Genomic DNA, 72089 nt, shown 5'->3' on the forward strand with positions numbered 1-72089 from the left:
CCAGGGAGTGAGATGGGAATTCTCCTTCGGAAGGAGCACCTCCAAACTCTGCAATGATTTTCTTGAAGTCTTCCTCAAGAACCCTCTCACCTCCTGCTGGGCCAAAGAGAGTAGGCCTTTATTCCATCCCTTCCCGCTCCTGGGGGTGGTGGTGTTGGCGGGATAGCTATGGGAAGGCAGATTCTACCTCCCCTGGCAACAGTGTCTGAATGCTGTCTAGTTTAGAATATGAGGTCATGGTGCCTCTTTGTTTCCTGTATTTGGGCCCCAGGATAACAAAAGTCCTACTTAACATCTTGTCACATTTTCTCTGACCCCTTCCTCTCTACATCCCGGAATAACCTATGGTTTCTTGCCAGGTCCATTGACTTCAAGTATGAGAACAGAAGGATCATAACGATGTAAATCCTTTGGGCAATCCATCAAGACCGTGCGGGGGACCAAGAGGGTATACAGCGGGTGCCACTGTGGCCGTGGCAGCGTGCCTCTCTATGTGTTAGATCTTCTTTGGTTTCTTGCACATGCCCTTGCCTTGTTCTTTAATATTATTATTATTCAAGTATAGTTCACATGCAGTGTTATGCTTAGTTTCAGTTGTATCATGTAGTGATTCGACAAGTGCATACATTTCTCAGTGCTGCTCATCAAGACAAGTGTATTCTTAATCTCCTTTATTTCACCATCCTGCCACCCACCTCCTCTCTGGCAGCCAGCCACCAGTTTGTTCTCTGTATTTAAGAGTCTGGGGTGTTTTGCTTTGCTTCTCTCTTTTTTTCTTTGTTTGTTTGTTCATTGGTTTTGTTTCTTAAATGCCACATATTAGTGAAATCATATGGTATTTGTCTTTCTCTGACACACGTATTTCGCTTAGCATAATACCCTCCAGATCCATCCATATTGCTGCAAATGGCAAGATTTCATTCTTCCTTATGGCTGAGTAGTACTCCGTTGTATGTGTGTGTGTGTGTGTGTGTGTGTGTGTGTGTGTATGTATGTATATATCCTTCACACCACATCTTCTTTGTCCATTCATCTGTGGATGGACACTTGTGTTGCTTCTGTATGGTGACCATTATAAATGGTTCTGCAACAAACAGGGATGCATATATCTTCTCAATATGAGCCACCCTTTTAAGATATATCTGCTGGCTATAGATTCTCTTAGTTTTGCTCCATTTGAGAATGTCTCAGTTTCTCCTTCATTCCTAGAGGATGTTTCCCCTGCATACAGGATGTTGATTGGCCATTCTTTTCCTTCAGGGCTTTGGAAATGACATAGTGATGTTCCAACTTCCGTGCCGAGTAATCCTGCACCGCTTCTGGGCCCCATGCGTGCGGTGTCCTCAGACTTAGGGACTGGGTCCCCATCGGGAGAGAGCCTTAGCTAGGGTGAGGTTTTGGTCCAGGGACGTCTCCAGGGCTGAAGCGACACCAGTCCCGTGCTCTCCCTGAAGGGCTGAAGTGAGTTGTTTGAGTTGCTTTCTATTAGCCACTTCCGTCTGGCCTCCATGACCTCTGAGGAGTTCATGGTCATTCACGTTATTTTTCCCCTGCAGTAAGGGGTCCTTTTCTCTCTTGCTGCTTTAGAGAGTTTCATCTTTGTCTTTAGTTTCAGAAGCTTAATCATGATGCCTCTTGACATAGTTTTCTTTGGATTTATCCTATTTGGAGTTCATGTAGCCTCTTGACTGTAGATTTATGTTTTCGTTGAATTATTGAGAACTTTTTCAGCCCCACCCTTTTTCTTCTCTCCTTCTGAGATAAGAGGACAAACATATTAGAGCTTTTGTTCCTGTTCCACAGGCCCCCAGGGTTCTGCTCAGTTATTCGTTCAGCCTGTTTTCCTTCTTTTGTTCTGATTAGAATAGTTCCTATTTTTTCACTTTTCAGTGTACCGATTCCTTCCTCTGCCCCCTCCTTTCTGTTATTGAGCCCTCAACTAAGCTTTTCATTCCAGTTACTGTACTTATTTCAGTTCTGAAAGTCCCACTTGGTCCTTTTTCTTTGCTGAGACTTTGTTTTTCAGTTGTTTCAAGTGTTCTGCGATTGGTCACTGAGCTGTTTTTAACATTGCTGCCTTTATCTTTGTAAGATAATTCTAGTATCTCTTTTTGGTGTCGGCTTTCATTTTTTGTCTTTCATTGTTTCAGTTTGAGGTTTTCTTGGTTCTTGGTATGAAAGTAATTTTCTATTGAAAGCTTGACTTTTTTTTTTTTCTTTCTATTACGTAATGAGTCTCTGGATATTATTTAAATGCTGCCAGGTGGAGGCGGAAGTCTGTTGCCCCCCTTGGCCTCCATTGATACCAAAGCGGGTAGGGTCTCCTGGTTACCACTAAGTGGGGTAGGAGTTGCGTTTGCCTATGTGGTCTCCACTGACGTCCCCAGAGAAGGTGGCCTATTACCTCTGGGTGATGGTAAAAATCTTGACTCCTTACTAGGCCTCCTCTGATGCTATCCCAGGGAAGAGGGAGGTGCTTTGCCATTGCTGGGTGGAGGTGAAGGCCAAGACTCCCCATGTGATGTCTGGTGACCATTACCAAGAGGCTGTCACGAAAGCCCTGGTTTCTATACCCCGTTTGCTCTTTCTACTGAGGCACGTTCATCCGTTGCGAAATTTTACAATTTGTAAGAAGTCATAGCTTTCGTTTGCTCTTTCTCTAAGACTCAGTTTTAGTGGGATTTTGATCCTCAAAATTTCCCCCCTCTCCATCTTATACTATTTGGGGTAAAGAAGCAGTTGGCTCTTTCAACTCTTTCCCCTTCCTTTCTGCTCGTAAACTGGTTGTTTCTGAGCTTCTGTTTCTCATGTAATATTGTGCCATATCTAGTCAAAGCACTTTATCCATACTACTAAAATGGTTTCCAATGTCTTCCCTAGAAGTGCAAGTTCCTTCTATACCTAATCCACCCCTAAAGTTTCTCAGTTTCACCAGAACTTTTCACTACGTGATAGGGCCTCCGGCCTTCTGACTGCTAAGCCTTGGCCATACCCCTTTGGGACGCTTGTGAGAGCAACTTTCAGCTCTAGCGACCAATATTTTTATCGCTGAGGTTACAGTTGGTTATGCTGTAATACAAGCACCCTAAAATTCAGTGGCTTAACACAGCCAAGGTTTCTTTCCTTACAATCTGCTTTGAGTTTCTTTTGGTGACTTTAAGGCCGTGGACCTCCACACGTCGGGTCAGCTTTCAAGACCTTTTGATGTGTGGCATCTCTACCTCACGAAGAATATTCTTCCATGGCCAGCACAGCAGCACCGAGGGCACAGAGGGCTCTGCCCCCGCTCCTTAGTGCTACAGCCCGATATGTGTAGAGATACACATGGCTTTACTTTCAAATGGATCATCTGACCAAACTATCACTCACCCGCATAGACGCCAGGGGCCTGGGAAGCACACTTTCTCCCCGCATCCAAGGCGGGGGGGGGGGGGGGGAGAGAACTGGATGCGGTGGGCTTTGAGGAGAGCAAGCAGGGGGTGGTGACCATGGTAGTGTCTGCCCCTGACAGGCGTTCTGCTGAACTCGATTGTGAATCCAAAGTTAAACAAAACTTTCATCTTCAGTAACTGGGGTCTTTTGCTCCACAATTTAAACTAGCAATACAGAGCAAATGAGGACAATTTGAAATGTCTTTGAATCTCGAACTATGCGAGGCCACTCAGGGTCGGTCACCACAGCATATGAAAGTCTTAACGGTGCCTTTGTGCGGCAACCGCATGCCGCGTAAGGACCCTAATATCTGAATCTCTGAGCATTCTGAAAGGGCTGTCGTGGGGACAGATCTTACTAGTTATTTTATTATTGTCATTTTTTTTTCTCACTATTCCATGCCTTCTCTTCAGATCAGGAAGCTTTAAAAAAAGTTTACAGTTTGGGGTGCCTGGTTGGCTCAGTCGGTTAAGCGTCCGACTTCGGCTCAGGTCACGATCTCGCGGTTTGTGGATTTGAGCCCCACATCAGGCTGTGTGCTGATAGCCCAGAGCCTGGAGCCTGTTTCAGATTCTGTGTCTCCCTCTCTCTCTGCCCCTCCCCTGTTCATGCTCTGTCTCTCTCTGTCTCAAAAATAAATAAACGTTAAAAAAAAAAAATTAAAAAAAAAAAAAGTTTACAGTTTGATAATCTTTCCAAACCGTGTACATTTGATGGTAGGAATCAGTGATGTGAATACTCCAGAAATCATAGTTTTAGCATTGGAATGCATGATTCTTTTCCCGGCAGCATTTTAGGGTACACGGCTTATTTTATTTAAGTTGATATAACATATTTCATGGGACCATTAGCGTTAGAAGAGATAGAAAAGACATTTCGTCTAACGTCACATACATTGCCATTCTTACGGTATGCACTAATTGAACACAGAAAAGTGTGGCTGGTACTTTAGAGAAACTGCCCAAGAAAGTAAAATCGACCACTGATCATCCGTGATTGTTCACACCTTAGAGAAGATGATGCTGTCAGTCCTTCTATGACGATGTGACTGATGACCGACGAAAGAGTATCGTGCAACAGTGTTGGCTGTAGGTAACCAATAGTGGGGATAGATGGTCACTTTAATCTGTACTCTCTTATTTTATTAGTTATATTCTACCTAACTCCCAAATTATTTGAGGTGGGGGAACTTCCGCTCCTGACCATTGACACAGTATGTGAATAGCCCTCTTGCTAGAAGTATCTGTAAAACTGGACACCTATTTTCAAGGCTTTGGACAATGGAAATACACAGCTAATCGGACACAAGGGAAACACATGAGGGGAACCCCCCCCCCCATCATCATTTCCTCCAGGACTCTGCGAGGGGCAGCGTACCCATAACATGAGAGGCCAAGGGGAGCTCAGTAGTCTGCCAGGGCTGGGCAGCAGCCCGTCTAAGGCAGGGGAACAGGGTCAACAGACAGGTGCTACCCAGGGACCTTGCGCTGGTGTTGTCTCTAACAGATTTTCTCCAAAAATCACCTCCAAGATTTTGTGTTTTCTCTTAGGCACTTTAAATCTGTGAGACCTTAAATCAACATGACTGTATTTCAGAGTTTTAGGTTTTTCTCTCCCTTGGCCTGCTGAGTAATGCTTTAATTACGCTTATTAGTCACATCCCTGAAATTGTTTATCAGACACTAGGTGTTCATTCAGTTTCCAAACAAAAGGTCACCTTTCCTGGGCGATACCCTCCCTGGACACAATTTTATAAGCATAAGTTGTTGCTGTTAAAATATGCTAAGATACCAAACTACTGATAAAAGTAAAGAATAAATGCTCCTTTTTAAAAAAATATAATTTATTGACAAATTGGTTTCCATACAACACCCAGTGCTCATGCCAACAAGTGCCCTCCTCAAAGCCCATCACCCACTATATAAAAAATAAAAGTTTTATTTTAAAAATGGCATTTAAAAAGTATTTCTCTACTTTTCTGTCAGATGTTCATATTTATCAGAACTTACCCACATATTTTTTCTCTTTATTCATTTATTGTTCTTATTTTTACAAGTTGCCACTCCTTTATTTCATGCTTATTTATTCTTTCTACTGCTTCTGTGTTAGTTTTTTCCCAACAACTACAGAAATGGAGCCATTTTGCCCTCTTACCTGACTATCAGAATCATTTGCTAGGCTTATAAAAATACAGATTCTTGGGATCTCTCAGGTCCAATGAAACAGAATCCTCATGGAGAATTCTCAAAATATATTTTATTTTAATTTTTTATTTTTTAAAAATTTTTAATGTTTGTTTATTTTTGAGAGAGAGAGAGAGACACACACACAGAGTGCAAGCAGAGGAGGGGCAGAGAGAGAGAGAGGGAGACACAGAATCTGAAGCAGGCTCCAGGCTCTGAGCTGTCAGCACAGAGCCCAATGCTCGGCTCAAACTCACGACCCGTGAGAACATGACCTGAGCCAAAGTCGGATGCTCAACCGACTGAGCCACCCAGGCGCCCCTCAAAATAAATTTTAAATAATCCCATAGCTGAATGATATCATCCATCAAGTGTGGAAAGCTGATACAAGTCAAAGTTGGTCTTATGGAATTATTGGTTAAACATCTGCAAAGTTTCCTTTACCTTCCACAATCATCATCAAGCCCGGCATGTGGACCTGGGAGCCATGGTATGACTTAATTATGACATAATTTATCTGTCTGCCTATCTATCTATCTATCTATCAGATTAATTTGATGAAACATGTTATAAACATCTACGTTTATTTGCTTTATTACCTGAATGTTTGCTTCCTGGAAAGTTATAACATAACAGCCTTTTATGAGAGAATTCGTATTATTTTCTTATTTATGATATAACCTAATAGCATCTGACCATAATCTTCAACTTTGGCACCTGCCCTTAGAGAAGAAAGATCTGTGCTATACATTGAATATTTTTGTCCCTCCAAAATCTGTATGTTGAAACCTAATCCCCAAAATGATGGTGTTTGGAGATGGGGACTTTGGGAGGTGATTTGGGAGATGATTAGGATGGGGTTAGTGCCCTTACTGAACAACTCCTAGCCTTGTTCTAAGCTGTTATGGTTACAAGAGTAAACGAAAGAGGTAGAAGGCCCTGCCTTCAGAGAGCTCACACCACCAGTGTTTCCATTTCTTACCTACTGAACTGTGTAACTCAAAGAGAAGAAAAGAATAAGCCCATTTTGAATTAGAAGCTCATTTAATCAGTTTGCCTTAGAACAAGTTTATATTTTCTTTAGATGACAAGCATAAGTATAATCTAAAAAATAATTGCAGTGAAAACAAATCAAGAGAAATTTGGCGTCCATCTCACGAAACAATTCAAGTAGATTTAAATTATTTTCCTGACAATGTGGATTACGTAACACCAAATGGGTAATAAAGAAGTAAGACAAAATCTCTGCTCACAAATGCCTTCAGAAATTTTGCTAAGAAAATTCAGGCAAAAGCCTTAATTTCTTCCTCCTGTAATAGGGTATATGAAATCAGATGTTTTCATCAAAATTTTAATAGGGCAAATCTTAAGCATCAAATTACTAGCTCTATTCATACTCATCATATTTCTTCCCTGAATTTTCATTGACTCTATACTTTACAAACATTAAAAGTTATGTTGACTAAAAGTTAAAGAAATCTTAGATGTTGCAATCATTCTCCAAAGCATAGAAGCTCCAGAAACTTCTAGATCCAAATTAGGATCACACAGACTAAAAGTTAAATTTGTCTTTAAAAAATGTGGATGTCAAAATAACCATTTTCTTTGTGAACCATGAAGGCGGAACCTTGTGTAGGCTTCTGGAGCAACTATATGGATGCATCAGAAAGCAAAGGGGTGCCTGGGTGGCTCAGGCGGTTAAGCATCTGACTTTGGCTCAGGTCATGATCTCTCGGTTTGTGAGTTCGAGCCTTGCGTTGGGCTCTGTGCTGACAGCTCAGAGCCTGAAGCCTGATTCAGATTCTGTGTCTCCCTCTCTCTCTGCCCCTCTCCTGCTCACCCTCTGTCTCTCTCTCTCTCTCAAAAATAAACATTAAAATTTTTTTTTTTGAAAAGAGAGAAAGCAGAAGAGAAGCTTTGTTTGAAAACCTTTGCAGTTGCCCTATCAGGTTTAAAGAATACTGTGTAGAATTGGAATTATTTGCTCAGAGAGTTATCCACCTACATTTAAAGAGCTACCGTTTCCAAAGCTTCTTCATGAGAATCCCCATAATATGTGCCTACGGGAATTTTAGTGTGTAGACAGAATTAAATATATATAATATTTATAAATATATACTATAAATGTATTTGATATTGTTATAGGTGCCTTGTATTGTACTGCAACTTTTTGTACAACTTGGAAATGAGAGAAAGCATACGTTAAAAAAAATTGTATTTGCTACTAGTGAGACAAAATGGCAATTTAATGAGAAAATAAATGTGGTTAATTTCACCTCGTTGAAGTTTTAATAGTAGATTGCAGGCAGGAAACAGTTGGATTTTATTCTGTCATGTTCTTTATATGTATTCTAATTGGTATACAATAATAAAGAGAACCGTAATACCGAGTGTAATAGCTTTCTCATAATTGCTGAGGGCTTTTTATACAATTAAATTCACATCTATTGAGTACTTAGCACAGACAATGCACAAAGTGATAGGCAAAGTAACCCTTTTCTTGGAAGTGTTTCACCACTAGGGTTTCAGACCTGTCCTCATTTTAGGCTGATTAGGAGCCTGTGTACATGGACTTGGTTAATTTGTGCAACAGAAGTAGGTGATGGGAAAAGGGCAAAACATTTCTTAGTGCATGACACAAATCATTTCAAATCTTCCATAATGTTAATGCTTTTTTTGTGTGTGGAAAGATTCCTATAGGTGAATATGATGATTTATGAACTAAACTCTCCTTTCAAATTCAGTCCTCACTGTAAATATGCTGAACTGAATATATCCTAAAATTTTCAGAAGAATATATAGTTTAGAGTCTCATCTCAATAATCAGGTAATATGCATACTTTGCCTAGTTGATAATCTTTTCTATGGTACTATCTAAGCATGCAATAATGTGATTCATAGATAGTTTACAATTCCTTCATTATGTGACAGTTGGTTTTTTTAATAAAAGAATTAAATAAACATAAATTCTTTACTATTCAGGAAGAGCCTGAAGAACATGGAATCTAGGCTTAAAAAATTGAAAATGTAAAAGTGAAAAAGAAAAGGTGCAAAGTTAAAAATTGTAAATAGCATAAACATTGTTTATTTCATTGTAGTAGCCCCTAATTTCCTACTGATGGCTCTTATTTTATGCCTGATCAATATAAATATACAAAATATTATGACTTACGTAATCTAGGGAGAAAGATATAATTGCTTAGATAATGAGACTGTAGAATAACTTTTTGTTTATCACCTTTTTGAGTATAAGGATCGAATAAATTTATTATTGTGGCATTCAACAGTAGAATAGAAACTGGTAGAAAGATGTAGAACAGAGGACGTAACGTGCCTGAACCCTCTTTCAGCCCAAGCTAGTTTATGACATTAACATTTCTGAACCGAAGCTAGTTTACAACACTAATTTTAAAATAAGGATTCTAGTTATTTTTTCCTTTAATAGAAATAGAAAGACTGGCTCAGATCATTTTTGTCTAGAATGTTTCTTCACTCTCATGAGTATAGTCTGTTTTTTGACTGAGCATGGATATTGGTAATGTTCTCTATATATTACTTAATAGTGGATGTATTACCCAGACAACTTTGCAATTCATTTAAGAATTGCATAAATTGCAATTATATTGCATAAATTACATAAATTGCATAAATTGCAATTGCAATTGTATTAGGTTGCCGGTGATAATTTAGTTAAGGAGCAAATAATTAAAGTTCCTTTTGGAATTGGTTTTATCATCTATGTTACCTTTGCTCTTCAAGGAAGGAAGATCTTCCTTTAAGAACCCCAAACAGAAAACCAAATATCTAAGACTATCTTACACAACAAGATAAATTACCCCAATTGGGGATACTTCTGTGTAGATAGCTCAGATAATTGTCAACCTGATGTCCTTTCTCTGATACTTGTAAAATTCACTTCCAGTCTGACCTGGCTATTCAACAATACCAGTTGGTTGGATCCTCCTGGATTCAAACGTATATGGGTCCTTCAAACATGTGCACTAATCTCATTACTATCAAAATATTCACTTATATTTTCTTTTTATTTCTTTATGACATTGGTATTCATATTGACTTTTCAATCTATCTTTTTTAAAAATAGAATTTGCAAAATATTTATTGAAATCATAATGGGAAATGGCACCCTTTGGGCATTTGGGTTTAACTTTTCTTGATTATGAACTTAATTGTATAAAATTATTAGATCACAAATATTTTTCTAAGTATTCTTTAGACTGTGGTACATTTTATTTCTGAATTTAGCATTGATGTGTGCGGTCAAATTGATCATTTCGTCTCTTTTATCTGCCTGGATGTAGAATTTTATATATCTTTGAAATAACAATAGATATTAGGAAGACAGGATAGATCTAAATGTCAGTTTCTTTCATTGATTTTGCCTTGTGCATGGTGAGAACTTTTTGATCTGTGAACTAAGATATTTTGAGCTTGATAATTGCTTTTCTAATCTATCCTGAATTGTGTGATAGATGGTATGAGGTAAGGATCCAGGCATTTTGGGGGAATTATTTGAGAAGGGTCAAACAACCTATGGTAAACACTATCCATGTTTATAATGATAAAGATGGCCATGCAAATACATTAAATATATATATTTACTAATGGTAAGTGTAAGCAAATCAGCGTCATATATGACACCAGGGGTGTGGTCTTTATTGTCAGTCTGTCTTTATTAAAGATCTCTTCAGCCATTGGTGCTTAACAATCAAGGTCTTTGTGCTATTTCTGCTTTGAAGCTGTACGTTACACTTTTATTTAGGACCTCTCTGACTTCCTTTATACCAGCTTAGTATACGGGGCAAGGATTCCATGGATAATTGTCAACGTGAGGTCTGGAAACTGTTGGCAATTATTGCTGTAATTCCTGTTTCATTGATTAATTTAAACGACATGAACTGAATTCCTACTAGGTGCTCTTAAGAGGATATGCTATTTGCTCTCAAGGAATTTATAGTCTGGTCAGAAAGCCAGGCATGTCAATGAGGAACATTACACATACAATCAAAGGCGTCAGAGAAGAAACAGTGGGAGAGAGATCAGGACCTATTCTTGCTAAAGCAGTAACATTTTAAGTCTTGCACATTTATCTGTCATACTACCCAATACATTCATTTGTTTACTTACCATTTATTCAGCATATGGTTTTTAGGACATGTCATGGGGAAATTACACCTTAGAAACAACAGGCATATTTCTCATGTTACACATACGTCTTACTTTCTTCTAACTTGTATTTCAAATGTTGCCTATGCTACTTTAACCTATTTTGATAGTTTTCACTCATAATTTGGGAAAGGTGGAGTATTCATATAATTATTTAGGTATGGCAAACAAAATATTTTGATATCTGTTTTCCAAATATATCAACCTAAAATTTGTAGAATTATCTTAATTTCAGAGCAAAAGGAAGTTAGAAGAGAAAAAGGAGAGAAAATCCACAGGATTATTTTGTTAATTTTCCCTACTAAATTTTGAATGGCCATATTTCACGAGGCTCTTGAGATTCCCGTGGTATAAGAAAGACAGAAATACCATGAAATATCTTCTGTTCATCTCCTCAGACCCCCATCCCACCTTGTCCCCTCCTGCTGCAGGGTGTCTGGGCTCAGGAGACTAAGGGCTGTACTCACAGCCTCCTTTGCGTTTAGCTTCCCACTCAGTTGGGCCAATGGGATACTCTACAGGAAGTCAGAGGACAGGAAAGGAATGAGGGGTGTACTGGTGGCTCTTCCCTGTGAAGCAAGGAAATTCCACTGCATCTTCCTACCGAGCGTGTCCCTGTCAAGTAGCCCTGACCCACAAGGCTCCTCACTCTATGTTCCAGAAACTGCTCTCTTGTTTCACTATTTTCAGGCCGGTAGGAGGAAATGCCTCCTCTACTGCTGCTAGGTGCTTGAAACACTTTTTCTTATTTCTTACTTATTTTTATACCTTTCATTCCCCTTTATTAAGATGTCTCAAATTTGATTTTCTTCTCAGAGTTTAGGACTTCTCATTTGTCCCAAAGTTGCTGCAACAAAAATCTTGATAAAACATTCTGCTTTCCTTTATACCTCTCAATGCAAAAACAAAAACAGAAACAAAACTATTTGTAGGAAAAAAAATAGTTTTGTACAAGGCAAGAAGCAATATAAATTCAAAAAGATTTTGGAAAGGGTAAGGATTAGCTCTATCACTCATCTTTTTAACAAGTTTATGTGACTAGTCAAAACCAACAGGGTGTCTCCCTTGAAATGTTATTTATACAAATATCCAAGTAGACCACAGGACTGTATACTGTCTTGGAATGTCCTCAGAAGGCTCTGTCATTGATCAGGTAACAGAGTCCCCAGAGTCCTTTTCTTTCAAACAGAAGAGGGAAGAGAAAGACGGATGGAAGAAACTATTCAAATTTCGTCCTCTTTCTTTGTAGCTTGTGGTCGCCCTCTCCCCGTCTGTGCCCTCGCCCTCCAAAGCCTTCCCAGTCTCTGCCACTAAATCCACCTCAGCCTCATCTGCTACGACCTCGACCTCCAAAGCTACCTTAGCCTCTACTGTGACCTCCAAAGCCACCTTGAGCCTTAGGCTTGGCCCAGTCCAAAGTAGCTTTGTTTCCTTCAATTTCACCATATTCCATGGTCTCCTTGGTGGTTTTGGCGTCTTCCTCACAGTTGAAGTCTCCAAAACCAAACCCTTTGAAGGACCCAGTCTCCTGGTGACAATCCTTGCCTGAACAGAGCCATCGAATGACTCTTTTAATGTCTCTTCTGTGGTATCCTCAGACAGAGGATTTGATTACATCTGGTATTAGAACACTAAAGTGTGTCAAATATCCCAGAATGGGGACTGTCTAAAGTATAACTTGAGCAATCTTGAAGTTTAGACAGCTGCATTTCTTAGACTTAAAGCATTTCAAGTTGAAAGAATAGGCTAATTATAATGAAGACATTCTATTTCCTTAGAACTACGGTCTCATTACAAATTCATGTGCCAGGGTTTATGTTTTAACTTCATTTTAATTAGAAATAAATTTAATTATTTAGAAACGTTGCTAGGAAGATCGTAAAATATGAATGTAAAAGGTTATTTCCCATTGTGTTAACATTGGTAAATACAAAATTGACCCATTTTGGAATATCTGACACTCAGTAAATACTTAGTAAACAAATGAATGATTTGTGTTACAGAAGTACATATTCTAACTTTTAAGTGAATGTATCGACGAAAGCAAAACATCTCTAGAAAATTAAATTTCATCAGAGAATTGAAAACTAACATAATTTTTTAAATAAGCCACCTTCACCTGCAGATAAGCTGTTATCTCTGGTCTGAATTGAAAAGAATACAGACAGCTTAGTTGGGAAAGAGAAGGAAATAGAATAGCTCTAGGTTTTCTGTGTCATCCCTTGGTTTATCACAGATTAACAGGAAGCCAGCTGGATTCAAGATGTCTGCTATGTTACTGACATAGTACCAAGAACTACCAGAACACTATCAAGAACTGAAATTTTAAGTAATGTCTTAGTTGGTAAACAGAAGTGGTTATAGTTGGGAAAAATTATAGGCAAATTGGCCAGTTTTACTGACTCTAATTCCTATGCTTTACTACATAATCAATATATTGTTTTAATTCCAAATTTTTCCTTTGTGTTATGTATTTATAAAGATCTCTGGATATCACATTTTATTTCCTGGTCTTTTATGGCAATAACTTAAAGGGAAATGCAGTCTGGAAGAGTGATTAGGAGCAAGGGCTCTGGCACCAAATGGTCTGGTTCTGAACTCTCTCTGATCTATTTACCACTCTGTGACCTTCAACAAGTGACTCACATTCTCCATGCCTCAGTTTCCTCATCTGGAGGACGGGGATGGCAATAACAGCACCAAGCCAAGAATTAGAAAAGTTGAGATGGATAAACCACTTAAAACAACACCTTTGCAGAGTGCCTGGGGGGCTCAGTCAGTTAAATGTCGACTCTTGATTTTGGCTCAGGTTACGATCTCGAGGCTCATGAGATCAGGCTCCATGCTGTCAGCTTGAGGTTCTGTCTCGCTCTCTCTTTCTGCCCCTCCCCTCTTCTCTCTCAAAATAAATAAATTGAAAACAAAACAAAACACTGCAAGAAACAGAGCCATTAAGTTACCTTTCTCAGAAGTGATTGTTCTGCGGGTCTGTCTCCAAGCTCAGCCATTTTCCTTTTGTCTACAACGGGGAGTGAAATGAAAGCATCCATCTTGATTTCAGTAGACAAAAAGGTCAGACTTCTTGACCATTTCCTTGACATGAGCCAGTCTTGAAACAGGACAAACTTTAGGAAAAAGTTTTCTTACAGGAAACTTTGATTTAGTTTCCTGAGGACATCTACAGTGTGGGTGAGAGATGCTGGGAGTCCTCCACTCACATAACGTTTTCTCAGTAATACCACTGATGTGGCTTTGGTTTTTCAGAGTACTCTTGCGTACTTCTAGTACTAGTTGTCTTATAACAATGTGCTGTGGTGCTCAGACCTCCCCAGGGGCCAGCCACCATCTTTGATTCTTCAGAAACTGTGCAATATTTTAAAAGGTCAAGGTTATCTGAGGAAGCACAGCACCATAACTCTTAGAGATCACAGCAAAGAGGGAGGAGGAAAGAAGGCCATATTGCTTAGAGATGGTAAATTCTGAGTGGTAAATCACCATACGTATACAATCGTTATTACGCCATTTTCTATCTTTCCAGTTGTATATATTCCAGAATTATATTCTAAGTACCTAAATAAAACCCTCATGAATTATCAATATTACCTCTGTGTTTCTCACATAGGGCCATAAAAGAAAGCATATGAGAGATGATAGCCTTTAGTCTTTTATTAAAGTTCTGTGACCTTTAAGTTGTCGAAACTCAGACTGTACGTAAATTGCCTGCAAGCCAAGATGACAGCATTAAGCTGTAAAAATGGTCAGTTGTATACGCAACCTCGCAAATTACTAGGTTGGCCAAGACTAATGATGGAAAAACCATTAATTATGATGCACGGTCATGGCCACTTCTAACTGTATACAATAAAGCCAGCACATAGTGGCTTGATTTGAGAGGCATCAGAGGCATCCTTGCTTGCAAATATTCCTCCACTAGCCAGCTCAGTAACTGGAAATTGGAAGATTTCCTTAGGTTGAAATATCTTTGTTGAAATACTTTAAACAATAAGCATTACCTGAGAAGGTTCATGATTAACTCAGCAGCATCCTTTAGTATAGTAATTTGAGTTTATTGATTCATGCATGAAACATTTATTGAACACTTATCATATGCTTGGCATTGAAAATACAGAGGGAAGTGTTTACACTCACCTCTTTCAATCAGCACCCAGTCTAGTCGGCAACGTGGAAGGGCAACCAAACATGAGAGTCTAGAATGAAGAAAGCTGTGGCGAAGATGTTCACGTGCCATTGGGGACCCAGAAGAGGGATCCCTTGACCTGTAAGGAGTTAAGTGTGGCTAACGTGTTAAGGTGTTTTAATTCTCTCTCACAGAAATCAATTCAGTTGAAAGATTTTAACCGAGGAGCAGTATAATCACATTTGCGTTTGACGGCTGTTACCCAAGCAACATAGAAAATAGTGATTGGGGCCAGAGGGCCCGTGAAGTAGAAATAAGGAATCCAAGAAGCTACTGCTGTTCTCCAGGTAAGATACGATGAAAGCCTGGACCTGGGCTAGGTTAGTAGGAAATTAACGGGGATTAGATTCCAGAGGTATGTAGGAATTAGGATCAGCGGGAGTTCTGGTTAGAGATTTGGGTGAGAGGGGAGGTTTCTGGCTAGTGTGACAGGATATGTACTTTGGTGCCATGGTAGAGAATTTGACGATCAGGTTTGAGGGATGGGGAAGGGACCAGTTAGGCTGAGTTGAAGCTGCCTGTGGCTATGCAAGAGGAGGTAAACAGTAGGCAGATGCCTACTGGACATAGAAGCATGGACATAGCAGGAGAGATCTGGGCTGAGGGGCAGACCTGGGTGCATCGCCAATGCAAGGAAGCAGCTGGAGCCATGAGTACTGAGCCCTTTTAATGTTATATTACAAAAGAAGTGATAAAATCTGGATAGCAACATATGCTACAAATGCAATCGCAAACACCATTTTCTGAAAATATGAACATATTTTATTATAATAGTTGAATTTATGAGGAATTCTGTTTTCTATTTTTTTTTAGAAAAAAAAAAACTGTAGCTTAAAAACAAATAAAATGTAAGAGTTTGGGAAAAGGCTAAGTGAGTATTTTCCTCTATCTAGCCAAAGTGTTTCTCTGATGATTTTGTTAATGGCACTGTGGCTCTTGAAGCTTAATGCTATAGTATAAAATTCCACATTTCTCTACGTTTACTCCTAATTATCCTAAGTGAGTCTGACTTAGTTAATCCTTTAAAATCTGCTATCTATTCACCCACATTCTCAGCAGTCAAGAAGGTTGATTCATCTATCACAACTTCCAATAGAAATAGCCATTTCTACATCAAGGCTATGTGTATAATGGCACAATTCATTGGAAAGACCTTACCTTTCCTCTTGGGAAGAAGTCCTGTCTCTTAGGGCTCCATGTTAAATGGGAACAATCGCTATTTTACAGAATATTGCAAGTACGGAAGTTACTGATCGTAGCTTTGAGCTATATTTGTGTGCTTCTTGAGTATAATCCTGAAACAAAAATACAACCAGCGTACCCTAAGAAGATAATTTGCTTAAAAAAAATTTTTTTTTTTAATTTGAGAGAGAGAGAGCATGAGCAGAGGAGAGGAGCAGAGGGAGAGAGACAAAGCATCGTAAGCAGACTCTATGCTCAGCATGGAGCGCAACGTGGGGCTTGATCTCCTGACCATGAGATCATGACCTGAGCCGAAATCAGGAGTCGGATGCTTAACCAACTGAGCCACCCAGGAGCCCGAAGATAATTTGCTTTTAATTTTGAAGTTCATTTATTAAGACTTCGTTGGCTGTGTCAAGACCTTGACCGTTATAAAAATATATGTATGCTTTAAAAGGCATAATAAAATCAGAAAATAAAATTTCTAAAAATATTTCTTTACTAAAAATATTCCTTACTTTGACAATTTGGAGTAGATCCACTAAGTTAAAATTTGATATGGATTATTTTTATTGATATTCTCAGTAATAGGCATAGAAATTACTCTTTATTGTTTTCACTTTGAAGACATGGAATTTCATATAATTCCCAGGATAATTCTAAGGGCCTCTTGGAAAGCATCCTTAAAGTTGGATTCAGATAGGCTTTTGTTAGTTGCTACATGTTAACGCTTTCACCCTTGTAAAAATATCATCACATACAACTGCATATTCATAAAAAGCTGGAGGAGATAAATGAAATTATTCTAGTTGAAATATTATAGAGAAAAAAATCATAAGATAAAAAATTAAAAACTGTCTATAATTAGACAATTAGAATTCGCCGTCCCTCATCCTTATTCATAAAACATATGGCTGAATTTTTTGAAACCCTGCAGTTAAAAATTAGACAGCAGAAAAATGAATAGTTGATAATTACTTGTACGTGTTCATTTTCTTCTATGTTATAAATGTGTTGAGTAAGATGGCACCAAGAAATCCTAAAAAAAATCACACATTTTTAAAAATGTATTTATTCAACAAATATTTATTGTAGACCTAGTCCGAACATTTTTCTGGCTTGAGGTACAAGACAAGTCCCTGCCCTCCGGGGGCTTACATTCTAATGTGCTGGATGGGCAATAAACACAAAAAACCAGAATAGAGGAGAATGGCAGGTAGAATGAAAGAGTAGGCTAAGGAGAGAGAGAGAGAGAGAGAGAGAGATGTGGCAAAGTGTTAATATAGATAGAATGTTCAGAGAAGCCTCTTTTGGGAGGGGATATTGGAGCTGAACTTGAAGAAAATGAGGCAACCATTCCCAGGAAGAATTTGGGAAAAGCACAGTAGAGAAAGAAAATACCAAGCCCAAGTACCAAGAGAGGGACTAAGCTTGGGTGTCTGAGGACTAGCAAGAAGGCCTACAGTGTAGTGGAGTGAACCAGGTGAAGCAGATGAAGCAGGTGGTAAAAGCTAAAGATGTGGAGGAGGGACAGAGGCCAGATCATGGTCTTATTGGCCATGAAGAGGGATTTACATTTTAGTCTCATTATAAAAGGAAGACTGCAGAAGCCTCGGAACAAGGGCAAGACTTTATGTGACTTACCGTTTTAGAGGATCACACTAGTGTTGTAAGATGCCGGCTCAAGATTCTCAACGGCGCGCGCGTGTGTGTGTGTGTGTGTGTGTGCAAATTTGGGGGTAGAGAGAATCAAACCAAGACGTATATGTGTTGAGTTTGAAGGGCCTGTTGGACATCCAAGGAAGGGTGTTGAAGAAGCTGACTAGAGAGTCTCCAATCTAAGAGTGAGACACTGGAGATGGAAAAGAGAGGTGACCTGGGAAACCATGGGACTGGATAATGTCACATAGGGAGTGAGTGTAGATGGGGAAGAATGACAACTAGCACGTGAGGGAATCTGACACTGAGGCTCAGGTATGGGGAAGACTAAGACAGTGGGTGGTACACGGTCCAAGAGAAGAAAACGTTTCAAGAAGGAAGTAGGGGTGAACAGTGTCAGATCACCATGGAAACGTGCATACCAAAAGCTGTTTGATCACATTTCTTTTTTCCGTCAGTTCTGAAAATCAAATGCACAAGCGTCAGAAGAGAAGTTTCTTTACATTTTAAAACAAGTATTATTAAATCGGGAAGGTCATGAAGTGGAGTAAATTAAAAGTGGGGCTACTGAACCGTAGAGATATGGAGACGAAGGGGAATGGGGGAGGGAAGAGATATAGCGAAACTCAACACTACAATAGGACTACGTGACAAATGGTAAGGAAAAGGGCCATTTATTTATTTATTTATTTATTTATTTAAAAAAATTTTTTTTAACATTTATTCATTTTTGAGACAGGGAGAGACACAACATGAATGGGGGAAGGTCAGAGAGAGAGGGAGACACAGAATCCGAAGCAGGCTCCAGGCTCTGAGCTGTCAGCACAGAGCCCGACGCGGGGCCTGAACTCACGGACCGTGAGATCATGACCGGAGCCGAAGTCGGACACCCAACCGACTGAGCCACCCAGGCGCCCCGAAAAGGGCCATTTAAAGTGGAAGCCAGTCGTCAATTTTTAACAGCAAAAATTGTTTATTAACAACGAGCTTTGCATCTAGCATTCTAGTCAAGATGGAAAACACATTATATTGCGGTGAGCTAATATTGGTCATTGACTTTATCCTCTCTTTTATTCTCCAGATGTTGACCGATCCCGACTTCGAACTTCAAGGGTTGTCTCTTTCAGTGTATGTGTGGACGGGAAGGGTGGTATGTCTTGTAATCTAGGAAGTTTTCAGGAAGGCTTAATTTGGTCCCCATGAATCGGGTAGGTACTTTGGAAGAAGCTCGACTGATTAAGTTTTTAGTATTTGTTTCGGCCCGTGGATTTGCAAGATCCTGAGCATTCTGTAACCCAGTTTTCCCCTTGGTACCTCAAATAAATACATTCTCTTTGGTGAGAAGTTAAAATGCCTGTTTTCTTTTCTGGTTCTCTCCAACACTGGTCAAAGTACCTTTCATCGCTTTGTAAAATCTCCAGCAAGATATCAGAAAAGCAAACAAGGAATGAGTTTAAATTGTGGATTCTTTCAAGTGGAATAGGGTACAGACATTAAAAATTATACGATGAAAAATATAAAGCAACAGAGAAAAACATCTATCATGTACTCTTAAGAGAAAAAAGCAGAATAGAAAATTCAGTCTGTATTTACCCCTATATGTGACTGTTCTTTTTGTTTCAATGGCAGGTTCTTTAAAGTAAAAATTTCTTTGTATTTGTGGTATTCTTTGTACTGCATGGTTAATAAATGGGATAAAATTATGAAAATGCAAATTCAAACTGGGGGTGATACAAATAACAATAGTATATGCAGAATATGCTATAATATATGGTCTAATGAAAGAATTATAATTATATATTAATTATAATGATATATAATATAATAAAGCAATTGCAAGAAAAGCCAATGCCATTCTCCTCTTCTCTCTGCTATCCCACTTTATCTACATGAGATACTTTACGAATGAGCATTGTAGGGCTATATCCTGAAATTTTACTTTTCTTGAGAAAAATGCTTGCACGGCGCACCAAACGTAAGTATCCATGTTACAAGACTGTAATTGGAGAATGAAAATGCCAAGATTAAATACTGAGATTTGTATCAACCATTGTCACTCAGGAGACAGAAACGACAGCAATAATTTGGAGGGGGGGAACATTGATATTAAGATTTATTAACCGGAAACAGGTAGTTAACTACTAGAGGAGGTTAAAAAAAAAACAAACCCTGAGGAATGCAACAATGGAAACAATAGAAAAATTGGATGAAGCGGGCCTAAGGAAAAAAATTGAGAATGAATGAACAGCTTGGAAGAGGGTCTTCCCTGAGGCTGAATTCAGACCTCAGCAGAGAGGGAGTGCCTGCCGCAAATCTGTGCAGCCTTCCCAGGGTGACGGAATGTGCTGGAGGACAGAGGTGGTAGCGACCCATGAGAAGTGAACAGCTGATGGTGGAGAAACTCCGTGGAGGGTGCTGGTCGCCCAGGATGGCTGGCCGCCACCCCACAGGAGAAAGCCCGCTGAAGTCAGGAAAAGACACCCTTCCTCTCGCTTTGTCCGTGTAGAGGTCTTTCTGTTGACAAAGCCTACCGTTGTATCAGCTGGCACAGGAGAACTGTTTACAAGCTGCAACTAAAATATCACAATGTAGGTCATAGGAGGGTCGATTTGGTATCTAGAAGGAATGGATTGACAAGTGGATTGTCAATGTCAGTGGATTGACTGTCTACCCCTTTGGTTCCTCAGATTCCATGTGTTCCCTTCGTCAAACACTTAAACTTCCACGTGGCAGTTAAACAGCTCATGTTTTCACTTAACAAGGTGCAGCTATCCTTCCCACAAGGGAAGTTCTTACCCTTTCTCCCAAATGAGGAGAAACGCCCTTCCCACAAGGAATTGTTTCGGTCATCCACCATTCTAATGACTCCTTGGATTCAGCCACCTTCCAATGAAAGTTCTGCTACCTAAAGATTGATTTGTAAAGTTAACGTCCAATGAGGATGAGTCTATGCCTCCTTCCCGATGGAACAGATCCATTGTAATCAACTGAGAAATCAGGCTGAGAAATCAGAGTTAGGATTGAATTATACTATAATGTTTTTGAGGGCATACCTTTTGACTGTGCTACATGTTGTGTGATAGAAACACAGTCATTTCATCTTTAAGAAGCTTTACACCCACGAGGATCAGAAATCTCATTCTCCGTCACTGTAAAGACGGACATGATTTTTATATTTTGTCAAGTAATTTGCTTTCTGGGATGTAAGGATTAATGTTGCTGAAGGCTGATCTCCAATAGGATACTTTCTTCCCATATTTTGGGATATTGTCTATAGGCCAAGATCCCCCAACTATTTATAATCTACTTAGGTCTCTCTTCTAATCTCCAGGATCAAATTTCCAATTTTCTCGTAAAAACTTCATCAAGAACCCCCATCACACAATTAACACGTCCAAAATAATTCCTTACCTCTACCTTCTGCAGAGCACTCCCTTCATCTTCCAGCTTTGTCTGGTCAAATGTTCTTTTTTCTTTTCTCCATAATTGGTAAGTGGTCCCATCATCCTCCTAGCCTTTTTTTTTTTTAATGTTTATTTATTTATTTTGAGAGAGAAGAGGGAAAGAGAGAATCCCAAGCAGGCTCCATGCTGTCATCGAGGAGCCTTGATCCCACGACTGCAAGATCATAGCCAGAGTCCAACACTTAACCGACCGAGCCACCCCGGCGCCCCTCTCTTTCTGAACAGAAATTCAAAACTGCTCTTTTCAAGAACAGAACAGGTACTTCCATGTCTTCATTTTTAAACACTTAATTAACTATTTAATTATTTTTTCCTCATGCAGTCTCTTTGACCAGAACTCTCCTCATCCTCATTTTACTCTCAGGGTAGCCTTCAAACAGTAGCTACCGTGTCACATCCTCAATGAGGACTTCCGTAATTTCCCCCTTATGTAAAGGACAATCCCTTCTTATGGACTTCCACTAGACTTTGCCTGAACACCACTTTGCTTTTATTACAGTACTTTATTTTATACTGCCTCTTCTAAAGCGTGTTCTGAGGAAGGCTTATCCCTTGGCGACACCCCCGTAAAGGTAATGGAGGTCTAGAGAATTTTCTGTACTGTTGTTTGTCTTAGACTTTCCTGATTTACATTAGCTGGTTGATGCTGAAGCACCTGCAACAAAGAAATGGACACAGCCTCCATTCATCTTGTTTTACTCTCTTTTTTCCTTATTATTTACTATTCTCTTGCAGGACACTTTTGCCCAATCTACTATGCCCTTTCTCACTTTTGTATTTCTTGGCATGATGCGTCATGGTTACTTGTGGGTTGTTGGAAATGCCGTACGAATGTCCACACTCTGAGGCAGGCACATCTCAGACGCGTTGGTGATGTTTTCTTCTAGGCAACTCTAGAACTGTAACAACACCATCAGGAAGCAAAGGAAATAAACGATTAAGCTACCAGAGGGAGCTGACTGAGAAATTGGAACTGCTCGAGGCCACAATTAGTGGGAAAAGTGAGGAAGACGAACGGGTCACACCATGAGATTTTAAACGGAGCGGTTATAAACTCTTGGAAATATTATCTCTGGCTTGATGAAAGCGGATGTAAAAATGGTGGGATACACTATTCAAATGAAACATTAGAGCATCTGTTGTGTTGAATGAAGTTCTGATGAGTCAGCCCAGTCAGAGAAGCGTCAAGCCTCCTGGAGACGGTCCATTCACACACCGACTTGCAATGGCGCAGTGTGCCACGACGTGGTTGATAGTGGCAGAGACCAGATGGGTTCTGGATCGTAAGAAGTTAAATCTACTTTTACCTGAGTCACTATGCTACTGATCTGGCTTCCCATATGGAAATGAGGAATCATTCCCCTCCCCCGAGATTTGATTAAAAAATTTAGTGACCAATGGGGCGCCTGGGTGGCTCAGTCGGTTAAGGGTCCGACTTCCACTCAGGTCATGATCTCATGGTTCGTGCGACCGAGCCCCCGCGTTGGGCTCTGTGCTGACAGCTCAGAGCCTGGAGCCTGCTTTGGACTCTGTGTCTCCCTCTTTCTCTGCTCTTCCCCTGCTCACGCTCTGTCTCTCTCTCTCCCAAAAAGAAAAAAAAAAAAAAATTAAAAAAAAAAACTAAAATAAGTAAGCAAATAAATAAATAATAAATTTAGTGACCACTTTGCTCGGGTCACTTTTTCCTTTAGTGCATCCTTCGGAAGCACAACGCAGAGAAATCAAAAGTGCTGTCATCTGTTTCGCGCCATCAAAAACATTTCATTTTGAAACAGTCATAACCACGCGGCTCTAAGCAGCTTTATTACCAAAAAAAAAAAAAAAAAGGAACACTGATAAATGTTGCAACTTATTTTATGATGTGAAATGTCTTCTGAGGAACATCTGTGTAAACAAAGCAGCATTATGCGTACACTTTTGCCCTCAGACTTGAGGCTGACGTTACCTTCGTTGTTCATTATTCAATCCTAATGATGCTCTTGGCACACAGGGTTCCAATATGAAGACATATTTTGTGGCGTTTTGACCCATTTGGTGTTCATCATCTTATCTTTCGAAGCTGTAAAAACAAAGTGATACCGGAGTGGTTTCTTGGATCTGTGTCAGCCTCAAGCTTCAATTTTGTAAGTGAAAAAATGATCTATTAACATCAGGAGAAAGTAAAAACATTGGGAAAAAAATGTAAAGGGGCGCCTGGGTGGCTCAGTCTGTTAAGCATCCGACTTCAGCTCGGGTCGTGATCTCACGGTTCATGGTTTTGCGCCACGCGTCGGGCTCTGTGCTGACAGCTCAGAGCCTGGAGCCTGCTTCCGATTCTGCGTCTCCCTCTCTCTGCCCCTCCCCCTCTCACTCTCTTTCTCTCTCTGTCTCTCTGTCTCTGTCTCTCTGTGTCTCTCTTCCTCAAAAATAAATTAAACCTTTAAAAAAAAAACTTTAGCAAAAAGTAACATTTGACTATGGGACTTATGCCTCCAAAGTATCAAAAGCAGAAATTCGTTTGCAGAGATTGAAATGAGGTCATTTCCTTACACGTGAGTTCTTCCATCCGAGGCGATTGATCAGAAGTGCTACGAGGTTTAAATATCGAAGTGAAAGAGGAGATCAGCCATCAATGAACTGACTGCTAAATTTCTTAAGGAAAATGTTTAACCTAAGATTGGCTGGTTAAAACTACACTTCCTGGCTCTCACAAACGAAATGGATTGAGCCCTAATTAAAATTGTAAAAACTACATAGATGTATTTCATATTTGAATCTGAATGTCGACTTGGCACTGAAATGGAATATAATAGAGCAATTAGAAGGATTTCACTTTGACAGTTCTTGATCGATCATTCGATTTAAATCATTTCTCTTGGAATTTATTCCTTCATTTATAATTTTAGTGTCGTAAATTCAAAATCAAAGAAAACATGACAACGTAAATGACATGGCCTGTGTTATACATATAAATATAAGTTCACGATGTTTTGTAACAACTCATTAACTCACTTACATTTAGTTTTCTGGAAAGGGTTTTCCTTTTTTTCTTTTTAATAGACTTATTTTTTTTAGACCTGAAAAATTGAGCACAGGGGCGCCTGGGTGGCTCAGTCGGTTAAGCGGGGGACTTCGGCTCAGGTCGTGATCTCGCGGTCCGTGAGTTTGAGCCCCGTGTTGGGCTCTGTGCTGACAGCTCGGAGCCTGGAGCCTGCTTCTGATTCTGTGTCTCCCTCTCTCTCTCTGCCCCTCCCCCTTTCGCGCTTTATCTCTCACTGCCTTTCAAAAATGAATAAATGTTAAAAAAAATTAAAAAAAATTGAGCACAAAGTACAGAGAATTTTCATGTATTCTCTGTTTAATCTAACATCTTTTAAAAAAATGTTTATTTATTTTCAGAGAGAGAGAGAGCACGAGGGGGGGAGGACAGAGAGAGAGGGAGAAAGAGAATCCCAAGCAGGCTCCACACTGTCATCACAGAGCCCAACACAGGGCTTGATCTCATGAACCATGAGATCATGAGCTGAAATCAAGAGTCAGACACTTCCCGACTGAGCCACCCAGGTGCCCCCCACCCCATTATTCATATCTTGAATTAAGGTGGTACATTTGTTGCAAATGATTAACCAATACTGATAAACTATCAGCAGCTAAAACCCATAATTTACATTAGGGATCACTTTTTGTGTTCGACAGTTCTTTGGGTCTTGACAAATACGTAAGGTCATGTATACACAGGTATGGGATCATACAGAAGAATTTCACTGCCTTAAAAATTTCCTGCACCCCACCTATTCATGTCTCTCGGCCCCTCTCCCTTCAAGCCTCGGGGGATCTCTGATCTTTATACTGTTTCTATTGTTTTGTCTTTTCCAGAACATCATATAGTTAGAATCATACAGTATAGAGCATTTCTACCTCGGTTCTTTTACTAAAAAATGTCATAGAACTTTTCTCCGTGTCTTTTTGCGGCTTGATGCCTCATTTCTTTTTAACACTGAGTACTATTCCATTGTCTGGATGGACCACAGTTTACGCATCCATTCAGCTCCTGAAAGACATCTTGGTTGCTGCCAACTTTTGGTAATTACAAGTAAAGCTGTTATAAACGTGCACGTGCAGGTTCTTGTGTGAACATACATTTTCAACTCATTTGGCTAAATACCCAGAAGTGCGGTTGCTGGATTGAATACTAAGACTACATTTGGATTTGTATCTGCCCAACTGTTTTCCCAAGTGTCTGCATCATTTTGCGTCATCAGCAAAGAAGGAGAGTGCCTGTGGCTTTACCTTCTCCCCAACTTTTGGTGCTGTGAGTGTTTTGCATTTTAGCCATTCGGATGGGTTGTAGCTCTCTGATGTTCTCTAATGATTTACCGTGTTGAGCATCTTTCCATATACTTATTTGCCATCCCCGTGTCTTCTGTGGGATTTCTATTTAGTTCTTTTGCCCATTTTTAAAAGTGGTTTGTTTTCTTATTCTTGAATTTTAAGGGTCCTTTGTATATTTTAGACACAAGTCCTTTATCAAGTATGTGCTTTGCAAATATGCTCTTCCTGTCTGTGGAGTGTGATTTCATTCTCTTAACACTGTCCTTTGCAGAGCAGACGTTTTCCATTTCAATCAAATCCAGCTTATCAATTTTTTCTTTCTCGGATTAAACTTTTTGGTGATGTATCTAAAACCTCATCACCACACCTAAGGTCACCTAGATTTTCTCCTATAGAGAATGTCTAGGCATGTTACGGTTTTTTACATTTTACATGAGGGTCTATGATCCATTTGAGTTAGTTTTGTGAAGGGTGTGACATCTGTGTTTGTGTCTAGATTCATTTCTTTTCTTTTTTTCTTTTTTCTGCATGTGGATGTCTAGTTGTTCAAGCACCATTTGTTGAAAAGATTATCCTTTCTCGATTAAATTGTCTTTGTTCCTTTGTCAGAGATCATCTGACTATATTTTTGTGGGTCTATTTCTGGGCTCTTTATTCTATTCTATTGACCTACTTGTTTGTTCTGCCAATATCACAATGTCTTGATTACTATAGCTTTACGGTAAATCTTAAAGTCAGGAAGTGTCAGTGCTCTGACTTTGTTCTTCTACATTGTGTTGGCTATTTTGGGTCTTTGCCTTCCAAATAAACTTTAGAATCGCTTTGTTGATATCCGCAAAATCACTTGCTGGAATTTTACTTTAACAATTGCATTGGATAGATAGATTAAGTTGGGAATAACTGACATCTTGACAACATTAAGTCTTCCTATCCAGACCATGAACTATCTCTCCATTTATTTAGTCCTTCTTTGATTTACTATATCAAAATTTTATAGTTTTCCTCATATAGATCTTATACATACTTTATTAGATTTTTGCCTAATTTTTTCTTTCATTTTTGATGCTAATATAAATGATGCTATGCTTTTAATTTCAAACTCTAGTGTTTCATTGCTAGCATATAGGAAAGAAATTAAATTTTTATACTAACCTTGTATCCTGCAACCTTGCCATAATCACTTTATTGTTGATTATTTGTGATTTTATACATAGGCAATCATGTCATCTGTGAAACGAGACGGTTTTAATTCTTCCTTACCAATCTACATACTTTTTATTTCCCTTTCTTGTCTTGTTGCATTACCTGGTATTTCTAGTATGACTTTGAAACAAGAGTGGTGAGAGAACAACTTTGCTTTGTTTCCAGTCTTAAAGAGAAAACATGTAGCTTATCATTAAGTATGATATTAATTGGAAGTATTCTGTTAATGTTTCTTCTTAAGCTGATGAAGTTATTCCTGCTGTGAGTCTTATCAGGAATGGGTGTTGGACTCTGGATTGCTGCATCTATTGATATAATCAGGTGATTTTTCTTCTTCGGTCTGTCGATGTGAGATATTACATTAATTGATTTTCAAATGTTGAATCAAGCTTCATACCTGGGATAAATCCCACTTGGTCATGAGGTATAATTATTTTTATACACTTTTGGATTCAATATGCTAATATTTTGCTGAGGACTTTGTATCTATGTTTATGAGAGATATTGGTATGTTTTCCTTTCGTGTAATGTGTTTATCTGATTCCGGTATTAGGATAATGCTTTCTCACAGAGTGAATTATGAAGGGTTTTCTTTATTTCTATTTTCTGAAAGAGATTGTAGAGAATGGACATAATTTCTATTTTTCTGCTTTGAAATTCATTGATTTTTGCTGTTATTTTTATTATTAATTTTTCCTATTACTTTTGATTTAATATGCTCTTTTTTCCCTACTTGCCTGAAGCGAAAATTTAGATTATTGATTTTAGATCTTTTTCTATTCTAATATATGCATTCAATGCTATACCTTTCCATTTAAGCACTGCTTTTACTGCATACTTCACATTTTGGTAAGCTGTATTTTCATTTTCATTTAGTTCAAATTATTTAAAAATCTCTTTTGAGATTTCTTCTTTGCCCCATAGGTTATTTAAAAGTTTGCTGTTCAATCTCCAAATATTTTTGGGTTTTCCAGCAATGTGTTACTGACTTATAGCACAATTCTGTTGAGGTCTAAGAGGAAAGATGATATTGTTTCTACCTTTTAAATTTGTAAGGGTCCAGAACATGATCCATCTTAGTGAATATACTATGCGAGCTTGAAAAGAATATGTATTCTCCTGAAGTTGGATGAAGTATTCTATAAATGTCAATTAGATCTAGTTGATTGTGTGTGCCATTCAGTTTTAACATAGTGTAGCAAAATTCTTAAGAAAGAAATAAAGTACAAATAAGAATATTAGGAATAAAAGGAATGAGATTAGGAATGGAAAGAATGAAAGGAATATAAGGAATAAAGTAGAGTCAGAGATAGCGTTAAATGAGTTTTTAAGACAAACTATGGTATTTGCATGTAAGAAAATACTATAAAGGATTAAAAAGTGTAGCTAAATAATAATGCATCAAATAGGCAAATCTGGATAAAAGCAGAGTACAGAAAAATATCTAGATGATAGTTTTTATGTAAGTGTTAGAAATACTCAAAACAATATAACATGTATTCTGGACACAAAAAATGTACAAAAACAGTATAAAACATGAAAACGACGTGCACCAACGACAGAATTATGGCTATTATTTTAGATGGAGACCAGCATTTATATTGATTTCAAGGCACAGAGATACTTTTTCTTTCCTCACTGTGCTGGCTAGGACCTGCCGTATAAGGTTGAATAAAAATGTGGAAAGAAGACATCCTTGTCTTATTGTTGTTTTTAGGGACAAAACATCCAGTCCTTTATCATGACAAGTACTGTGAATTTGATGTTTCTATCTTTTCATTTCTGCCTTGAAAACTCTTTTTTTTCTGGGCTGAGGAAAAGCAATTTTGGAAGTTTTAGTAACACTAAACTAAGACATGTGATTATAGTAGATATTAATGTTCTTAGTACTCAAGATTCAAGTATTTTATTGCATACTTTTAAAATAAGAAGAGTTTTTAATTTAACATTTTCTTATTAATAAACAAAATTGGTTCAAGCAGTGCAAATTACTATTGGAACTCTCTTTTTTTGGCAATTTTGTGGGTAGGCTTCAGGGTATATAAAGTATATTTCTATGTAAAAGTATATTTTATAAATCTATTTATTCACTGTGTGTGTGTGTGTGTGTGTGTGTTTATAGCAATGTCACAAATGCTGGAAGAAACACCTTCCCTATATATTCTTAATTTCTTCTCAATAGTTAGTATTTTATGACCAAAAAATACTATTATGGTGATTTTTATAAATACGATGTTTTTTAATAACACAAAAGTAATACACCCTCATTATAAAAAATGTTTTGGAAATACAGAAAAGTACAAAGAAAATAAAAATTACCACTTTGAGGAGGGCACTTGTTGGGATGAGCACTGGGTGTTGTATGTAAGCCGATTTGACAATAAATTATATTCATAAAAAATTACTGCTGAATTTATATCTTACCAAAATATTTTAAAAATATTTTGATGTACATGTTGCATAATTGCACATACTTATACATAATTATGTACATGAAAAGACACATACACACATACTTTTTAATTTAGTATTGTGCTGTATAGAAAACTTTAGATATTAACTCCTGCTTCTAGTTACGACAAAGCAGCTTGCATCACACAAACCCTCCTGTTATGAGCTACCATAAAAATTGAGAAAGAAAACTAACAGCTGTTTGAAGAAATTGGGGAGCAACCAGGAAAGCCAGGATTTGAGAAACCAGATTGAAGTAGAGAGAGGGAGGAGGGTAGGAAACACAGAAAAGAGCATGAAGGCCTAACACACATGTAATTGGAGTCCTGGTAGGAGCAAAGAGAGAGAATGAGACAGAATGGTAACTGGAAGAGTGAATGCTGATGGGTTTCCAAAATTGAAAATAAAAAATAACTAAAAAAAAAGATCAAGTCACAGATGCAGATGCTTTAAAAATCCAAACCTGAATAAATGGAAAGAAAACCACCCCTACCCATCTTAGTTTGCCTGCCAAAAGACAAAATCAAAGACAGCTTAAGAACAGTTATAGAAAAAAGGCAAAGTACCTTAAAGAGCTACAGTAAGACAGGAAACCACTTTTCCAATAGAAACAATGGAGTCAAAAAGAAAGTGTCATCAAAACTACTGAAATGAAAAACCTGAAAATCTAGAATTTCATATCCAATTTTTATTTCAGCTGTTTAAATAAAAACATGTAAAACTAATGAGTTAATGAAATGTGGGAAACTGAATAATAAAATAATTCATTTTAATCCAAAAGAACATAAGAAAGGGGAAAAAAAGATGAAAACAAGGTAAGAGAAACAGAGAACAAAGAATAACATAGTAGGTAAACCCGAATATTGCCTGTGACTACATTAAAGACATTATGAACTAAAGCTTCCATTCAAAGACAAATATTGTCAGACTGGATCAAAAAACCTTTGTTATGTTTGTGTAGGACACATTACAAAATTTGCTTAATGTCTATTTATTTTTGAGAGAGAGAGAGAGACAGAGCACAGCAGGAAATGGGCAGAGAGAGAGGGAGACACAGACTCTGAAGCAGGCTCCAGGCTCTGAGCTGTCAGCACAGAGCCCGACGCAAGGCTCGAACCCACAAACCATGAGATCCTGACCCGAACAGAAGTCGACCGCTTAATCGACTGAGCCACCCAGGCATCCCCTATATGGGACACATTTTACACATTAGGACATAGAGAGTTTAAAATTTAAAAAAAATCAAGAAAATACATTCTTTGATAATACCAAGAAATAGCTGCAATAATACCAAACAAAGGAGACTACCTACAAGCAGTAACCCAGTTAAAGAAGGATATTTTGTAATGATAGAAGAGTCCATGCCACTGGAAAAGATAACAGTCTGAAATTGATGTGCGCTTAACGGAATGGAATCAAATTATGTACTAAAAAATTAACAAAATTAGAGAAACCTATATTCATTGACTGGTTATTTTTTTTAACAATATCTGTCCGTAACTGATAACGCAATCAGATAAAGATACCAATAGAGAGAGAAGATTTAAGGAACATAATAATAAACTTGACTAGTTGACATACCTAGAGTTTGGCACCCAAGAAAAGCAGAGCACACATCATTTTCAAGTATACAGGAAAGACTTAGGACGAACAACGATATACTGGGCCATGTTTCAACAAATACCAATGAATTGAAATCACATTGAGGATGTACACTGTCCACAGTGTAATTAAGCTAGAAATCAATAACTAAAAGAACTGGAAAATCTCCAAATATTTGAAAACTAAGCAACTACACACACACACACACACACACACACACACACACACACACGCATACACATACATACATATATACACAGGTATACATACGTGTATATATGTGTATTATATATGTTTTATATATATATCATGTATAACCTTTTTTGTTTCACTTAACATTAGATGGTGTTTTCTCGCATATTTTTAGCTCATGGACATAGCCTGAATTTCCTGTCATCTTCTTCACAAAGTGTGAAACTGCAGGGAGCTTAATTACACAGAGCCTAGTAAAAAGAGAAGGAGTGGGTAAATAAAGCGTTTGTACTCCTGCACCCAGAGATTCTTCCACCGGCCACTCCCAGCCTCCTCCTCAGTATCTTAGCCTCTCCTCTAAAAATGCCTCATAAGAGACCAAAAAATGCACTTTATTTGGACTTTTGCCTGCTTTTGTGGGAAGGAAACCTGTTTGAGGGAAGCAGGAGAGAATCCCGTGGTTTAATTTGCGGTTCTCCCAGAGGGAAGGTGGGGGAAGAGAACAGGAACTGGAGAGAACCAATACCGAGTTGATTTCATCCTGTCCTCAGAGGTGGGGTGCCTAGGGTGAGTTCTCCTTTCTGTAGGGGCTCTGAGAGAGAGGGAGATCGCAGTCCAGGTCTGCCTTTATTCGGCCTCGCTCGGCCACAGCGCTGTGAACGCAAGGGTGAGTTCTCTTCCCGGGAGAATCAGGAATGTGTGTTGGAGAATCAGGACAGTGTGTTGAACAACCGGCAACATTTTATGAAATACGCATTAAGAGTCGTGGTACACTGATACATGTATATGCATAACATATAGAGAGAGACTAAATAAAGTATCTCAAATCGTTGACCTTTATTTGCTATGAACGATCTTGTGCCTGTGAAGGCCAGAGTATTAGAAAACGGCCGATTTGTATTTTAAAATTGCATTCACTTCTCCCTTCTGTGTCGCGATGCAGTACAAATGTAACTTAAAATTTAAAATTGCATTAGCTCCTTTGGGGTATGGGGTTTTAAAAAGTAGAATGGGAGCCAGAACCGCATTGCTCTTTTAAAATAGACCACTCACCGTCCCCCCCCCCCTCCCCGCTTTGTTTCTCTTTAATTCTTAGCAGGAGAGCTTTTCATTTATTAATGTAATTAATACGGAAGGGAAAAAAAAAAGGATTGCTGAGAAACGCGGCTCTCTACCCCACCGCCGGGGCGGGGGACGGTGGGGAGGCGGCCGGGTCAGCGGGGGCGCAGTCGCGGCTGCGCGGTCCCGGAGCTTGCAGGAGCGCGGGGGCTGCACCCGCGTAGACGCGCGCTGGCGCCCGGGGCCGAAGCGGGGAGGCGGACGCCGGGCGGGCTGGCGCCGCGGCAGTCGGCGGTCTCCCCACCTCCCCGCTCCGGGCAAAGGCGGCCCCTTCCCCGCTAGCTAGGTGACCTAGAGATCGCTACTGAGCTCACTCTTGGAGAGGACGCACGGAAGGTGGGAGACCCGCGTCGGCCAGGGGCGTCTTAAAGCGGAAGACACAGGTTGGTGTTTTTCCTACGAAGGGTCAGGACTCGTTTCTCTGTCGCACTTTGTTCGAGGTGTTCAACTGGTTACGATAGGATTTCAACAGGTGGCGGAGAGAGGTCACGTGGGGGAGGTTGGGGCCGCCGCGGCGCCTCTCCCCTCCCCTCGGCACCGCGCCTCTCGCTGTCGCCGCACGTCTGTCATCGTAACCCGACCTCTCAATTCCTTTTTGCAGCCCCAGAGTCCGCGGCGACCGCGGGGGAAGAGGACCGCGGGGAACGCGCCTCCGCGGGGGGGGTGGTGGAGCCACAGGAGTCGGAGCGCGGTCCGCGCGGACGCGGCCCCGGGGGAGCCGCAGAGCCCGGCGGGGCGGCCGTGGAGGAGACGGGGTCGCCGGCTCCCCTGCCCTCGCCGACATGCACAACGACACCTTCTCGGAGCCGGGGCCCGCCAACGCGTCGTGCCCGGGGCCCGCGCTGGGCTGCCCCAACGCGTCGAGCCTGCCGCCGCCGCTGCCGCCGCCGCTGGCCGTGGCCGTGCCCGTCGTCTACGCGGTGATCTGCGCGGTGGGGCTGGCTGGCAACTCCGCAGTGCTGTACGTGCTGCTGCGGGCGCCCCGCACGAAGACCGTCACCAACCTGTTCATCCTCAACCTGGCCATCGCCGACGAGCTCTTCACGCTCGTGCTGCCCGTCAACATCGCCGACTTCCTGCTGCAGCGGTGGCCCTTCGGGGAGCTCATGTGTAAGCTCATCGTGGTCATCGACCAGTACAACACGTTCTCCAGCCTCTACTTCCTCACGGTCATGAGCGCCGACCGCTACCTGGTGGTGCTGGCCACGGCCGAGTCGCGCCGGGTGGCCGGCCGCACGTACCGCGCGGCGCGCGCCGTGAGCCTGGCCGTGTGGGGGCTCGTGACGCTGGTCGTGCTGCCCTTCGCCGTCTTCGCCCGGCTCGACGACGAGCAGGGCCGGCGCCAGTGCGTGCTGGTCTTCCCGCAGCCCGAGGCCTTCTGGTGGCGGGCGAGCCGCCTCTACACGCTGGTGCTCGGCTTCGCCATCCCCGTGTCCGCCATCTGCGTCCTCTACGGCGTCCTGCTGTGCAGGCTGCGCGCCATGCGGCTGGACAGCCACGCCAAGGCCCTGGACCGCGCGAAGAAGCGGGTGACGCTCTTGGTGGTGGTGATCCTGGCCGTGTGCCTCCTCTGCTGGACGCCCTACCACCTGAGCACCGTGGTGGCGCTCACCACCGACCTCCCGCAGACGCCGCTCGTCATCGCGGCCTCCTACTTCATCACCAGCCTGAGCTACGCCAACAGCTGCCTCAACCCCTTCCTCTACGCCTTCCTGGACGACAGCTTCCGCAGGAGCCTCCGCCAGCTGCTGGCCTGCCGCGCTGCCGCCTGACCCCCGCCCCGCCCCGCTCCGCTCCGCGCGCGCCCTGCGCCCGGGTCCCGGCCGCGCCAGCCCCGGCGGGTGCGGAGGGAGCAGGCGCCCGCGGCGCTCGGAAACTTGCCGGAGACGCAGATTCCCTGAGGCTCCGGCTCAGACCTCGGGAATCCGACGCGCTAGGGCTGCGTCCGAATTTGAATTGGTGAAGCCCTCCCGAGGATGCGGGAGCACACTGAGTAGAAGGACTGTTGCGGCCGAGGACGCACGCTCACTTCTCTCTAATGCCAAAGGACACCGAGTCGACCCCCCGAGTTTGACAGGGGAGGGGAGGAATGGGGAGGGGAAGGGGGCCGGTATTGCTGGGAATCCCCTGCGCCGCCCCCCTCTCTCCTGCCGCCCAAGGCGTTCGCAACCCAGGCTCTAGGTGGAGCCCTCGACTCTATCCCGGGATTCGGGGGTGGCGGGGACGGGGGCTGGAGGACGCCGCGGGCGCCCCCAGGCGTCGGCCCCGCGCTCGCCCTGCACCTTGCTTCTTCGATTTCCGGCACTGACTGCTCAAGCCCGCGACCAGCCTGGCCAGGACCTCTATCGAGTCCTTCTTCCCTCGCCCTAATCGCTGCGGAAGCGGGTCCGGTCTCGTGCATTCCATCGCCCACTCCTCCGGGGTGCTAGGGGGCCCGTGGAGCGCGCGGGAGTGTGCGCGCGCGTGTGTGCGCGTCTGGCGGAGGCGTGGGATTTGGGTGAAGGAGGCTGGAGCTTGGCTGTGACTACCCACCACGGTGGTAAGAACAGTGAAGGTTCCCCTTTCCTGTTTTAGCTCCTTTTCTCTCTGCCTTTGGCTTTTCCTGCCTCCGCTTTCACTTGAAAATGCTCCACGACTCTCAGACTCCGGGGGAGCCCGGCTCGCCCGGCTCGCAAAGGCCGGGAGCCGCGGGTGTCCCAGGCGCGCGGCGGTGGCGCCCCCTTGCGGAGCCAGCTGCTCCGCGCAAAGCGTCCTAAAATCCCGCTCCGCCTCGGAGCGCACCTGCTGAACTGCTCCTTACACTTCTGGGGTCCCCGTCCTCGCTGCTTTCCACAAATGGCTTCAGTCCTCCTACGCCCCTTTGCCCCAGGTGACCTCTCCTACAGCTTGGACCGGTTCGTCTCAATTCTTCGTGCGAGTATTGTTTTTCAGGACCGAGAACTTCACAAATATGTGTGGCCTAATGTCACAAAACTTGTGTGAGGACCGAACGAGATTACAAAGAAGTGTGTATCCGTTCCTTCGATCCCGTTCTCCTCGCATTCTTCATCCCTTTTGCCCGAGGGAGAGCCAGGAAGCCGAAATGGCTCAGACCCTCATCTTTGCCCCTATTGGATTCCTTTCCACAGGGAGCTGTCGATTCCCTATGGTTTGTTCCTTAGTGCAAGTCAGGTGAACCCGGTAAATAATCCGATTCTGGAATCACAAGGGAGCCTGACCAGCCCTCTATCTCTATTTCTGTCTTTACTAATGGGAGGCAAGCGGATTAAGAGAGGGAACTGAGGCTTTGGTTTGCCCAATCATAGGCACTTTACGCCTCAGACACGAGGGCAAAGCCTTAACCAGCCTAGAGTCATTGATTACAGTGTTTCGAAGGGCAAGTTTTTCTTTGGGATGGATTCCAAACAGGAATGAAAATTTCTAGAAACATCTGTTTCCTATAGCGCAGGGTTAGGTGTGAAAGAGAGTGTGAATGTTCCCAGCGGGTTTTGCTTGCTTAGTTTGGTGGGCGTGAATCCATTTCTCGATTATTTAGGTACAAAATACCTTTCAAAAATACATAGAAGGGAAAAAGTCTCCTTTGCGTGGGAGAGAGCAAACTCCCTTTCTGATTTTGGTCAATGAGAATTGCTTCCTTCGACCTCAAAGTTATTCAGAACAGTAATTCGTAGCTATCAGCTTTTTAAAAAAAATGTAAATTTAGAAACCTTCTATCTTGGGTAACCAATAATGGTAAATCGTCCAAAATACAGGGTTTTTTTTTTTAATGTCTCCATTACATTTTCAATAATGTACGTTTGAGCAGTCCTCTGCCGGCCGGTGGCCTTCGGAGACCCCTTGAAATTCATTGCAGTATCTTTCAAATTTCTTGGAAACATTTTATTGATTTTCTTTATGACTCACAAAATTCTTCTATGAATCTTGAGTGACTTTTGAAAATTAAAGTTTTAAGCTTAGAGTCACTGCCACGTTATATCTCTGGTGATGGACAGAGAATCAAGTGGATATCTGGCCACAAACACAGCCGGTTGAATCCTGGGGATTTGAAACTCCATCGGTTTTCATAAACTCTGCAGCTGTACTTTGACATCCTCTGGACGCAGAGCCGGGGAGAGCTGAGTGACCCATCTGTCCACTGTATCCTCCCTACCACGGGTTCGCCTGGGCAGTCTCGGAATCTTGGACGGAGACTGTTGGAAAAGATGGACTGACATTGTTGTGTTGGCCACAGCAAGGCCTGGGTTGGGGTCCGTACCTACCATGGTGTGTGTGGGATTAAGTAGGACTTTCACCCTGGCTTCCTAATCCCTGGATAAACGATTGTGCCATCATTTCTAGGTTGTTGCCTTCATATTAGCACGGAGAAATCCAAATCGCTAGTCCACATTGAGACAAACCCAGTTTAAAATGAAAGCTGAAACATTTTCTGTTTGATGAGTGGATGTTCCATTGCCCGAGAACATGGGAACCATCATTCAGTCGCCTCAGTGCCTCCGCGGAAAAGATCCCTGAATGGGGAAGCCAGCGAATAAATAGAAGTGTTTGACAGGGCAAGATTAAGAATGAAATCTTCTTCTCCTTTATTTCGGTTGATTGTGAGAATGATGTCTAACTGCTAATTAGGACAAAAAACTCTAGAACGTAGGACGGGCAGAAAAGCACGATAAGCTTTTATCTTATAATCACAAGCCTCGTTTCTTTAATATTTGAGCCACTCGTGTGGAGAGTGAGATGGGAGAGAAATCGCTTATGTTATTTAGCCCACACGTCACTATTTGAGTTAACGGTAAGTACAGGTAGGGCTCACATGTGTAAGGTGGAGAAATTAACCAGAAAACCCCTCGCACTTAGAGAAAGCTTGCTGTTCCCCAGCAACTTGCTGAGAAAACAACAAACGATATCCCACCACGGATGGCACTCATTTATACTTACCCCCATTAAGGAAAGGATCAGGGGATGCTTCACATAATGGTCGTCTACTAGGGTAGTTTTGGGTCTGGCATATTCGTCCCATTTCATATACAGGAAAAGTAAGATACAAGGAAAGGGGGGGGGGCATTTGGCCGGGTACACAAAGACTAATCAAGACCAACCAGAGCCATTTCCTCTTCTAGGAATCGTCTCATCCTGCTCCAGCAGAGATGAGGTGTATGGCAAGTGGGTAATTTGGAATTATTAGGCCATAGAAGACATTGATGTCTTGGAGATATTTAATTGTTTTAAGCAAGGTGTGCGTACTGTTTCATCATGGGATACAAAGGGAGGATAAGGGATAAGATTTACTAATAGAACGTCTCTCCTAATTCAGAATCTTGAAGGAGTACGGTGTTGTTAAAGGTTATATACAAATAAAAAGTTCCTGGACAAGGGCGGGCTGCATGGCCCCCTCAACTGCAAAACACCGTATGCCCTGTAATCCCCATGCTTTCTGCATATGGAGTGGTGCTCTAGGATGCACCATTCATGGAAAATAGGATGTTAATGGTACGTTTGTTTATACTGATTGCAATAGATGCCATTGTCCTTTGGTTTAGGGCAAGGTACATTTATTTATTTATGCCTTATCTTATAAGGTTACCTGAAGACAGATTCCATCAATTAAAAAATGGGGAAAGGGAAGAAAAGGTAAAATGACATCTCTTAGAAACTATTAAAATGGATGAACTGCTTGCTTCCCACAACCCGGAACAGGATTTCTCTTTTGACAAATACCTTCTGGCATCAGGAGTAGTTTGTATTCACAGCAGATGCCTCAAGTGCGGCGGTCCTTGACCAGATGGCCCACTGCACCACGGCCTGGGGAGTCAGCTCAACCTGTTTTTGTGAAGAAAGCATCTCTTTTCTTTAACAAAGACTGGGTGATCAGCAGAGGTGTCCCGAGTGTTTTTTGTAATTCCAGTATAGTTAACATACAGTATTATATTGGTTTCCGGTGTGCAATATAATGATTCAATTCTGTACATTGCTCAGTGCTCATCATGGTAAGTGTCCTCTTAATCCCCTTCATCTCTCCCCCACCCCCCCAACCCGCCACCTCCCCTCTGGCAACCAACAGTTTGTTCTCTATAGTTCAGAGTCTGTTTTTTTGTTCACCTCTTTTTTTCTTTGTTTTGTTTCTTAAATTCTACATATGAGTGAAATCATATTTTTTTTCTTTCCCTGACTTATTTCACTTAGCATCATACCTTCCAGATCTATCCATGTTGTTGCAAATGGTAAGATTTCATTCTTTCTTATGGCTGAGTAATGTTCTATTATATATGTGTACATACATACACATGTAAACCACTGTTTCTTTATCCATCCATCTATGGATGGACACTTGGGTTGGTTTCATATCTCGGCTATTGTAAATAATGCTGCAATAAACATAAGGGTACATATGTCTTTATAGCTAAGCTTAAAATCAGGAAGTGTGATGCATCCCATTTTTCCCCCCTTGGGATTACTGTGGCTATTTGGGGTCTTTTGTGGTTCCGTTTAAATCGTAGGATTGTTTTTTCTACTATAAAAAATGGTGTTAGATCCTGATGGGCATTGAATCTCTAGATGGCTTTGGGTACTATTGATATCTTAACTACATTAATTCTTCCAATCCATGAATATGGAATACCTTTCCATTTTTTGTACCTTCTTTGATTTCTTTCATCATTGTCCTGGGGTTTTCAGAGGAGAGATCTTTCACTTGCCTGCTTAAGATTATTCCTAAATATTATATTGTTTTTGATGCTATTGTAATGGGATTGTTTTCTTTATTTCTTTTTCAGATAATTGAGTGTTAGTATATACAAATGCTACTGAATTTAATCTGTTAACTTCATATCCTTCCACTTTGTTGCATTTGTTGATTAGGCCTAACAGTTTTTGGTGAAATCTTTAGGATTTTCTACACATAAAATCATGCAGGTACAAACAGGACAACTTAACTTCTTCCTTTCGAATTCTGATTCCTGTATTTCTTTTTCTTACTTGATTTCTCTGGCAAGGACTTCCAGCACTTTGTTGAAGAGTAGTCATGAGTGTGGGCACTCTTGTCTTGTTTCTGATCTTACAGGAAAAGCTTTCAACCTTTCATCATTGAGTATGATGTTAGCTGTGGGCTTATCGTATACGGCCTTCATTATTTTTAGGTACCTTTCTTCTACACCTAATTCATTAGGAGTTTTTATCATGAACAGATCTTGAATTTTGGCAGATACTTTTTTATGTGTCTACTGAGATGATCATATGATTTTTTTCTTTCATTCCATTAATATGATGTAACACATTGATTGGTTTGCATATGTTGAGGCATCCTTGCACCCCAGGTATCAATCCCACTTGATCATGGTAAAAATCCTTTTAATGTGCTGCCGAATTAGGTTCATTACTATTTGCTGAGAACTTTGTCATCTGCATTCACCAGGAATATTGGTCTGTAGTTTTCTTTTCTGGTAGTGTCCTTTTCTGGCTTTGGTGTCACGCTAATGCTGGTGGCATAAAATGCATTTGGGAGAATTCCATATTCTTCAACTTTTTCGGAAGAGTATGAGGGAAGTTGGTGTTCATCTTTAAATATTTAGTAAAATTCACTAGTGAAGCAATTTCGTCCTGGGCTTTTCTTCATTGGGAGATCTTAAATTACTGATTGAATCTCCTTACCTAGTCTATTCGGGTTTTTTTTTTTTTAAGAGAGAGAGAGATAGAGAGAGAGAGGTTCCATGCTCCGAGCAGAGCCCAACTCAGGGTTCGATCCCACCACTTCTAGGATCATGACCTGAGCCCAAATCAAGAGGTAGACATTCAACTGACTGAGCCAACCCAGGCCACCCAGTCTGTTCAGACTTGCTATTTCTTCCTCATTCCTTTCTTCATAGTTTGCATGTTTCTAAGAATTTTCTCATTTCTTCTAGATTTTCCAGTTTGGTGCCAGATAGTTATTCATAGTAGCCTCTTGTTACCCTTTCAATTGATGTAGTTTCGTGTGTGATGTTCTCTTTTTCATTTATAATTTTGTTTATTTGGGTCCTGTCTCTTTTTCCTTGGCTAGTATAGCTACAAGTTTGTCAATTTTGTTTATCTTTCAAAAATCCAGCTTTTGGTTAATCTTCTCTATTGTTTTCCTGTCTTCTATTCTTTTACTTCTGCTCTAATCTTTATTAGATTACTTTGCTAACTTTGGGTCTTGGTATGTTCTTCTTGTCTAGTTCCTTAAGGTATAAAGTTAGGTTGTTTATTTGGTATCTTTCTTGCTTCTTAATGTAGGCATTTATTGCTATGAACTTCCCTCCTAGAACTGCTTTTGCTGTGTCTCATAAGTTTTGGCATGTTGTGTTTCCATTTTTGTTGGTCTGGAGATGCTTTTTTATTTTCTCTTTAATGTCTTCTTTGATCCATAGGTTGTTGGGAAGAGTGTTGTTTAATTTTAATGTAACTGTAATTTTTCCAGTTTCCCTTTTGCTATTCACTTCTCGTTTCTTACCATGGTGGCTAGAGAGGATACTTGGTATGAATTCAATAGCCTTGAATTTGCTAAGACTTGTTTTTTTGGCCTGGCATATGGTCTGTCCTAGAAAATGTTCTTTGTGTACTTGAAAAGAACGTATATTCTATTGTTGTTGGATAGAATGTTCTGTATTCTGGTGAGGCCCATTTGGTCTGTATTGTTCAAATGTACTGTTTCCTCGTTGATTCTCTTTCTGGATGATCTATCTATTGTTGAGGGTGGGGTAGTAAAATCCCTATTATAGTATTGCTGTTTATGTCTCCTTTTAGCTCTGCTAGTTTTTGCTTAAATGTTTAGGTGCTCTGCTGTTGGGTCCCTGCATATTTATAATTGATATCTTCTCTATAGGTTGACAACTTTATCATTGAATAATTATCTTCTTTGTCTCCTTTTGCAACTTTTAATGAATTTATTTTTAAGTTTTTATGTACTTAATTTGAGAGAGCATGTGCATGTGCATGAACAGGGGTGGGGCAGAGGGAGAGTGAGAGAGAGAGAGAGAGAGAGAGAGAGAGAGAGAGAGAGAGAATCTCAAGCAGGTTCTGCACTGACAGCGTGCAGTCAAGAACCATGAGATCATGACAAGCCAAAACCAAGAGTCAGACACTGAAATGACCCAGCCATCTGGTAACTCCTTGCTACTTTTAATTTAAAGTCTATTTTGTCTGATGTAAGTATAGCCATGCTTTTGCTGTTGTTTTTGTTTGTTACCATTTGCTTGAAACATTTTTTTTTCCATCTTTTCACTCTCAGTCTCTCTGTGCCTGTAAGGCTAAGTGAATCTCTTGTAGGCAGCATTATCATTGGATCTTGAGTTTTTTATTCATTCAGCCATTCTGTGTCTTTTGAGCGATAAATTTAATCTGTTTACATTTTAAGTAATTATTGCTAAGTAAAGACGATTGCCGTTGTGTTCATTGTTTTCTGGTTGTTTTGTAGATCCATTGCCCCTTGTTTCTTATCCTGCTGTCTTCATTTTTGTGTATTGATGTCTTTTGGAATCAGTATGGTTTGACTTCTTCATCATGTTCTTTTGTCCAATTACTACCGATTTTTCCCTTGTGGTTACCATGAGGCTTATACAAATATTCTCACATTATAGCACTCTGTTTAAATCAATAACAACTTCAAAGGCATTCTTACGCTTTTCATGTTTCCTTCTCCTCCCCCTCACATTTTAGGTTATTGATGTTTCAATTTACTTATATTTTATATTGTGTAATTAATAACAGGTTTTTGCAGTCATGATTGGTTTTAGTACTTGTTTTAAACTTTTAAACTAGAGTTGTAAGTGAATTATGTGCCAAATCTAACGTTGACTGTATATTTGCCATTACCAGTGAGTTTTACACTGCTTTCTTATGTTTTAATGATGTCAATTAGCATCCTTTTATTTCTGCTCAAGGGACTCTTTAGAATATCTTGTAAGGCATGTCTAGTGGCAATAAATTCCCTCAGCTTTTGTTGTTGTTGTTTTTTGTTCAGGAAGAGTTATCCCTCTTTCATTTCTGAAGGATGGTTTTGCTAAGTATAGAGTTCTTGGTTGACAGTTTTTTCTTTCAATATTTTATAGATCTCATCCCATACCATTCTGAAATCTTTCTGTTGCAAAATTCACTGATAGTCTCATGTGAGTTCCCTTGCATATCTTTTGCTACTTTCAAAGTTCTCTCTTTGTATTTTGAAAATTATAACATACCTCGGTGTAGCCCTATTCAGATTTAACCCATTTGGGATCCTTTGGGCCTCTTGGATCTGGCTATCTATTTCTCTCCTCAGGTTTGAGACGTTTTCAGCCATAATTGCTTTTTTTTTTTTAGTTTATTTATTTATTTTGAGAGAGAGAGAAAGGCAGAGAGAGAAAATCCCAAGTGGGTTCTTCACTGGCAGCACAGAGCCCCATGCGGGGCTCAAACACCCAAACTGTGAGATCATGAGACTGTGAGACCTGATCTGAAGTTGGATGCTTAACTGACTGAGCTACCCAGGCGCTCCAGCCATTATTGCTTTCAATATACTTTCTGTCCCTTTTTCTTTCTCTTCTCCTTCTGGAATTTCCAATATGAATATTGTTTCTTTTCATTGTGTCCCACAAGTCCAGTGGGCTTTCTTCACTCTTTTTCATTCTTTTTTTTTTTTTTTTTTTTTTTTTTTGCTCCTCTGACTGGCTAATTTCCAGTGTCCTATCTTCCAGGTCATTGATTCTTTGTTCTGCATAACAGAGTCTGCTTTGAAACTGTCTACTGAGTTCTTCAGTTTAGTTATTGTGTTTTTCGGATCTAGGATTTTTGTTTGTATTTTTTTTTAACTTTTTTAATGTTTATTTATTTTTGAGAGAGACAGAGACAGAATGTGAGTGGGTTAGGGGCAAAGAGAGAGGGAGACACAGAAGCAGAAGCAGGCTCCAGGGTCTGAGCTGTTAGCACAGAGCCCGATGCGGGGCTCGGACTCACAAACCGTGAGATCATGACCTGAGGCGAAGTCGGACGCTCAACCGACTGAGCCACCCAGGCGCCCCTGTTTGTATTTTTTTGATGGTTTCTACTTCTTGGTTGAAATTCTTGTGTTGTTGTTTTCTTTTTTCCATGCATTATGTTCCTAATTTTATTTAATTGTTCCTCTGTGTGTTCTTTTAGTTCACCAAATTTCTTTAATGGAACTATCCTGAGTTCTTTGAAAGTACACAAATCTCTATTTCTTTAGAGTTAGTTATTAGAACTGTGTGTGTGTGTGTGTGTGTGTGTGTGTGTGTGGTGTGATATTTACCTAATTTTTTGTTATCCTTGATTTCTTACATTGGTATCTGCATATTACAGAAAGTGGTCCCCTCTTTTAGACTTTGCAGTTTTGTTTTGGTAGAGGCAGTTTTTTTAAAGTTTATTTATTTATTTTAAGGGGGGGGGAATGAGTGAAGGAGGGGCAGAGAGAGAGAGAGAGGGACAGAGGATCCAAAGCAGGCTCCATGCCAACAGCAGAGAACCCAATGCGAGGCTTGAACTCATGAACCACGAGATCATGACCTAAGCTAAAGTTGGACACTTAATCAACTGAGCCATTCAGGTGCCCCCGGTAGAGGCAGTTTTCACCAGTCAGCCCAGTTTGGGTTTCTGGATGTGTCTGGTGGCAACATCTTTGGGCAAGAAAGCCTGCTATCAAGGTCTATTTTTAGGCAAGGCAACTGTTCAAGCTCTGAAGTTGGGGGTGAGGGTTGTGCCACTGGCTGAGAACTGCTGGGTACAACTGCTGACCTGGTTCCCTGCCCAAGTGAGGCTGTCGGAGGGGCTCCATGGTGGCATGGATTCTCTGATCAGGCTCTATCCAGCCGGGACTTGGTCCTACACTCAGCAGTAAGTGGGGCTATGAATTAGCTTCCCTTCCCTAGCAGGGCAGTGGGATGGGACCCAGGACCTGCACAGCTTGTTGTCTGGGGACCCACATCACAAGCAAGAGCTTGCCCTGAATATCCCAGTCAGGGAAACCCACTGGGTGTGCCCATCCTACTTGTGACATGGGTCAGCTTGACTAAAGACCACAAAGAGCCTTAGTGGCTCTGGAGCTGCTTTTCTCGCTGCATTTGGGCAGAGAACTAATTTGTAGCCCCACTTGTTGCTGAATACAGTGTCAGCCTGCCCAACCAGGGGACCTTATCAGGGGACACAGGAAACTGAGTGCCCGGCCCCCACCCCCCCCACAGAGCTGTTTACAGGTGGCACCAGAATGGAGAGCACAGCCCATAGCTTTCCTTTTCTGCAGGGCGAACCTGGTAGGTTTACCTGACCAGGATACTCAGTGCACCCTTGCTTGTGATGTGGGTGACCTCTCAGATGGAATGTTGCTGGGCTATTTACAGAAGCTTCCAGGCGTTCTTGCCAGCCCTTCCTATTAGATGGGGCTGAGGGCCACACTCCACAGCAGGTAGGGCTATACCTCAGCTCTCCTGCTTGGACATGGGAAGATCAAGCCCTAGGACCACCAAAACTCCTTCTCTAAAGACCCAAATCAGGCAGACCTGTATCCCATTGAGTTCCCCGGGGCAGACCACACCACTAACTTGGCCCCGTAGATGAGCAAAGCCGCTGGTTGGGACTACTGCTTGGGCTCTGCAAGTATGAACTTCCTCTGCCAAGATCTGAGTGCTGGTGGTTGTGAGCCCCTCCCCCTTCTCAGACACAGTCTGACTCTTAATTGTTGACCCTGCAGATTCCCTGGAGATCCCAGGGGAGCAAAACCAGAGCAGAGGCCCCACAAAGCAGTTCACAATGCTGATTGTTCCCTCTGGTTTCTCTTTTCTTACTGGGGGAGCCATAGACTTGGGGCAGACTCTCTGGGTGGCCCTGCGCTGGCTGGGGGCGGGGCAATGCAGTCAGCGTGTGAGCCGCTTCTCTTCCCTTCCAGTGTGGTCTGTCGTGGCCTCTGTGGTGCAGGGGCTGCCACAGCCTCCCCTCCATGTGCTAGAATTCTCTCAGCGCTGTCTTATCCAGGAATAGTTACTAGTTCTTCTCCTGAGGAGGTGTGAAGTCACAAATGATCTATGGTGACATCGTTCCCCGAAGCAACAGATTTGATGAAATTTTGGTGAATCTTCTGATTGATCTAGAAGAACTCAGTACGAAATGAGTTACTTGGGAAAAAGTGTATAAAAGTAGATATGTCATCTAAAATGCCATAAAATGGCTGGAAATGAAATAATAAATTCAAGAACAGCAAAATACTAAGTATCTCTAATAACAAACATCCTGCTCTTTGGAGATACCTACATGCAGTATCTTGTCAAAGATGCCTTTGACAAACATGCCTTTCTTGTCAAAGAAAGGCAAGCCACTTGAAGCAGAAATGCATCTCTACAATAATTCTGTGTCCCCCCCCCCCCCCCCCCACATTCCTGGGCAAGGCTGGCCTAGGCAGCTTTATTCTGATACTCCCAGGCTGCCTTTGAGAACTTTTTAAAAAAAAAAATTTTTTTTTAATGTTTATTTATTTTTGAGAGAGAGAGAGACAGAGACAGAGTGCAAGCAGGGGAGGGGCAGAGAGAGGGAGACACAGAATCCAAAGCAGGCTCCAGGCTCTGAGCCATCAGCACAGACCCTGATGCAGGGCTCAGATTACGAACCACGAGATCATGACCTGAGCCGAAGTCAGATGGTCAACCGACTGAGCCACCCAGGGTGCCCCTGCCTTTGAGACTTTTAAATCAGGTTCTGTGGGTGCTGCAGGTGGCAGTGTCTCTAAAGCCCCCTGACTGGATCCCACAATGAGACATGTGGAACAGAGCTACTCAGCCGACGTCTCTGTGGAGAAGGAGATCTTGTCATCGTATGTCGCTGAGCTGTGTGGCATTATTGTGGTAAAACTGAGATGCTGGACAAGGTTTTTTTTTTTTTTATCATTTACTTTTGAGAAAGACGGACAGAGTGGGAGCAGGGGAAGGGCAGAGAGAGAGAGAGAGAGAGAGAGAGAGAGAGAGAGCTGTCAGTGCAGAGCCCAATGTGGGGCTCAAACTCATGAAGTTGTGAGACCATGACCTGAGCCGAAATCAAGAGTTAGATGCTTAACTAACTGAGCCACTCAGGTTCCCCTTACATATCATTGCATAAATGATCTGGGGGCTGCCTTGAACTGATCTTTTTTCAGAAGTTTTTGCTTTTTCTTGCCCAATCACTATTTAAATTCTATTTTATAATACTGCAGAAGAATCATTTCAGTAACTAGTCATAGTGCCTAAAATATCAAAATATTGACTGTTTAGGCTTCCCAGAGCAGAGGGCTCTCTTGATCATAGGGATTAAAAAAACACTCACATGAGAACTATTCCTTTGGCCCACTGGAGTGCTTCAAAGGTCTATTTGCCTCTGCTATTGATATATTGAAGTAGAAATAACCCTCAAAATATCATTCTCTTTGTGAATAGTAGTTTATGCTCAGTAAGTAAAAATGAAAACTGGTTTGATTAACTTTATTTGTTATTCTCAGTAGGAAGGGCCGCACTGATAAAATAAACTTGCAGGAGCTTAGGTTTTCCTCTCTAGTTGTTTAAGGTATTTGTGAAAAGTGGGCTTGCCTGCCACCTTAAGGATGGTTCATGCAGAAAAAAAAAAAAATCACAGCTTATTTTAAAAAAAAAATTGCAGCTTTTTTTTTTTTAACAGGAGAATGTATTCATCAGAAAACTTCAGAAAAAATGAGTTTTTTCACTTGTTGGGTTCCTCTCTTTCTAACGGATTTCTTAATTATTGTTTTTAGTGGCATCATATTCTACAGACAGTGAAAAGGCAATAGCTTCTACCCTTTCTCTATTGTTGTTTCTTTACTATTCTTATTTCAAATATTTTTTCCTTATTATCACCGTGGGCATCGTCTTCATGCATACGTCTTAATATTTGGAAAGATCATTTCCTTACAGTATGGCTGGAAGGAGAATCACGCCCTTAACTTTTTCACATCTAAGGTCTACGGCCCTCCACCCTCCCTTCTCCTTCCTGCCACATGAAGGGGGTGTCTCCTCCCATCAGGCACCATCCCCTGCATCACGTGTGCTCTTGAGTCTTTTCTTTTCTCACCTTCTCAGCTCTTCCTTTTGGCTATCTCCAGTCTCTTCTGACTTACCTACATCTACCTTCTACTACAGGATGCTTATCGGCATTCAAAGGCTCTAGTAACTTCAACATCTTAAAACATTTTTTCCTTCAAGTTTTCTCTGTGGATGAATGCCAGCTGATGGAGGTAGCAGGAACGACAGAATTAGAAACATCGCCAGTTTGCGGTTAGCCCATCAACCACTTTGTAATAATTGATTCAGGCGAGGTTTGTCAACGAATGCCAAAAACCGTTGGGTGAAAGATTTATTGAGAACAAGAATATTTGCATAGTGCCGAAATAGCACTCCAGAGATTACTTGCTACGTGTCGGGGGAAAAGGGGTACCTTTCTAAAGGAGAAATCTCGTTGGATTTTCAGGTAACCAATTTAGCATGACATTGAGGGCTGTCTGATACCATGGACTGTAATGTCCATATTCACAGACATATTCCAGGTGCTGTAATGGATACAGCATAACAAGCATTTGCCTAACTCCTGGTTGACAGAGAAAAACCAGGGATAGGGAACAGGAAAAAGAGAACCGTGAGGTTCCAGAAGATGTCAATTATATGCAGCTGTACGTCTCACTTCTCCCTAACGTGTGACTCAGATGTCTCAAAAACAATCTTCTGTGTGACAAGCCCCCTAAACAGACCGCTTGTTCCCCAATCCAGCCCCATTCTACACCTGTGTGCTCCTGCTCTTCCCGAATCCATCTGTGGCTCTATCTGGACATTTGTTTCCATTTTCTTGCCCTTTTTCTGCCTCTATCATCAGTTTATCAGCAGGGGCTTTTGATGCTGTCTTTAAACTAGATCTCGAATGAGTGCTCGGCACTCTTTTCTCTGTCCTTGGTTCTGTCCCTCTCTCTCCCTCCTCACTGAAGTCACCCTAGCACAACCCACTGCCATTTCTTGCCAACACTCTTGAGACAATCTTGCAACGGATACCCTGACTTCCATTCTCGCTTCTGTCCCATCCGCCCTCCAGATAGCAGCCAGAGTGATCCCGTTCAAATATAAAGTTTCATTCGCTGCCCTGGATATGTCTCTGAAATCACAGTTTGAGTGAAATCCCAATTCTTTACGATGCTCTAGAAGGAACTGCATGATTCCACGCTCCTTCATGACGTGGCCGCTTTTTACCGCCGTCACCACACTGCAGCAGCTGGGGCCTGCCTGCACCGTGACCGTGCCCAGCCCCTGCCCACTGCACCTGCTCTCTGCCGTCTGCTTTGCCTGGGATGTTTCCTCAGCTCTCGTGTGGGAGGACAGAAACCTTCCCAAGAGCAGAAGGGCAAAGATCACTTGATCTTGATTTTCGGTACAAATATAGACCGTGAAATGGGGGGCCTCATAACCCTTCTGACTTTTTGGGTTTGGCCAATTTTTTTCTTGTCCTCGAAGTCAACCTAAATTTTATCTCCTTACAAGGAAGATCCTGCCATACGACCAGCTGCTCTTCTGCATTTTGACTCCTTGTTTGTTTCAATTACAATTTCTCGGTGTTTTGTCTCTTCATTTACTCAACCTTTGGCCTGTCCTTCCCGCAGGAATGCGAGCCCTCGGAGAGCACTGGAGGAGGCTTCCTGGATTACCCCTTGATCCTGACGTCTAAAACGATCTGGTGTGCAGGGCTGTTAAATTAACTAAACAAAGAGACCTTTGGAGTGCGGTGGTTCTAGCGCCTTTCGAGTCTGTGTGAGCAAACCGAAAATTAAGCCTGGGGTTGGCTCACGGTTGAGAGGTCGAAACAGTCACCAACAGCCAAACAGGCTTTCCCAAATGCAGGAACTGCTTACATTCTACCCAAATGATTTCCTTTCTTTGCTCCCACCTCTTCTCCATGAAAGTGTTTCCTCTGCCTCCTCCTGGTGGAGTGATCCAGATCACTTCCAGGTTGGTGCTGCCCGGTTTAAGTAGATTCGTTTCTCACATTAACTCTGAAACTTTTTAATATGGTTTATCTTTCGACAATAGGTCCTCAATGAATGCTTTTGAGTAGAGGGATAAATGACTCTCTTTAAACCCAGACACCGAGGTTTAAGGCAGCTTCGCTGCATGTTTTTTCACTTATCACCGGAGTTTAAAGTTTGGGTACATTTTCTTTGAAATTTAAAAAAAATTCCTGAAAATGATTTAAATCCAGGGAGCTGATTAAAGGGTGGTTTTGACTGCAGCCACCAGATGGAGCAGTGAGACAATTTTTGTTAGAAAAAATACTCACGATTATTAATTATTCAAGTCTGCTGGATCTTTTGTGTAAATACACCCGGTTCCCTTCAGAACAATTTTCTCATGATTATGTAACTATGTCTGATTTATTAAAGCCAAAACTGCAAGGTTCAATTAAACCCACCAAATTTAAAACACTGATATAATCCTAAAATAATTCTGGCCTGTAACAATTCCAACAATTATGTTCATCTTCTGTATTATTTTGAGTTTGACATATGTTTGGAAATATATTGTTGTGAGGAAACTTAAATTGTTAATCCAACAGTGACATCTACATGATTAACACATCAGGATTTTAATTTATCAGTAGCTTTACTTGGATGTTATTTATTTTTTTTTATTTTTTTAATGTTTATTTATTTTTGAGAGAGAGACAGAGCCTGAGTGGGAAAGGGGCAGAGAGAGAGGGAGACACAGAACCCAAAGCAGGCTCCAGGCTCCGAGCTGTCAGCACAGAGCCCGATGCGGGGCTTGAACTCATGAACCATGAAATCATGACCTGAGCCGAAGTTGGCCGCTTAACCGACTGAGCCACCCAGGCGCCCCGGATGTTATTTTTATATAATCTCAAATACTTGGATTTCTCCAGATACAATCAATTTAAACATAACCTCCTTTTAATTCTGTTATGTGAATGTTGATAAATTAGCCTTTTAGACATGCATGACTCCTTTTTTTGGACGGGAATGTTTCTTATAAGTCTGGAGGCCAGCAGTTCAGAGTTGATGTGATGGCTCTGTGATGAAGGTTCCAGGTCCTTTAAACTCCTTCTTACACTGTCTTGCCACTTCATCATCTCAAGAAGGCTGCCCCAACTCCAGCCTATTTCCTACGTTCCCTTCAGGGAGAAAGAAAAGAAACAAAGGATGAGGTCATACTCTTATAGAAAAAGCCACAATTTCCCTGGAGATGTCCAGTGGATTTGCACACACATCCGGGACCATTTCCCATGGTACCCTGAGCTGCAAGGAAGCCTGGCAAAGTGCATGCTTTAGCTGTGCACATCTTTACCTGGAATACAATCAGTGCTGTGAGAAAGAAAGAGGGAAGTGATGTGAGGGGGCAGCTATAAGCCTCTGCCATGTTCGTATACGACTGAGCACCATACTAGACATTAGGGACACAGAGGCGGCCACGACTGGCTCTTGGCTTCTGGTATGCTCTCACGGAATCCACGAAACCATCAAGATACAGTAAACGGCACCACGCAACCAGTAATTCGTGTGTATATTGTCCTGGCCTAGGAGTTTGACAAGCGTCCTTCTTTTTTTCCCAGATGACATCCCTGTGCAGATAGTTTGGCCACACCTGTTTTAGAAAGGATACAACTGAGGCTTAAAAACTCAGGATACTTGAGCCAAGGTTACATAGGTGGTAAGACCCTCGGGCCATTTGCCTTTAGATTGGCACAATTGATATTCAGGGGCTGCCCCAAGCGAGCCCTCAGTCCCACCTGGAGATCCACTTGTGTGATCCCAGTCACCCCCCTTCAGTTGGCTTCAGGGGATTTTCTACACCTTTACTCTTCTCTTACTCAAGGAGCATCTACTAAGTCCTTACTCTGTGCTGGGCGCCGTGCTGACAGCATTTCCGCTATCTGGGATCACATTCAGAGCTGAGCAGATGACTACATTTTTAAATTGATAATCACCATCCAAAAAGGGCCCTGCGAAAGGAGTCCAGCTCTAGTCCCACAAACAAACAAACACACCCTGAACTAACCGCTCACCCCTTTCCACTTGCAACAGATGGTCTTTCCACTGATCGTCGTTAAAGGAGGGCAGGGTAAGTGGGGGTTCTTTCTTACTCTTCCACACGCCCCCTGCCCTCCAGCTTTGGCGCAATTGTAGATACCATTTCGTTCCCCTGAAGCTGAAGCTGGTGCCCGTGCTGTGGTCCCATCTCCCTCATGAAATACTCCCATCCGTTAGTCTCACCCCTGCCTCGTGACTCGCTGCTGGTTCTCTCTCTTCACAGTCTAGGCACGCTCGAGTTTTCACTGTCTTTGAGCCGGACCGTAGGGGGAGGCAAATGTGGGTGTGGATTCACTGATTCAGTCAACGGATGCGATGGAATATATACTGTGTTGCAGGTTTTCTTCTGGGTACTGGGTACTGGGTACTGGGACTCAGTGCGCACGGAACTTCCTTTCTAGATGAGAGACGTATACGGAAGACAAGCAAAGAAGAAATGAATAGCAAGACAATTTCTGGTGAATGTCACCAGGAAAGTATAAGCAGATGATGTGATTTTTGTGCACATGCGTGCCTACTGTGTGTATGTTGGTAGGTGGGTGTCTGAGCAGACAAGGATGCTCGTATATGTATCTTGTACTTTTACTTTGGACCTGGGAGTGTCTGGGTTTGTCGTTGGTTTGACTTTTGCTCCTGATTGGACATCCAGCTATGTTTTCTTCATAAGGGCGGAGTGCCCCGGACACATTCCTTAGCAGGGAAGAGAGAGAATCTGAAAGTCATGCAGTGGGTTTCTCTGGCCAGGGCAGAGAAGGACCTGGGTCTCTGACAAGTGAGAGAGGCACTCTCCTCCGTCAGAAATGCACCCACGGAAGGCAGGTTACCTTGCGTGACTCCCGGTAGCGTCCTGGTTTGTTTCCCTCCTCTGCCTCTCGTGATGCAGATCAAGCCGCAGATTCTGTTCCGTCAAAAAAGAGAGTCAATTGGTAGGCGCCTGGGTGGCTCAGTTGGTTAGGCGTCTGACTCTTGGTTTTGGCTCAGGTCATGATGTCACGGTTTGTGAATTCAAGCCCCACGTGAGGCTCTTCACTGACAGAGTGGAGAATTGGAATTCTCTCTCCTTCTCTCTCTTCCCCTCTCCCACTTTCACTGTCTCTATAAATAGATAGATGATAGATAGGATAGACAGACAGATAGATAGATGATAGATAGACAGATAGATGGATGATAGATAGATAGATAGATAGATGATAGATGGATGATAGACAGATAGATAAGAGAGTCAACGGGACCTGGAGGTAGCCAGCAGCAGAAGAGGGGTGGCCACTGTTCCCTGCCCTCCATTTCCTCCCTAGCAAATGCTGTGTGAGATTAGTATGTGTCTTCAGCGTTCACACTGTCCGATTCCGAATCTAGAAACTGTCACCACGTGTAATCAAGCTGTCTCCATCTAGGTCCCTGTTAAGCTGTGTATCTTTGCCATTTGTCATGTCGCTTTATGAATCATGTCCTCCGTTTCCTCGTGAGTCACGGGTCCTGTTCCTGTCTAAATACCTGCAGGTTCTGTTTATGGAGACTTGCAGTCTCTCTGGAGTTTTACTGAAGGGAAAAAGGAGACCTTTTATCCTCTTGGCAACCCCTGTGCAATTCCTGGATTGTCAGATCTTTTTCTTTTTTTAAGCAACAAAGGCGGCAGAGTGGATATCTTGTCCAGTCCTGCTTTCATGCCTGGAGGCTTTTTGATGAGCTAGCTTTTCCTGTATTGGTGCACAGGCCATGAGCGAGCCAAGAAAGGGCTTCCGGCCAGAGCCGGCCGGGGGAGGTTGTGGGGAACCGGCTGAGAGAGATCTTTCACCCGTTGCTGACACATGTCACCTGTCAGGGTCGGGGAGGTCTCGTAGGACCCCAAGCCATCCCGCTGAGACTGTGCCTTCTGGTCAGAAGGCACCTAATTTCCACATTTTGCTGAAGTTCCCCACGTCTTCACACACATCACCTCTCTTCCCTCCAGGTCATTTAATTTATTAATAAGAACTATTTTAAAGTTCCTATCTTGACAGCCCGGACATCTGGGCTGATTGCTGGGGCTGCTGGTCCACTGACTGCTTCGTCTCCTGTCCACGGGTCTTACTTTTCCTTGTTCTCGCGGTGTCTGTTGTAATTTGTAAAGGAATATCAGATGTCGTTTTATATATATACAAAAAGTACAATTTGCCCCCGGAAATAGGCATGTCCCCTGCCTGGCAGTCATTAATATGAGGGTCGGCATCACCCCGGTCTGTAACTGGGCCGGGCTGGGATCCGTGGGAGCTTTGTCCCCTTCGGTGTGCCACAGCCTTCCAGTTTCCCTGGCCCCCGGGGACTTTGGTACCAAGTGTGGAGCCTGCTCGCTGGAGGCTGTTTCTCAGGTCTCAGCATGACCCAGGCCAGCTCCCCTCTACTGCACCCTGTGACTCCCCAGTGACAGACTACTGAGGGGGGCGCTCAGGGCAGTGCTCAGAGTAGTGCTGGGGCTTTCTTGGGTCTCTTCTTCCCGCTCACCTGTAGGCCGGCCTGTGCGGCTGGGCCCCAGGGGTGGGTCTGGTTCAGCCTTCTGGCTTTCCTCCTGTGGCCGCCACCCTCTGACTGGTGCGGGAGGGGCGTCTGGGGCGGGGCCGTCCTCTGCTCCTCCCTTCCCCTGCCCAACAGCAGCACACTTCCCCTTCGTGGCAGTAGGGGACACTGGGTCCTCCCTGGGGCCGGCCCCAGACAGGGATTTGTCCCACTGGGCCCAGGGGACTGGGGGCCGTCCCTTGGGTACAGGTGTTGGAAGTGTTTCTTGCCCGTCAGCAGCAGTAGCTGGCGTCTGTTTCCACTCTTCTCCCAGAGCCACGTCCCTAAGCCTGTCATTTGGATGGGTGTTTTTTTTTTTCCTGGAAGACAGCTTTCTTTCCTGTAAAAAATGGTCTGCAAAGGGGGACAGGTCCCACAGGACAGGTCTGTGCTCCAACAAGGGTAGCTCTCTCAGGCCTGCCCGGCTCCCACATTCTCTTGTGGATCTCCCGCCACCCCCGCTGCTCCCCTCGCCCCATGGACGCTGGTGGGAAAAGGATCCAAGTGAGCGTGTAGTGTTGACCTCAGCCTCCCGAGAGTGATGCCTCGGCTAGAAACGCCCGGGGCACTCTCCCGGGCCCACAGTGCTTGTGGCAAGCCCCCACAGGCATTTGCCTGAAGTGTTGTGTGACTGGACTGGCCCTTGTGGTCTTGCTATGATGGCAGGATGTGCCTCAACAACAACCATCAGGATCTATTACTCACGAGTCCTAAAGGGCACATAGCAAGCCTCAGGGCCACATGGTGAGGTCACAGGTAGGCAGATCGAGGGCCACAGCCCCGGGGCTCTGCCCTCATCGAGGCAGGGTGGGTGCCGAGGGCTTCCTGGGTTCACTATTTACCGGCAAACCTAAAGCCTAAGAATGGGAGTTAGGGCAGAGGAAGGGAAAAGCCAGATTGCGCTCCGTTTTCTAAGTGGCTTTCTAAAAGGAGAACTTCATGGATGGGGCAGCCTGGTTTCTTATCCTAGGTGTTTAGGTAGTAGCTGTGTCGTACAGCTGGGCAATATGTTTATTCGAGGTGGAGGTGATCGCCCCAGCAATCGCAAGCTTCCCCCCAGGCACTCATACTACAGTAAAGAAATGCTTAATAGCAGGTACTGGGAATACACAGGGCATCATCTTCTCGGAGCCCAGCTCTAGAGGATTTAAGACTATCGGACTACCCCACCCTCGGTCATGAAGAGTTTGTTAAAATTTCAGTTGTGTTCTTCTGACGTATTTCTGTGACTGGCTTGTTTTCCTCTGTATTCTCCCCACGATGAAATAGACGATCTGTCCTCTCTCTCGGATGGGCTCCAGTAAGTTATGAGTCTGTAGCTTCCCTGGCATTTTCTTAACGTTAGGTGGGGAAAAATTTTTACGAGTTACACCATCCTAAACGGATATAAATACACACGTAGGTATGGTATTGTAGATATATGATATGTCATTTTTAGAGCTTTGATTCATGGCAAAATTGAATTGAGAGCTCGGAGTTCCCATATACTCTCTGCCCCCACGCATGCACAACCTCTCCCGAGATCAACATCCTGTGCCCAACTGGTGCACCTGTTACAAAGAAAGGAACCTCATCACCCAAAGTCCATGTTTCCATTAGGGCTCGTTCTTGGTGCTGTATATTCTATGGGTTTGGACAAATGCATAATGATATGTACCCAGCATTACACGATAGTACGGAGTAGCTTCACTGCCCACCCCCCCCCCCCAAATCCCCGGTGCTCCACCTTATCCACTCCTCCCTTCCCTCAACCTCTTGGCAACCACTGGTCTTTCTACTGTCTTCATAGTTTTGTGTTTTCAGAACGTCATACAGCTGGAATCATACAGTATGTAGCTTTTTAATGTTGGCTTCTTTCAGTTAGTAACCAATATGCTTTTAAATTTCCTCCGTGTCTTTTCATGGCTCGATAGCTCTTTTCTTCTTCGCACTGATCATATTCCATCGTACGGACGTACCAGAATTTGGTCATTCATTCATCTATTGAAGGACATCTTGGTGGCTTCCAAGTTCTGGACGTTATGAATACAGTTGCTCTAAAAATCCGGGTGCAGGTTTTTGTGTGAATAGAAGTTTTCAACTCCTTTGGGTGAATGTTAAAGACTGTGATTGTTGGATCGCACGGTAAGTGTATGTTTAGTTTTGTAAGAAATTGCCAGAGTGTCTTCTGAAGTGGCCGTACCATTTTGTATTCTCACCAGCAATGAATGAGAGTTCTCCAGCATTTGGTGTTACCAGTGTTTTGGATTTAGGCATTCTAATAAGTATGTCGAGGTATCTGTTACTTCAGTGTGCAGTTCCTCATATGTTTATTAGGCATCTGCATATCGTCCTTGGAAGGGTGTCTTTTGCTCAGTTTTTAAATTGAGTTGTTCATGTTTCTATTGAAAGTTTAGAGTTATTTGTAAATAATCTCTGCACCCAACGTGGGTCTTCAACTCATGACCCTGAGTTCAAGCGACACATCTACCTACTGAGCCAGCCAGATGTCCCCCTGAGATTTGAGAGTTACCCGTACATTTTGAATGAGTTACCATGTCTTTGGCAAACATTTTCTCTCAGTCTGTGAATTCTCTTCTGTTCTCTTGACAGTGTGTTTGGCAAAACAGAAAAGTGTAATTTTAGTGAAATGTAGCACAATGGTTTCTTTAATGGATCATGCCTTTGGTATTGTATTTAAAAGGTTATCGTCGGGGCGCCTGGGTGGCTCAGTCGGTTAAGCGTCCGACTTCAGCTCAGGTCACGATCTCGCGGTCCGTGAGTTCGAGCCCCGCGTTGGGCTCTGGGCTGATAGCTCAGAGCCTGGAGCCTACTTCCGATTCTGTGTCTCCCTCTCTCTCTGCCCCTCCCCCGTTCATGCTCTGTCTCTCTCTGTCTCAAAAATAAATAAAATATTAAAAAAAAAATAAAAAGTTATCGTCAACCCAATATCATATATGTTTTTTTCCTGTGTCATCTCCTAGGAGTTTCATAGGTTTGCATTTTACATTTAGGTCTGTGATCCATTTTTATGTCAATTTTTTATTAAGAGATAATTGACATATAACGTGTGAAGTTTAAGGGGTATGGCATGTTGATTTGATACATTTATATATTGTGATATCATCACCATCATAGCTAACACCTTTATCATGCCACATACTTATCATTTCTCTTTTGTGGGAACAATTGAGATGTAGACTCTTAGCAACTCTGAAGTTTATAAAATAGTATAGTTGACGATAATCACTAGGCTGTGCATTAGATCTTTAGGGCTTGGTTATCTACTACAAAGAGATCTCAGACAAGATCTCTCCAATTCCCTGTCATCCCCTGGTCTTTGGTCCCTGGTAATCACCATTCTACTTTCTATTTCTACATAAATGATCAGGTCATCTGAAAAGAAAGACTGTTTCCTTCCTTCCTTCCTCCCTTCCTTCCTTCCATCCTTCCTTCTTTGGCCTTTTAATTTCTTTTCCTGTCTCAGTGCTAAGATTTCCCACAAGATGCTGGAAAGGAGTGATGAGAAGGGATGTCTTTGCTTTGCCTCTGATTTTAGTAAGAAAGCTTCTAGCTTCTCACCTGTTAGTACAGGTTTTCTGTAGATGTTCTTTATCAAGTTGAGGAAGCTCCCCTTATTCCTTGTTTGCTGAGCTGAGTATTTTGTAAACAAGCATTCTCACCCCTGGTGTCATGAAAATGATGATCTAGGCAGGTGTAAAGGAAATTATAAAGGCTGTATTAGAAGTTTGCTTTCCTCTTAGAAGTTATACTTTGTTGACTATGTTATGCTATATCTTTCAGAAGTTTTTTTCTTTGAGAACACGGAGCTAAACCATGGTCAAGGGCAGCTTTTTCAAATCTGGGTTTGGGAAGTAGTAGGGGTGGTGAAGAAAAGGAACATATAAAAAAAATGAGGTTTTGTGTCTCATGCCATGCCACTAACATGTTTCTACACATGGAATGAAAACTGAACAATCTTTAGAAGAAGGTAGGCAATATTTTTCGTATGTATGTCACTAGTAGAATACATTCAAATGAATCGAGGAAGAAAATCTAAATGAAAAATTCTTCCCCAGTCAAGCAAAGAAATGAAAATTGTTTCATTTGAAACTGCTACGCACTTAAGGGCATAGTAGACAAAAATGGAGAGGGTGATTATTGAAGAAACGCTTCAAAGTAGCAAAGTAAAATGTAATGGAAATGCTCTTTCATAAACGTAAACCCCTTTGTGTTGTTTCAAAATTTATTTTCTCTGTAGGTTTCGTAAAACCTTTATTTTGAGACTATGAATTTTATGGAAAGGGCATTAATATCTGTTCAGTGATAGCAAAGGTAAGTGGATTTTATAAAAAGGTCATATACCTTAAATATTAAATTGCATGTCTGCAGCTAAAGCTCCCCAGATTTTTTTCTCTATAAATAATTTGTAAACGTTCACTAGATGGCACAAAGAAGCCAGAGAGACCAGGAAAACGTTCACTAGATGGCACAAAGATACAGAGAGACCAGGAAAAATCATGTACTTTGGCACATGCTGGGTAGGCTTACTTGTTATGAAGATTCCCCTAAAAGAATCTCATGGAAAACTCGGAATTGAAAATACTGAGGTCTACAAAGACTAGAAGGTATCACCAGGTGTTTATCTTAGGTGCACATTCGAGCTGCATGTAATTGACATCTTTTTTTTATAAGCTAAGGTATATCCATCCATACTATAACATTTAAATGGATATTAATATATAAATGGGATGCATAATAATCAATTTGCAACACTGTTGTTAGGGATTAAATTCACAGTATTCCCACGATCAATTTTTATCTGAAAAACAATTTTTTAGATATAATACCACAAAAATAATCTATAAGATCCAAAGGCTTGTTCCCATTTTTAATTAGCATTTCCTACCTTCTTTTCTAGGTGAGGAGTATATAAAGAGGATAGGCTGGCCGTGGGTTACAATTTTGGGTTTAGTGATGGTGGGCTTAATGAATGTAGAAAATAGAATCAAATCACATTACCAAACGAAGGAATGTCGCATTTATAGATATCCCCATTAAAAAGCTTTTCAGGACCCCCTGAATTGGGCTCGGTGCCTTAATAATAGGCCCTGGTCCTCTCTTATCTGTACTTACCGCATCAAAACACTTATATCTTGTAAGCACAGTATCCGGAACACAGGAAAACCTCAGTTAAGTATTTTGTTATTATTTTTATTGTTATTATTAAAATATTTGTTGAATAATAGATCTGAATTAAATTCTATGAGGCCAGTACTTACTTACCTATTTTGGAATATTGATATTGCTGTCGTGTGGACGTTTCTCGTCCTTTGCTGTACAGAATTAGCAACGTGATAAAATAAGATAGTTGGATATGGAAGAAACCCAGACACATGCTTTGCATCTGAAACTTGGAATTAGGCAAACGATCACCAGCCATTCTTTCAATGCAGCGCTGGGCTTGATTTTTGTTGTCTGGGTACATTATTTCTGTGCAAGCAAAGGTTAACTTGTAGATTGTTGCCTCACAGAGATACAAGCAATTTTTGTCAGTTCACTAGCCTCCCCAGAGATTGTGGTCAACGGTCTGTTGGACACAAGCCAGTTTTATATCTAATGTAACAATTTTATTCTGAAATTTTTCTTGTCAAATTAGCCTATAGACATAAGTTCTTTTTTAAAGAAATTTTATTTAAATCCAAGTTAGTTAACATGTGGCGTAAAAATGGTTTCAGGAGTAGAATTCAGTGATTCATCACTTAACATACAACACTCAGTGCTCATCCCAACAAGTGTCCTCCTTAATGGCCGTCACCCATTAAGCCCATCCCTCCACCCAAGATCCCTCCAGCAACCCTCAGTTTGTTCTCTGTATTTAAGAGTCTCTTATGGTTTGTCTCCCTCTCTGTCTTTATCTTATTTTTGCTTCCCTCCCCGCTAAGTTCATCTGTTTTGTTTCTTAAATTCCACATGAGTGAAATCATATATTTATCTTTCTCTGACTTATTTTGCTTAGCATAACACACTTTAGTTTCATCCATGTTGTTGCAAATGGCAAGATTTTATTCTTTTTGATCATGGAGTAGTATTCCATTATATATATATATATATATATATATATATATATATATATATACACATATATATACCACATCTTCTTTACCCATTTGTCAGTCAGTGAGCATTTGGGCTCTTTCCATACTTTGGCTATTGTTGAAAGTGCTGCTTGTAAACATTGGAGTGCACGTGTCCCTTTGAATCAACATTTTTGTATCCTTTGGATAAATACCTAGTAGTATGGTCGTAGGGTAGCTCTATTTTTAATTTTTTGAGCTAAGTCTCCTACTTAGCTAAGATTTTTTTTCACATGTATTCATTCTATATCCGCATGACAGTAATGATTTTATGTTTTTGAGAATTATACTGTAACAGTGCAGTTTGACAATATTTAGGAAGTTGTTCATCTCAACTCTGACAGTTATTGAAAAGTCTCCCCATTAACCTGAGCACCATTGCCTACATAGGATGCTATTCTACAACATGGATATAGCTGATTTTCTTTGATGACTTATACTTAAAAATTGGAAGTTAAACGTGGAGATATGACAGATTCAACATTTGTTGACATTTGAACAACCCTGATGGCATAAGTGTCTTTAGTTTAATTCTCCGAGAAGGAGCTTTGGAGAAAAACAAAACCCAGTAATAACAGTAACAAACTCACCAGCCTTGTTACAATACCTTTGTCCTATAAGAGAGCAACATCTGCCTTCTGTGTTCCTAACCACGGCTGCTTCGGCTCATGTTAGCTCACTGTACTGATGCTGGAAACAGTATATTTCGAAACAGTATCTGCAGGCATCTTTGTTTTGGGCCCTTATTTTATTATTTTGTTTTATTTTATTTTATTTTATTTTATTTTATTTTATTTTATCTTATTTTATTTTAGAGAGAAAGAGAGCACGAGCAGGGGTCGGGGCAGAGGGAGAAGGAGAGAAAGAATCTTAGGAGGTCCCTTGCCCTGTGTGGTGCCCAGTGCAAGACTCGATCTCACGACTGTGAGATCATGACCTGAGCCGAAATCAAGAGTCAGACGTTTAACCGACTGAGCCACCCAGGCGCCCCAGGCCCTAATTTTAAACGCTCTATTCACATACGTAAGCTAGTAACCAAACTAAAGTCTAGATTTGACTTAATGCTGGCAAAGGAAAATTTCTATTTCAAAAAGCACAGTTTTGGAAAAGCTCCATTAGGCAAGCTGAGAATCAAGAGTCTTCTGTCAAAGAATACACAGTAGTAATGAAAAAAAAAAAACATTCTGCCTGGCAAAGAACTTTGCAAGATGAATGTGGGATTTTTTTCTTCCCCCAGAACCTAACACTTTAACATTTATTATACATAAAAAATATATTTTTAAGTTTATTTATTTTTGAGAGAGACAGAGACAGTGTGAGTGGGGAAGGGGCAGAGAGAGAGGGAGACAGCTGTCAGCACAGAGCCCGATGTGGGGCTCAAACTCATGAAACTGTTAGATTATGACCTAAGCTAAAACCGAGTCAGACACATAACCAACTGAGCCACCCAGGTGCCCCTAGATAGAGAACTGTTCTGATTATCTGTATCTATTAATATTACCTACTTTATCCTCAGAACATTCTGGCAGGCCAGGAAACAGATACATATCATATCTAACACTCAGTTACTTTTTTCTACTCTGTTAGTCATAGGTTTGACATTTGCCATAGTAACAGCCAAACATTTAGTTCCAAAGATACAAATGATAATGTGCACTAATCTCTATAAATAGAAGCAAATGTCTCAGAAACACATCATATGAAATGGTTGATAACATAAGTATTTGAAAAAACCTGAGATTATGATTATATATGCACATATTTATACATACACACAATAGTTTATACTATAAGTATTTGAAAGAGTTGAGACTTTGGCTAAAACAGTGTATACCCATTACTTAAACACTTTTATTTATTTTTATTTTTATTTTTTTTTAAATTTTTTAATATATGAAATTTACTGTCAAATTGGTTTCCATACAAAACCCAGTGCTCATCCCAAAAGGTGCCCTCCTCAATACCCATCACCCACCCTCCCCTCCCTCTCACCCCCCATCAACCCTCAGTTCTCAGTTTTTAAGAGTCTCTTATGCTTTGGTTCTCTCCCACTCTAACCTCTTTTTTTTTTTTTTTTTCCTTCCCCTCCCCCATGGGTTTCTGTTAAGTTTCTCAGGATCCACATAAGAGTGAAACCATATGGTATCTGTCTTTCTCTGTATGGCTTATTTCACTTAGCATCACACTCTCCAGTTCCATCCACGTTGCTACAAAAGGCCAGATTTCATTTTTTCTCATTGCCACGTAGTATTCCATTGTGTATATAAACCACAATTTCTTTATCCATTCATCAGTTGATGGACATTTAGGCTCTTTCCATAATTTGGCTATTGTTGAGAGTGCTGCTATAAACATTAGGGTACAAGTGCCCCTATGCATCAGTACTCCTGTATCCCTTGGATAAATTCCTAGCAGTGCTATTGCTGGGTCATAGGGTAGGTCTATTTTTAATTTTCTGAGGAACCTCCACACTGCTTTCCAGAGCAGCTGCACCAATTTGCATTCCCACCAACAGTGCAAGAGGGTTCCTGTTTCTCCACATCCTCACCAGCATCTACAGTCTCCTGATTTGCTCATTTTGGCCACTCTGACTGGCGTGAGGTGATATCTGAGTGTGGTTTTGATTTGTATTTCCCTGATAAGGAGCGACGTGGAACATCTTTTCATGTGCCTGTTGGCCATCCGGATGTCTTCTTTAGAGAAGTGTCTATTCATGTTTTCTGTCCATTTCTTCACTGGGTTATTTGTTTTTCGGGTGTGGAGTTTGGTGAGCTCTTTATAGATTTTGGATACTAGCCCTTTGTCCGATATGTCATTTGCAAATATCTTTTCCCATTCCGTTGGTTGCCTTTTAGTTTTGTTGGTTGTTTCCTTTGCTGTGCAGAAGCTTTTTATCTTCATAAGGTCCCAGTAATTCACTTTTGCTTTTAATTCCCTTGCCTTTGGGGATGTGCCGAGTAAGAGATTGCTACGGCTGAGGTCAGAGAGGTCTTTTCCTGCTTTCTCGTCTAAGGTTTTGATGGTTTCCTGTCTCACATTCAGGTCCTTCATCCATTTTGAGTTTATTTTTGTGAATGGTGTGAGAAAGTGGTCTAGTTTCAACCTTCTGCATGTTGCTGTCCAGTTCTCCCAGCACCATTTGTTAAAGAGACTGTCCTTTTTCCATTGGATGTTCTTTCCTGCTTTGTCAAAGATTAGCTGGCCATACGTTTGTGGGTCGAGTTCTGGGGTTTCTATTCTATTACATTGGTCTATGTGTCTGTTTTTGTGCCAATACCATGCTGTCTTGATGATGACAGCTTTGTAGTAGAGGCTAAAGTCTGGGATTGTGATGCCTCCCACTTTGGTCTTCTTCTTCAAAATTACTTTGGCTATTCGGGGCCTTTTGTGGTTCCATATGAATTTTAGGATTGCTTGTTCTAGTTTCGAGAAGAATGCTGGTGCAATTTTGATTGGGATTGCATTGAATGTGTAGATAGCTTTGGGTAGTATTGACATTTTGACAACATTTATTCTTCCAATCCATGAGCAGGGAATGTCTTTCCATTTCTTTATATCTTCTTCAATTACCTGCATAAGCTTTCTATAGTTTTCAGCATACAGATCTTTTACATCTTTGGTTAGATTTATTCCTAGGTATTTTATGCTTCTTGGTGCAACTGTGAATGGGATCAGTTTCTTTATTTGTCTTTCTGTTGCTTCATTGTTAGTGTATAAGAATGTAACTGATTTCTGTACATTGATTTTGTATCCTGCAACTTTGCTGAATTCATGTATCAGTTCTAGCAGACTTTTGGTGGAGTCTATCGGATTTTCCATGTATAATATCATGTCATCTGCAAAAAGCGAAAGCTTGACTTCATCTTTGCCAATTTTGATGCCTTTGATTTCCTTTTGTTGTCTGATTGCTGATGCTAGAACTTCCAGCACTATGTTAAACAACAGCGGTGAGAGTGGGCATCCCTGTTGTGTTCCTGATCTCAGGGACAAAGCTCTCAGTTTTTCCCCGTTGAGGATGATGTTAGCTGTGGGCTTTTCATAAATGGCTTTTATGATCTTTAAGTATGTTCCTTCTATCCCGACTTTCTCAAGGGTTTTTATTAAGAAAGGGTGCTGGATTTTGTCAAAGGCCTTTCTGCATCGATTGACAGGATCATATGGTTCTTCTCTTTTTTTTTTAAACACTTTTATAATAACACATTTTCTATGATTCGAAAGGGACTTTAAATTTCATAATGTCTCTGGTCAACATTACAAGTTTGAATATCATTACTTTGTTATACTTACATTGACTTACCAATTAAAAACATTTCCTAAAATATCTGATAAGTAAGTTTTTAATATATGTGAATATAAAAAAAGGATGTTTGAAATAGCATAGGAGAGGGGAGCCTGGGTGGCTCAGTTGATTGAGCATCTGACTTCTTAGGTCATGATCTCGCAGTCTGTGGGTTCAAGCCCTGCGTCAGGCTCTGTGCTGACAGCTCAGAGCCTTGACCCTGCTTCGGATTCTGTGTCTCCCTCTCTCTCTGCCCCTCCCCTGTTCACACTCTGTCTCTCTCAAAAAAAAATTTTTTTTAAATTTAAATTGCAATAGCGTAGGAGACTATACTGTGTCCCTGCTTACTTTTGTTATTGTTTCCGAAGGTGAAACAACATTACTTTGTGGGGTACAGTACAAGGTAGAAACGTTTCTGGCCAAAAAAAAATTACTTCAAAGGGAAGAAAGCAACTGATTTCTGCACATTAACAGAAATCAGTTGCATTCTTATACACTAACAATGAAGCAACAGAAAGACAAATAAAGAAACTGGTCCCATTCACAATTGCACCAAGAAGCATAAAATACCTAGGGATAAATCTAACCAAAGATGTAAAAGATCTGTATGCTGAAAACTATAGAAAGCTTATGAAGGAAATTGAAGAAGATACAAAGAAATGGAAAAACATTCCAATCTCATGGAAAGGAAGAATAAATATTGTTAAAATGTCAATACTACCCAAATCAATGTACACATTCAATGCAATCCCAATCAAAATTCTTCTCAAAGCTAGAACAAACAATCCTAAAATTTGTGTGGAACCACAAAAGACCCTGAATAGCCAAAGTAATTTTGAAGAAGACGACCAAAGTGGGAAGCATCACAATCCCAGACTTTAGCCTCTACTACAAAGCTGTAATCATCAAGGTAGCATGGTATTGGCACAAAAACAGACACATAGACCAATGGAATACAATAGATACCCCAGAACTAGACCCACAAACGTATGGCCAACTAATCTTTGACAAAGCAGGACAGAACATCCAATGGAAAAAAGACAGTCTCTTTAACAAATGGTGCTGGGAGAACTGGACAGCAACATGCAGAAGGTTGAAACTAGACCACTTTCTCACACCATTCACAAAAATAAACTCAAAATGGATGAAGGACCTGAATGTGAGACAGGAAACCATCAAAACCCTAGAGGAGAAAGCTGGAAAAAATCTCTCTGACCTCAGCTTCAGCAATTTCTTACTTGACACATCCCCAAAGGCAAGGGAATTAAAAGCAAAAATGAACTATTGGGACCTCGTGAAGATAAAAAGTTTCTGTACTGCAAAGGAAACAATCAACAAAACTAAAAGGCAACCGACGGAATGGGAAAAGATATTTGCAAATGATATATCGGACAAAGGGCTAGTATCCAAAATCTATAAAGAGCTCACCAAACTCCACACCCGAAAAACAAATAATCCAGTGAAGAAATGGACAGAAAACATGAATAGACACTTCTCTAAAGAAGACATCCAGATGGCCAACAGGCACACGAAAAGATGCTCAACGTCGCTCCTCATCAGGGAAATACAAATCAAAACCACACTGAGATACCACCCCACACCAGTCAGAATGGCCAAAATGAACAAATCAGGAGGCTATAGATGCTGGAGGGGATGTGGAGAAACAGGAACCCTCTTGCACTGTTGGTGGGAATGCAAACTGGTACAGCCGCTCTGGAAAATAGTGTGGAGGTTCCTCAGAAAATTAAAAATAGATCTACCCTATGACCCAGCAATAGCACTGCTAGGAATGTACCCAAGGGATACGGGAGTACTGATGCATAGGGGCACTTGTACCCTAATGTTTATAGCAGCACTTTCAACAATAGCCAAATTATGGAAAGAGCCTAAATGTCCATCAACTGATGAATGGATAAAGAAATTGTGGTTTATATACACAATGGAATACTACGTGGCAATGGGAAAGAATGAAATCTGGCCTTTTGTAGCAATGTGAATGGAACTGGAGAGTGTGATGCTGAGTGAAATAAGCCATACAGAGAAAGACAGATACCATATGGTTTCACTCTTATGTGGATCCTGAGAAACTTAACAGTAGACCATGGGGGAGGGGAAGGAAAAAAAAAAAAAGAGAGGGAGGGAGCCAAACCATAGAGAGTCTTAAAAACTGAGAATAAACTGATGGTTGATGGGGGTGGGGGAGAGGGGAAAGTGGGTGATGGGCATTGAGGAGGGCACCTTTTGGGATGAGCACTGGGTGTTGTATGGAAACCAATTTGACAATTTCATATTAAAAAAATAAATAAAAATCGATAAATAAAGGGAAGAAAGCAAGCCACAGTCATCCCTGATGACACAAAGTTCTGACAGACAAATCGTGAGCAGATATTTCAAGCCATTTCTCAGAAGCAGAAGGACATTTCAGCTAAGAAAGGAAAGCAGGAAAATCATGTGGAGTCAGTGTGCTGATTTCCCCGGCACAGAATGATTTTTATCTAGAAAGAAGCTAGATTAGAAATCCTTTTTGATATGTAGTTTGGCATAGAAGAGGGTTAACAAATAGTACTCCCAAAGAAAATGATTGTATCTAACCACAGCAAAATGTCTAGAGAAGTCTAATATTCAGTCACTTAGATTCATAGTATCAAGTATCTCGATATATCCAACATGCAGACATTAGGCAATATGTGGACAAAATGGGCATCTATTTTTTTAAAACTCTTATTTGGGGGTGGCTGGGTGGTCTATTCAGTTAAGCTCAGGTCATGATCTCGTGGGTTCAAGCCCCACATCGAGCTCTGTGCTGACAGTGCAGGGCCCGCTTGGGATTCTCTCTCTCCCTCTCTCTGCTGCCTCCCCCTCCCCGCTCATGCTCTCTCTCTCTCAAAATGGATAAATGAACGAAAAAAATAATTTAAAAAACTCCTATTTGCATATTTTAATATTGGCAAAGAGCTCAAAGGAATGAAATGGCTGAATGGATCCACCTCCTAATTAACCTGTTCATTCATTCATTCGTTCGTTCGTTCATTCAACAGGTACCTATCAGGGGACTTGCCATGTGCTAGATCTGAGCTCCATATTAAAGACGCAGCAGTGAGCAGGGCATGAAACCCATACAGCGTTCACAGTCGTTAACTGAACATTTCTTCTCTGCTCTGTCTGGTGCTGACCACTAGGGTTACAGAGAAATAAGAAAAGGCTCCCACTTCCAGAAAGCTCTTGGTTTAATGGTGGAGACAGACACATCCAATACGGGCCAAAGGTTCTGCCATTGAGGCGAGCATAATGAGCTGTGGGAATGAATTAGGAAATACATTCGCGACAACGTTTGATCTTAATCGCGCCTGAAACAGTGTTCCATCCGATCGGAAAGAAGCACTTGGTAGCATTGAGCTGAGTATTTTTTATTCGTTTGTTGGCTTATAGTGTATCACTGACATCCCTTTTATTAATTAAATAGTTAAAGAAAACGCAGAGAGAGAAGCTAATTACAAAAGTAAATGATTAGACATCATGACATTTAAATGTGGCTTTTGACTCGTAAACAAGAATTGGAACGAAAACAACATCAGCGAAAAAACCCAAGTTCCGTATGTTTGAACCATTTATTTCCATGAACCGCATGTGGCTGGAAACTGGGGTTTTCGGGTGGTTTGCCCGCCACCTGTGGGACCTCGTCTTTGCCTCCCTTCCCTCTTCCTCGCCTCAACAGCAGCCTTTGTCAACTTGAGGTCAAAACCATGCGTAATTTTGGACATAAGCTGCACAACTTCAGGGCAATTATATAAACCCAGTATAACCCAGTAGATCCCCTGGATTGACTGAGTATCCAGAATTCTGCTTTCAACTTTAGTTTTACTAAAGTCTTATCTGTCAGATTGCCTGAGTCTTAAAGAAACAAGAGCCTACAGTCGGATGTCAAAGGGCAGACCCCATGTTCACACCTCATGTCAGGCCGGGAATTATCTGTATTATAGGTTGACCCCTAGGGTCCTCCCACTCATTCTGTGTCTACCCCTTTTTCCTCACGCTTTTCTGTGGACTCATTTGACTGAGTTTTACACTTTGTGTTTATTGTATAGATTTCCCCATGCTCTCTTCAGGTCATCACAACTAATTATATATAAATATTATTAATTATATTATATATACAATATATATAAAGGCTGAAAGAGGATCATTGAATACAAAACTGGCTGCCATATTTATCAGTTTCATAAATGAGTTGGGGGGAGAATGAGAGAATGAAAAATAAAAAAAAAATAGTCTTGACAATTGAGGAGCGTCCTTTAAACAAAGCAGCAAACTGGTAGAATGTTCTACCTCTAGCTGGCTGTTTGGGGTTTGATAAACACTACACACATAGGAAAATAATTGTCCTAAAATGTTATGTGTATTTTAGAAACATTGTAAGAAATGTTCTCTATTATTTACAGGATACAATCTAAAACCTTTACCCGTCATTTATCGTTCACCATAATGTAGCCTTAGTTAACTTTTTAATTCTTTTTTTTTTCAACTGAGGTGAAATTCTTATAACATAAGTTCAACAACAAAATGAAAAATTTAGTGACATTTAGTGCATTCAACCACCGCCTCTGTCTACTTCCAAACATTTCATCACCTCCAAATAAACGTTGAACCCATTAAGCAGTGCCCCCCCTTCCCCCACCTCCTGGCAACCACCAATCTGCTGTGTCTAAGGATTTAAGTATTCTGAATATTTCATATAAATGGAATCATACAACGTGTGGCCTTTTGAGTCTGGCTTCTTTCACTTAGCATAATATTTTTTTTTAATTTTTTTTAAATTTGTATTTATTTTTGAGAGAGAGAGAGCGTGAGCAGGGGAGGGGCAGAGAGAGAGGGAGAGAGAGAATCCCAAGCAGACTCCAGGCTCCAAGCTGTCAGCACAGAGCCCGACGCGGGGCTCGAACTCATGAACCATGAGATCATGACCTGAGCTGAAGTCGGACGCTTCACCGACTAAGCCACCCAGGCGCCCCTACTTGGCGTAATATTTTTGAGATCCGCCCACACTGTGACATGTGTCACTCTGTCATTCCTTTCAATGGCCGAAAAGTATTCCATTGTACCATATTATATTTACCCATTCATCACTTGATGGATATTTGATGTCTTTTCTATATTTTCTACATTAGACTATTATGAACAATGCTACTGTGAACACTTATGCACACATAGATTTTTATGTGGACATGGTTTCATTTCTCTCTGGTGAAAATGAATGGAATTACTGGGTCATAAGGTGACTCTACGTTTAACCTTTTAAGGAATTGTCAGACTGTTTTCCTGTGCAATTTTACATTCCCACCAGCAGCGTATGAGAGTCGCAATTCCTTCACATCCTTACCAACACTTGTTATTTTCTCCTTAAAAAAATTATAGCCGTTCTAGTGGGTGTGGAGTGGTATCTCACTGAGGTTTTGATCTACCTTTCCTTAATGACTAATGATGTGAGCATTTTTGGGGGTGCTTGGTAGTCATTTGTATGTCTTCTTTGGAGAAATGTCTATTCAAGTCCTTTGCCCATTTTCAAATTGGGTTTTCTGTCTTTTTATTGTTGAGTCGTAAGAGTTCTTTATACATTCTGGATCTTAGACCCTTTTCAGATACGCTATTTGCAAATATTTTCTTCCAATCTGCCGGTTGTCTTTTAACTTTCTGGATAATGCTCTTTAGTGCACAAAAGTTGTGAATTTTGTTGAAGTCTAATTTACCTATTTTTAATTTTTTCCCCCTCATACTTCTAGTGTTAAATTTTTGCTTTTACATCAAAGAAAAGATGAAGAGCTAGAAAGGCATCTCCTCGGCTCAGGGTTATTTGATAGCCTTCAAACATCGAATGGTGGGTGGTGGGGGAGGGGGGCGGAATGATGGGCTCTGGATGATTTCACTTTCTCTTCACTATGTTTATTAGTATGGAGAACAAATAATAGAGCCTTTTTATGCTTATAAATGATAGTTTTTTTTGTGAGAACTTGCCACTCATCTGAAACAGCATTTTTCTTTCAAGAGACAGAAACACATCCTAAGGGATACGGTGCAAATTGCTACGTGTATGATCAAAGGGCAGTTTTCTGGAAGTCTGCACTTTCTATCTTTTCTTAGAAAATGCTATGGATGTTTTCGCATACCAAATAACAGAATCCAAATTCTAACAAGTACATGCTAGAAAAGGGTCCTGTGGAAGATCTAACATTTATCGGGTACCTCTAAGCATCAAGTACATGGGAGATCCTTGCCATGGATTACCCATTTAATTCTCTAACACCTCAGAAGTGGATGGTATTATCCACATTATCTTCATTATTATGACACTCTAGTTTAAGGCTTAGGGGGATTCTATTATTTTTACTATTATAAAATTTGCCTTGTGCTATTCATTTTGTAGTTGGTAAATCTAGCGGGAGCTATTCCATTTCCATTTGAAAACCTAAGACCATAGATGCCATATTCCAAAGGGAAGGCATCCTTTTGAAAAGTGAATCTGATGATCCCTTTCCCCTGCCTATAATAACCTTTCAGTGGGTTCCCACTCTTCTTAGGCTTTAAAAGACTTTCCTAATCCTTTGACTACCTCCCCACCTCATTTTCTTTACCCTTTTGTCCTCCGCACCCACCCTAGGGCATTGTCTGCCTTCTCATAACCCTAACATGTACCCCGTAGCTATCACAGTCAAGACTGTTGACTGACTTGACGACCTTTCCTTTGCCACATGCATTCCCTAGCATGCTGAGGGGTGGGGGGAAACCTCGAAGGTAGAATTTGGGGTGGAGCCCCAACTCTGAGATCTCTAGATGCTCATCTTCAAGGTCCAGAGTTGGCTCACTCAGACAGACGGGGATATTTCACACCTTCAGCCTCCATATTGACGTCAGCAAAGTTGAGAAAGGTCCCCAAACTTCCATGTTCCTGGTAACCTCACTGCTCCCCTGTCACCACACAGACATAGGCAGGAGTTAAATGCCCCACCCCCACCCCCACCCCAAGAGCTGTGTGGTCCTGGCCCCTCCTTTCTCCTCTCTCCCTTCTATCATAGTGCTCACAACCTCAGCACTCCTATGCGCCAGAACATCAGACATAGTAGTACAAGGCTCTTTGTTTCTATTTATATCAGTCACCAAAAGAATCTCCTGGTTCCCAGAACACCACTCCAGACTTCACCTCTTTTCCCTATTTCCTATCCCGTTTCCACACTTGAAACCCTTCCCCTGAAGCCTCTGGAGCTCGGGTGGACCCCAGTGCAACTTGTTTATAGACCCCATGTGGGCCCTTGTCCTTCTTCATCTAACTGTCTAGACCCGACCCAAGAATGGCTGTTCCTTGTAGCTTTCAGTGTCTGTGTTAATTCACCCCCGCAGAGCCAGGCCTGGAGGGGGGTCTTCCCTTGTCCTTGTTGCCACATCCAGATGACTGTCCTTCCCCTTTCTTAAAAATCCTCAGCTTGCAGCTTGTGCTCTTGGTCCGTATTACTCACCAGTCCTTCTTAGTGTGGTCATCCCCCGCTTCGTTGTACAGGCCACATTACTGGAAGATGCTAGTGTTTGCATTGTCACTCCTGTCTCCCCCCCACCCCTAGTTTATTGAGATATAATGACATCTAACGGTGCATGCGTTTAAGCTCTGTGGTCTGATTTGACACACTTATATGTTGCACTATGATAATCTCCTATATTTTATATAAGAAAATCTATTATAACCTATTATATTTTCCCCTATTTTTACAGATGTTCTTTCTCCCCCCCCCTGAAGTTCTAAGACTTCTGTTTATCATTTCTGCTTTGTCTAGTGTAATTACTTTAGAAATTCTTTAAGGATGGGTTTATGACACACATCCTTTTAGTTTTCCTCTATCCAAAATTGTTTCTAATTCCCCTTCATTCCCAAAGGACTCTTTCAATGG

General features: G+C 41.5%; 1 protein-coding gene across 1 annotated transcript; it reads left to right on the top strand.

Moving 5' to 3' along the window:
• Positions 1 to 32848: 32848 nt before the first annotated feature.
• NPBWR1 (neuropeptides B and W receptor 1) lies at positions 32849 to 36604 on the top strand. The gene has a single exon (XM_060610527.3). The coding sequence runs from the start codon at positions 32963 to 32965 to the stop codon at positions 33950 to 33952; it is 990 nt and encodes a 329-aa protein (XP_060466510.1). The 5' UTR covers positions 32849 to 32962; the 3' UTR covers positions 33953 to 36604.
• Positions 36605 to 72089: the final 35485 nt, after the last annotated feature.

This window comes from Panthera onca, chromosome F2 (assembly GCF_046562875.1).
Source record: "Panthera onca isolate mPanOnc1 chromosome F2, mPanOnc1 haplotype 2, whole genome shotgun sequence".
NCBI lineage: Eukaryota > Metazoa > Chordata > Mammalia > Carnivora > Felidae > Panthera > Panthera onca.

Coding starts and splice junctions, on each gene's coding strand:
- NPBWR1 (XM_060610527.3), top strand. CDS start 32,963: ATGCACAACGACACCTTCTCGGAGCCGGGGCCCGCCAACGCGTCGTGC.